Here is a 72,089-nt window from a genome sequence, read left to right as displayed (position 1 = left end):
TGTCATGGTTAGGGTTTTCAACTGGAACCTCTGGACAATAGGAAGCCAGTGAAGGGCCTGGCATAGGGGGGAGGCCGGGGAATAGCGGGGGGACAGGTGGATTAGTCGGGCAGCAGAGTGTAGGATAGACTGGAGTGGTGCCAGAGTGCTGGAGGGGAGGCCAGAGAGTAGTAGGTTGCAGTAGTCAAGGTGGGAGATGATAAGGGCGTGCACTAATGTTTTTGGGTTTCATGGTTGAGGAATGCGCGGATCCGGGAAATATTTTTGAGTTTGAGGCGGCAGGAGGAGGCAAGGGCTTGGATATGTGGTTTGAAAGAGAGGGCAGAGTCAAGGATCACCCCAAGGCACCGAGCGTGCGGGACTGGGGAAAGAGAGCAGCAATTGACATTGATGGATAGGTCTGGTGGAGGGGTAGAGTGAGATGGGGGAAAGATGATGAATTCTCTTTTGTCCATGTTCAGTTTGAGAAAGCGAGCAGAAAAGAAGGCTGAGATAGCAGACAGACATTGTGCGATTTTGGTCAGTAAGGAGGTGAGGTCAGGTCCAGATAGGTAGATCTTCGTGTCATCGGTGTAGAGGTGATACTGCAAACCGTGGGATTCTATGAGCTGTCCCAGGCTGAAGGTGTAGATGGAGAAGAGTAGGGGTCCGAGGACTGAGCCTTGAGGAACACTGACAGACAGGGGGTGAGGTGAGGAGGTGGTGTGTGAGAGGGAGACAGTAAATGTTCGGTCTGTTAGTTATGATGAGATCCAGGATAGGACCAAGTCTGTGATGCCAAGAGATGAGAGAATCTGCAGCAGGAGGGAATGGTCCATGGTGTCGAAGGCAGAAGACAGGTCCAGGAGGAGGACAGAGTAGTGTCGCTTGCTCTTGGCGGTTAGTAAGTCATTAGTGACCTTAGGGCAGTTTCAGTTGAGTGATGCGGTCGGAAGCCAGATTCTAACCGGTCAAAGAGAGAATAGGAGGAGAGGTGGGAGGACAGTTCAAGATATACATGCTGTTCCAGTAGTTTTGAGGCATAAGGGAGAAGAGATATCAGGTGATAGTTAGGCACAGAGGATGGGTCTAGGGAGGGCTTTTTGAGAATGGGTGTGATTGAGGCGTGTTTGAAGGATGAGGGAAAGACACCATTTGTAAGTGAAAGGTTGAAGAGGAGTGTTAGAGTTGGGATGAAGACTGTGGCAAAGTTAGGGATTAGGTGGGACGGGAGTGGGTCAAGCGCACAAGTGGTGAGGTGTGATCTTGACAGGAGGGTGGAGAGCTGATCTTCTGTCATGGTGGACAAGCTGGTTTTGGAAGAACAGGGCTGAGCGGCTAAGAGGGGCATTGGGGGCTTCGGGCCAAAGCTTTCTCTGATCAGAAGGGAGGTAAGAAAATTTCTAAAACAATCAACAGGGAGGAGATTGGAACAAAGCAAAATTCTCTAAAATGCATGCTCGCAAATGCCAGAAGCCTGACAAACAAGATGGAAGAACTAGAAGCAGAAATATCTACAGGTAACTATGACATAGTGGGAATAACCGAGACATGGTGAGATGAAAGCTATGACTGGGCAGTTAACTTACAGGGTTACTGTCTGTTTAGAAAGGATCGTAAAAATCGGAGAGGAGGAGGGGTTTGTCTTTATGTAAAGTCTTGTCTAAAGTCCACTTTAAGGGAAGATATTAGCGAAGGGAATGAGAATGTCGAGTCCATATGGGTCGAAATATATGGAGGGAAAAATAGTAACAAAATTCTCTTTGGGGTCTGTTACAAACCCCCAAATATAACAGAAATCATGGAGAGTCTACTACTAAGGCAGATAGATGAAGCTGCAGCCCATAATGAGGTCCTTGTTATGGGGGACATTAACTGCCCGGATATTAACTGGGAAACAGAGACCTGCGAAACCCATAAAGGCGACAGGTTTCTGCTAATAGCCAAGAATAATTGTCTTTCACAATCGATGCAGAATCCAACCAGAGGAGCAGCACTTTACACCTAATACTATCTAATAGACCTGACAGAATAACAGATCTGCAGGTCGTTGGCATCTAGGAAATAGCGACCACAATATTGTACAGTGTCACTTGTGTTTCGCTAAGGGGACATGTCAGGGAGTCACAAAAACACTGAACTTTAGGAAGGCAAAGTCTGACCAGCCTAGAGATGCCCTTAATCTGGTGACTGGGACAATGTCCTCAGAAATAAGAATACAGATAATAAATGGGAAATGTGTAAGAACATCCTAAATAGGCACTGTAAGCGGTTTATACCTTGTGGGAATCAAAGGACAAGAAATAGGAAAAACCCAATGAGGCCAAACAAAAAAGTAAGAGGGGCAATTAACAGTAAAAAGAAAGCATTTACACTACTAAGGCAGGACGGCCCCGCTGAAGATCTAAAAAACTATAGGGAGAAAAATTCTTTATCGAAAAAAAATAATTAAAGCTGCCAAAAAGGAAACAGAGAAGCACAAAGGAGAGTAACACTAATCCCAAACTGTTCTTCACCTATATCAATAGTTAGAGATGAGCGACTTTGCCATTTTTTGGGTCGAGTCGGGTTTCATGAAACCTGACTTTCGCAAAAGTGGGGTCGAACGAAATTGGCCGATTATCGTGAAAAGTCGAAGGCCGACTGAAACACGAAACCCAATGCAAGTCAATGGGGAAGAAAAGTCGGCAGTGAGTGGAGGACAGGAAACACACCTACAGTGCCCATTTTAATGCCAAAAACATCAATTCTTATTACTGAAGCTTGTCAACCTTAATTTACTTTATAATAATAGTTAGGCATTGAAAACTGGGGGTTATTTGGCTAAAGTAGTGGGGGGGTAGGGCTGGCTCCAGATTTTCGTGGGCCCAGGGCCAAAGAGTGTCAATGGGCTCCTTTAACACATGCCACAACTCATGATGCTCTGATACGGCAGAGAAATAGCGGTATAGTACAATGAAAAATACTTCACTTCTTACATCTCATGACTGATATCCATTTTACATTCTCCAATAGCTCCAAAAACGGACAGTATATAACTCCATACAGTATTATGGCCACCGCATAGTGCGCCAAACAGAGTAATGAGACCCCTATATTTCTCCATACATAATCATTGGTCCCATATAATGTTCCATACAGTATATGATGAGCTCCACATAATGCTATAGTATATGTTGGTCCCCATGGATGAAGCTCCACTGTCTTATGGGCCCAAATAATGCTCCATATATAATGGGCCCCATTTCTAATGCTCCAGTGTATAATGGGCCATGTAAATGTTGCTCCAGTGTCTGATGTCCACCTTTGGAATGCTCCAGTGTATGGTGGGCCCCATATATCATTTTCCAGAGTATAGTGCTCCCCAAAAATTGATCCCAACCTTTAAAACAATTAAATAAGTCTCCTTGCTACGGAATCCCTGTACTAGTCTGGACTCCTCGTCGTCCCCATCTTCCATCTCTCTGCACTTGGACTCTTTAGGCAGAGGGCGTACAGATGTGATGTCATCCCGCTCTCTGACCAGAATGTCATTGTCAGGAAACGCGGAAGACGTCACGGCGGTGGCGCAGGGAGAGGTAAGTATTTCAACTTTGCAAGTGCTGTGATCCTGAGCAAGCAGGGGGGGCCCACTCGTCGGCGACGGCACTGGCACAGGGCCCCTCAGAGTACGGCGGTGTGTCTGACGGTGGGTGTGCACCCCCGCCGTCAGAGACACTTGATTGTACTATGAGGGACCCTGTACCAGTGCCGTCGTCCAAGAGTGGGCCCACCCACCTGTCCAGGGCAATGGCACTCGCACGGGTGCATGCGCCAGGTGGTGACCCCGGCCTTTTGGGGGAGGCAGCCCAGTTAGGGAGGTTGAAAAAATGGCATATGTTGATGTTGGACATTCAGCAGCTGCAAATGGAGGAATTGGAGAAGTCCGAGGAAGAGGAGGACAAAAGCAAGCCATTTTTCTGGCAACCTACGTGTCAGCAGGGGAAGGTGGGACAAAATCCTTTGAAACCCATGCATGGTTCATTTTAATAAAGGTTAGATCCTCAACATTTTGGGTTGACAGACGGGTCCTTTTTTCTGTCAGGATTGAGCCAGCAGCACTGAAGACTCTTTCGGATAGCACACTAGCAGCAGGGCAAGCAAGCTCCTGTAAAGCATATTGTGCCAATTCAGGCCAGATGTCCAGTTTACAAGCCCAATAGTCAAAGGGGAATGACCTGTGAGGGAGAACATCGATATGGGAGAAGTAGTTTGTAACCATAGTTGACAACTGCTGTCTCCTGTCACTTTCAAATGATGCAGTATTACCAGTCGTGTGAGCGGTACTTGAAAAATCAGTCCACAACATGGTCATGAAACTCCTGTGTCCAATGCCACTTCGGCTGTGTGCACCACGAACACCTCTTCCATGTTGCCCCCTATGGCTCGTGGGAGAACCATCACCACCGCTGTGTGCTGGGAATGCCTCAAACAAACGGTTTACCAGAGTTGCTTGTTTGTTAGCCAATATTAGCTCTAGGTTCTCCTGTGGCATGATGTTTTGTAATTTGCCTTTATAGCATGGATCCAGGATGCTGGCCAACCAGTAATTGTCATCGTTCATCATTTTGGCAATGCGGGGGTCCCTTTTTAGGATCTGCAAGGCATAATCACACATCAACTTTAATCACACATCAACTTTATTCTCATTTGCACAAGGAAAGACTAGAAGCAATGGGATGAAACTGAATGGGAAGAGACACAGATTAGATATTAGAAAAAACTTTTTGACAGTTAGAGTGATCAATGAGTGGAACAGGCTGCCACGAGAAGTGGTGAGTTCTCCTTCAATGGAAGTCTTCAAACAGAGGCTGGACAGACATCTGACTGGGATGATTTAGCGAATCCTGCTTTGAGCAGGGGGTTGGACCAGATGGCCCAGGAGGTCCCTTCCAACTCTACGATTCTATGATTCTATGATTCTATGATTCTATGATTCTATGTGAGCCAATGTTCCAGGTGTCAATGATGCACTGCGAGTGCTGGGTGGAGGAGCACTTTCTGGCAAATCAACATCCCTCCAGTCACGCACAAACCCTGTACCTGACCTTGCCACGCCAACATTTTCTCTTGCCTGAGAAGCATCCTCCTCCCCTAAATAATCATCCCCATCATCCTCCTCCTCCTCTTCTTCCTCCTCCTCGTCCAGGAGAGTTCCCTGAGCAGACAATGGCTGACTGTCATCAAGGCTTCCCTCCTCCTCTTCCTCCTCGGCTGCAGACGCCTGCTCCTTAATGTGCGTCAAAGTTTGCATGAGCAGACGCATAAGTGGGATGCTCGTGCTTATTATGGCGTTGTCTGCGCTTACCAGCCGTGTGCATTCCTCAAAACACTGAAGGACTTTACAGAGATCTTTCAGCTTCGACCACTGCACACCAGACAACTCCATATCTGCCCTCAAACTGCCTGCCTGTGTATCCTCCCACAAATGCATTACAGCCTGCCTCTGTTCACACAGCCTCTCAACCATGTGCAGGGTGGAGTTCCACCTTGTTGCAACGTCAACAATTAGGCGGTGCTTGGGAAGGCGGAGCAATCGCTGCAGCTTCTGCATACGACTGGAGTGTACGGGCGACCGGCGGATGTGCGAGCACAGTCTTCGCACCTTATGAAGCAGGGCTGTTAACTCAGGATAATTATTGAGGAAGCACTGCACCACCAGTTTCAAGGTGTGAGCCAGGCAAGGTATGTGTCTGAGTTTTGGAAGGGCTATGGCTGCCACAAAATTCCAGCCGTTATCACTAACTACCTTGCCTGCCTCAAGTTGTAGACTGCCCAGCCATGACTCAGTTTGTCGCTGCAAGTAGTCGGCCAGTACCTCCGCGGCGTGTCTGTTGTCGCCCAAACACATCATCTTCAACACAGCCTGCTGACGCTTACCACTAGCTGTTCGATAGTGGGACACCTCGTGTGCAACACTGGCAGCTGCAGATGGAGTACTCGTGCGACTGTGCTCTGTGGACGACCTTTCGCTTCTGGAGGAGGAGGAGGAGGGTCGAACGCCTACAGTCAACTCTTTCCTATACCGTGGGATAGGCAGCACTGTCCCACCGCCGCTGTCCCCTGTGAACCCTGCATCCACCACATTAACCAAGTGCACAGTGATGGACACGTAATGCCCCTGGCCATGCCTACTGGACCATGCATCTGTTGTGAGGTGCACCTTTCCACTCACTGATTGCTTGAGTGCATGGACAATGCGGTCTTTCACATGCAGTCATGATCCATGCTGGATCATGTCAGATAAGAGCACTGGTAACCTTTTTTTTTCTCTCTCTAAGCTTTGTGCTTAGAGATCGTTTTGCCCCCGGTGGCCAGTATGGTCATTGCACTGGTGTTTTTAGAGATTGTTTTGCCCCCGGTGGTGGTTAGTGTAATTGCATGGGAATCACTAACAGGTGTGTTTACTCAATAAAGGTGTGTCAGTTGTGCTCACTCACATTGGTGATATTGTTGGTCTTTTCCAACCATACTGGGTTGAGGAAGGAGCTGAGGATTCCAGGGCAGCTCAGTCAGAGTCCTGGAGTGGCAGCTATGGTGTCAGTGAAGAATTCTTGCAAAGCTTGGTGGAGTGGCAGCTATGGTGTAGAGCTGAACTCAGTTGCTGGACTCTGTTGCTGGAAGCTGCACTCAGGTGCTGGACTCCGTTGCTGGACAGTTGCACTCAGGTGCTGGACACTGTTGCTGGAAAGCTGGACTCTGGTGGTGTTTTGCCCCGGTGGCCAGTATGGTCATTGCACTGGTGTTTTTAGAGATAATAATATAATAATAATAAATTTTATTTTTATAGCGCCGACATATTCCGCAGCACTTTACATTTCAGAGGGGATTTGTACAGACGATAGACATTACAGCATAACAATAATCACATACAGTAGATTATAACAAATAACAAGAGGAGTGAGGGCCCTGCTCGCAAGCTTACAGTCTATGAGGAAAGAGGGAGACACGAAAGGTGGGTGGTAACAGTTGCCCTGATTGTATGGACCAGCCATAATGTTAAGTGTGTAACAGTACAGACACAGAGGGCTAATGGATGCATAAAGCATGTGGGAACATGATGCTGGGAACCTGGTTATGGTAAAACTTTTGGCTCTGCCACACAGGGATAGGTTAGGTTAATGTGTTGAGGCGATAGGCCAGTCTGAATAAATGCATTTTCAGGACACGCTTAAAATTGTGGGGATTGGGGACTAATCGTATTGACCTGGGAAGTGCATTACAAAGAATTGGCGCGGCACGTGTAAAGTCTTGGAGACGGGAGTGGGAGGTTCTGACTATTGAGGATACTAACCTCAGGTCATCAGCAGAACGGAGGGCGCGGGTAGGATGGTATACTGAAACAAGGGAGGAGATGTAGGGTGGTGCTGAGCCATGGAGGGCTTTGTGGGTGAGGGTAATAAGTTTTGAGATAAGAGATTGAGATTATTTTGCCCCTGGTGGTGGTTAGTGTAATTACATGGGAATCACTAACAGGTGTGTTTACTCAATAAAGGTGTGTCAGTTGTGCTTACTCACGTTGGTGATATTGTTGGTCTGTTCCAACCAGCCTGGGTGGAGGAAGGAGCTGAGGATTCCAGGGCAGCTCAGTCAGAGTCCTGAATTATTGCAAAGCTTGGTGGAGTGGCAGCTATGGTGTAGAGCTGCACTCAGTTGCTGGACTCTGTTGCTGGACAGTTGCACTCAAGTGCTGGACACTGTTGCTGGACAGCTGCACTCAGGTGCTGGACTCTTGCTCCAAGGCGGCACTCGGGTGCTGGACGCTGTTGCTGTAAAGCTGCACCCAGGTGTTGGACACGGTGGGAGGAAGATGCACTCAGGTGTTGGACTCTGTTGCCAGGAGCAAGTGCATCAGAGCAAAGCTAAGTGTTTCCCTGTTTGTCACTTTTCCTCATGTTGGTGTTAGTACAGCGGTGGGGCCAGTGCCTGCACCACCCAGCTCCCTAGTAAGGAATAGGTGTAGGGTGTGCTAGGATGACAGGTATCCTGATCGGTGACAGGTGAGGAGCCTGTATAGGGAACGTTAGGAGTCTTTGGCCTGTTTCACACATCAGTTTTTGCTTCGGTTAAAAATGGCGGAGGACAATGGATCCGTTCTTGGACTGACGACAACGTTTGTCACCGGACCGCTATTTTACCGGATCTGTCGAATGAAGAATTTTAAAGGAACCGCTGCCTGGGGAGGAGAGAGAGAGAGAGAATTTTTCTCCAGCCGCCAGAACAGACCTTAGGGTTAATTTTCAGGCTGAGTGAAGTCTTTCGGGCATGCGCAGTGTGAAGTGCGGATCCTGCTGCCCGAAAAAGCGTTACATGCTCCGTTCGGGCATGTGGGCGGACGTCAAAATTTTAGCGGATCCGCAAAAAAACGGATCCAACGGATGGCCATCTGTCAAGATCCGCCGGTAATGCAACTCAATGGGAAAAAAACGGATCCGCCAAACAAAATGGAGGATCCGTTTTTTTTGCAAAATGGCGGATCTTGACTGATGGACAAAAACTGAAGTGTGAAATAGGCCTCAGGGACACTGACTCAGGGGAGTGCAGGAGGTCTCCACGTCCCCCGTTCCCTATCGCACGGCCCACCGTTGAAAATCATAGAATCATAGAATCGCAGAGTTGGAAGGGACCTCCTGGGCCATCTGGTCCAACCCCCTGCTCAAAGCAGGATTCGCTAAATCATCCCAGTTAGATGTCTGTCCAGCCTCTGTTTGAAGACTTCCATTGAAGGAGAACTCACCACTTCTCGTGGCAGCCTGTTCCACTCATTGATCACTCTAACTGTCAAAAAGTTTTTTCTAATATCTAATCTGTGTCTTCTCCCATTCAGCTTCATCCCATTGCTTCTAGTCTTTCCTTGTGCAAATGAGAATAAAGTTGATCCTTCTACAATGTGACAGCCCTTTAGATATTTGTAGACAGCTATTAAGTCTCCTCTCAGTCTTCTCTTTTGCAAACTAAACATTCCCAAATCCTGCAACCTTTCCTCATAAGACAGGGTTTGCAGACCGGTCACCATTCTGGTCGCTCTTTTCTGAACTTGCTCCAGTTTGTTGATGTCTTTTTTAAAATGTGGTGCCCAAAATTGGACACAATATTCCAGATGAGGTCTGACCAAAGAGGAGTAGAGGGAAATAATTACTTCACGTGATCTAGACTGTATGCTTCTGTTAATACATCCTAGAATTGCATTTGCCTTTTTTGCTGCTGCATCACACTGTTGACTCATATTCAGTCTGTGATCTATTAGTATACCCAAGTCTTTTTCACATGTGCTGTCACTTAGCCCTATTCCTCCCATTCTATATATGCTTTTTTCATTTTTATTGCCAAGATGTAGTACTTTGCATTTCTCCCTGTTAAAAACCATTCTGTTAGTTGCTGCCCACTTCTCCAGTTTATTTAAATCTTTTTGAATCCTCTCTCTCTCTTCTCTAGTATTAGCTATCCCTCCTAGCTTTGTGTCATCAGCAAATTTAATCAGTTTACCCTCAATTCCTTCATCTAAATCGTTGATAAAGATGTTGAACAATACAGGGCCCAGGACAGAGCCCTGTGGTACCCCACTTGAGACATTCTTCCAACTGGATGTGCAGCCATTTACGACCACTCTTTGGGTCCGATCACTAAGCCAGTTATGAATCCACCTAACAGTTGCCTTGTCCATTCCATACTTAGTCATTTTTTCAATAAGGATTGTATGAGAGACTTTGTCAAATGCTTTGCTGAAGTCAAGATATACTATATCTACAGCATTTCCTTGATCCACCCAATCAGTAATACCATCATAGAAGGAAATTAAATTAGTCTGACATGACTTATTAGTTACAAACCCATGCTGACTCTGTTTAATCACTTCATTCTTATCCAGGTATTGACATACATGTTGTTTAATAATTTGTTCAAAGATCTTTCCTGGTATAGAAGTCAGACTCACCGGCCTATAGTTGCCTGGGTCCACCTTCTTCCCCTTTTTGAAGATAGGAACAACATTTGCTCTTCTCCAGTCTTCTGGCACTTCTCCTGTTCTCCAAGAATTTTCAAAGATTATGGAGAGGGGTTCAAAAATTTCTTCTGCTATCTCCTTCAGTACTCTGGGGTGTAATTCATCTGGACCTGGAGACTTGAATACATTTAGGTTAGCTAAGTGTTTCCTCACTATCTTTCTGTTTATGGATATCCTGGATTCTTCTATTCCCTTAATAGGACAGTGAATAACAGTTGATGTTACATTTCCTTTCTGAGAGAAAACAGATGCAAAATAGGAATGTTTCTCTATCCCCTGTCTTGTATTATTTACCGGCCTGCGGGCCGTGTCACAATGGACAATTACATGTGCTGTGTCCTGTTGTATTAGTTACCGGCTGCAGGCCGTGTCACACAGGACGGGGCACGTGACACATGCAGGTGGAGGGCTGGGATGGCTTTTCGAGAAAAGAAGTGCCGACTGGGTGGTCATAGCGTGGTACTGCGTAGGTCATGAGCTCGCCGAAAGCTTCGCTTTCAACCAACCGGCAGGGCTTCATCTGTAACGAGATTAGTTTGGCAATGTGGGCGTTCAAACACTGTGTACGCGGATGAGAGGATGAGTACTTTCTTGTCCTACTGAGAGTCTCTGGTAGGGTGAGCTGGACTTGAGAGCTGCATATGATGGAACTAGCGGTGGACATGGCAGACTGAGAGAGGGTTGGTGATGGTGATGGTGTTGGTGTTCTTGCTGATGGCCTAGATTCAGTCTTTCGTAGCAATAACATTGTTATTCCGACTGCTTTGGCCTTGCGACGACACCTCAACATTTGTTGCTGGTGGTGTGCTAACCGGTGGGATTACAGTGGGGGAAGCGATGTAGCGTTGCTGACTACCTTCATTCGGAGGAGGTGCACATGTGGTACGTGAGGTTTGGTAGGCCGTCCACGCTTGCCAGGGTGCGGCGGACCCAAGTAAAATGGCAACTGCACAGGTGCATAAATACCAAATGAAACAGCCAGCCTACAATCAGGGATTGGCCGTGTGGTACACCACTGCAGTGGTTCTGCAAACTTGTGGCCTCTGTTCACACGGGATGCATTCTAGTTGGCACTGGGCAGCCCCCCATATGGTGTTATTAAGAGGTTGTGAACCAGAAGCCCTGCATTCCCTGTGAGAACACTGCCACATGCGGATTATTTCTTCTGCACTGGTCAATCCCTGATTGTAGGCTGGCTGTTTCATTTGGTATTTATGCACCTGTGCAGTTGCCATTTTACTTGGGTCTGCTGCACCCTGTATTAGTGCAGATGCATTTAGGCTAATCTGGTTTGTATCTGAATTTTTTGGAGGATTTTTTCCTCTTTTTATGGTATTCAAATTTCTCAGATTTTTCCCTCGGCTAAAGGTCTTTGCGCACTTCTTACAGATAACCTTTGCCTGATCATTAGGATTTTGTGAAAAAAAAGTGCCACACTGCACTCTTCCTACTATGGAAGACATTTTGAGGCCTTGCACGCTGTGCTAATTTGACCGTCTGGCCAAGCTGTCCTGCAACTCTTTGGGTTTTTGTAAACCGTTTTTGGACTGCTACGGTCCTGCCAGATAACAGCTGTTGCTATGTCGATGCCTGCTGCGGACCCTCCTCCTCCTCTTCTGAGCTATTGGAAGCAGCACCCTCTTCCCCCAATGGATGCCAATCTGGGTCAACAACTGGGTCATCCATCACCTCCTCTTCAATGTCATGTGCACCTTCCTCTGTGTCACCGTGTAAGGTGGTATAGTATGCGGGAAGGGGCACCTGAGGTTCATCAGGGTCTGATTCTGCCTCAGTACACTGTGAGGACAATTATTGCTCTGAGTGAATGTACCAGCAGAAAAATCTAGCAGTGGCTGTGCATCAGTGCACTCCATGTCAGATTCATCTTGGCCTTGGGAATTCACGATTTGACTTGATAATCCAGGCATGGTATGTGAAAACAGCTCCATGGAGTAATCTGTAGTGTGGCCTGCCGCATCCTTCACTTTTGGTAGTGGTGAAGGACACAAGGAAAGGTGTTGTTCTTGACCAGGAGCCTCCACTGACGACTCAGTGCTTTTATTTTTTGAAACTTCAGAAGAGGAGGCGATAGAGCTGGAGGCTGTGTCAGCAGTGTAAGCTTGTTCCTGAAGCTCCGGCTTTAAAAGCGGTTTACCTACTCCCAGAAAAGGGAGCCTTCGAGGCCTTGTGGAGCCAGATGATGACGCAGGCTCAACACCTCCTTCCTTAGGTGCTATTGTGCTTTTGCCACTACCAGCAGATGCTCCACCACCACCACCATCAGTACCAGCTGGCAACCCCTGCCCACTTCCACGGCCTCTTCCACTATACTTCCTCATTTTTGGAAAAATGTACCCAAAATACCACCAACTATATGGTACTGTAAAACAAGGTACAAGGTGTATATAGTATTGGGGAGAATTTGAATCTCCCTAGAGATTTTAGGAGGCTGAACTATTATCTCAGGCCCACTATAGATTACACCTCAATTTAACAGGCTGAAATAGGCAGGTGTATGACCAGGCACAAGGTGTGTATATAGTATTGGGGAGAATTGGAAGCTCCCTAGAGATTTTAGGAGGCTGAACTATTATCTCAGGCCCACTATAGATTATGTGTCGCCCCCAGGAGTATGGTCGCCACAGTGGCATTGCCTTCCTCCAGGGATGGTGATGTCAGGCTTGGAGGCAATGAAGGGACTCTCTAGAAGTTAACCATGTCATGCAACACAGTTCCCACTCCAGGCCAGCAGAGGGAGCTGTGAACCAGAATGGGAGGAGGAGTGCTCTCTGAGGGACAAGAAGGGAAATTAGGAGTTAGTGTGAGGAGGGCAAAGAGTGTAGACGTGTGGAGAGAAGCTGGAGGTTGAGCTGAGGATAGAGAGCTCCCTCCCAGTGAAAGCGCATGATCTGGAGCCTGGTCTCCACGGTTGTACGGATACTGAAGGTCCTGCAACAGAATCCAGAGGAACAGGAAGCTGTAAATGCTCTATTCCCAACTAAGACTCGGAGGCACAACAGCGACGGGTGAGCCAAGAGAGATAGAGGGCTACAGCTGTCTGCCATACGAGGTAGTACTAAGAGAAGATAAGAAGGAGGAACGTCAGTGTAACACTGTACTGCATGTACCTCAAGCTAGCGCTAGGAAGGAGACTACACAACCCATCTGATAGAGAGATCCCTGAGTTGCTTCCAGGCTAATCATCTCCTGTGCCATCTGTAATCGGGACCCTGGACTGCGTTTGCCAAGTAAAGGTAAAGAAACTGCACCGTGTTGTGTCCTTGCCTCCTTCCTGCAACATCCTCAGCACTGCTACATCTCTATGCCAAACACTGCACCCTCTTCCTAAACATTCCACTACACTGCCCTGGGACCAACAGCCCTACCTGCTGCACTACACCATCTGTCCCAGAGGATCTGTCTGCAGCGTCAGCTTAACACCTCCCTTGCTGAACACCACAGGTGGCGTCACAAATCACTTATAAACTTTATTCCCAACTCAACCCCTTTTACATGGGCGCCCAGGGCCACGGACCGGGTCACCGCTGCTGTGACAATCCCCTCTGAGAGACCGGCCCGGTTCCGAGTACCCTACAGCCCTGGGAGGGCGATCCATTTACACCTCAATTTAACGGGCTGAAATAGGCAGGTGTGTGACCATGCACAAGGTGTGTATATAGCATTGGGGAGAATTGGAAGCTCCCTAGAGATTTTAGGAGACTGACAATGATGCTCTCAGACCAAGTATGGACGCAGGCAGCCTAATAAGCAGGACTGCTGCACACAAAAGTGTGGAAAAATGAACGCTTGGTAACTGTGCAGAAAAGAGAAAGAAATGTATTTTTGCTTTTAAAAAAGCAGTTTGCACAACAGTGTAAAAACAGCAATGCAGCTATCAGGGAGCCTTATAAGGCAGCCTAATAACCAACAGAGCTGATGCACAAAAATAGAGCCTCCCCTGTCACTGCACACAAAGTGTTGTGTTGTAAGTGGAAATCGCTAACAGCAGAAGCAGTTTTTTTGTTCTTCTTCTCTGCCTAACGCTCTCCCTACAGAATCAGCAGCTGCAACCTCTCCCTAATGCTAAGATCGACAGAAGTAAGATGGCGGTCGGTGTGCACGCCACACAAAGCCAGCCAATCACTTGCATGCCCTTCTCAAAGACGGTGGTGACCGCTGCCCATGTCATCGCGTTGCCCACAGTGTGCGTCCTCCATCATTGGCTGAAAAATGGCGCTGGAAGCATCTTTTGAAACGCGACTTTGGTGCTCTTGTCGCCGACCTCGTGGCCGATCTCACGCTATGGTCGGGTTTCGTTCCACGAAAGTCGCCGACTTATGAATTTGACTGACCTGTTTCGATCAACTCTATCAATAGTAAAAGAATTAAATTAATTAATTAATTTTTTTTTCCTCTTTTTTTTTCTTCCTGCTTTTGAGTACCCTAGAATCTGCGGTATGGCTGATGATTCTGTTATGAACGGGTCGCCGAGGAAGAAATAAAAAACAACACAAGCTAAGTCTCAGAAAACCAAAGAGGTTGGTAACTATGCAGACTGCAGACCCCTGATCCTAACACGCAACTAGTAGCAGTCGTGGAGCGTTCCTACGGTGGTCCTAGACGCCTCGTCACAACCGGAGAGCTAAATAAGCCTAAATTAGGAAAAGAGGAAAACTAACTGCCCCAGAGCAGACGCCAAAGGAAAGACAGCCCCCCACATGTATTGACGGTAAACAAGATGAAAACACAAACAAAGGCAGGAAAATAGGCTGAGCAAATGATGGGGCCAAACTAACTAGAAAGGACAGGAAAGGAAAGACACTGTCTGCAATCTGCCAAAAACCCTACCAAAATGTCCAACACAACTGATAGCAAAATTAACCCTGAAGTCACTAGACTTCTCCCACTATATCAGCACTCTGAAATATTCTGAGACAGAGCAAAAAGAGGCCAATCTAATAAGGGACAAAAAAAGGCAATTTGGCAAATACAAATAAATAAGAGTGGAAATTCAGCACAGCCCAGCCGGGCTGGCTGACCACACAAAAAACTGAGTTGACCAACAAGAGCAAGTGTGAACATTAGCAAAAACAAACTTAACTTGAGAAGACTGGAACAGAGCTGAGTCCAAGACCTGAGAAGCAGACTGAATCACCAGCACCAGGATAGGGCGTCGGCTGTCTTATGTCCAGTCTGATACTCCAGAGATCCAATCATCTTCCTCACCAGGTGGCAGATCACTACCAATTAAACCAACCTCACTACCGCCTGTCACCACCAGAGGGAGAACGGAAGGAGAACTCTCAACTGGTGGAGCAGAAAATGAGCTCATAACACCTCTCTCTTTGGGACTATTACCTGCCAGACCAGCTCATGTGTGTGGGCATTGATACTCCTCCGACACAGCTTCTTTTCATAGATGAACAGCCGACCCTTCTCCTTCCACAGCTGCTGGGTTTCTTCAGGAGCATCTGACTCTGGGCGTGAGTCAGCTCGTGTCAGCAGCTCCTTCACCAGGCGGACTGCAGGGTCATTATCTTGCGTTTCTGCCCAGTCATGATGGGGCAAAGGATTCAGGGTGACCTCCTTCAAGCCAGACCGTCTGTTTCTCACTCCTTGAGCACGTTTGGCCGCAAGTGGCCGGTGGAAGGGAGGTAGCTCGATCTCTTCAAGAGCCTCAGGATCTTCTCCTGCATCTGGTAGGTTCGGCATTCTGGACAGAGCATCAGCATTGGCATTCTTGTGCCCTGCCCGATACTTGATGGTAAACTCATAGTTAGATAGCCGAGCCATCCATCGCTGTTCCAGTGCACCTAGCTTTGCAGTGCCCAAGTGCGTCAACGGATTGTTGTCCGTGAAGATTGTAAACTTGGCCGAGGCTAGGTGATGCTTGAATCTTTCGGTGACAGGCCAGACTATGGCAAGGAACTCCAATTTGAAAGAACTGTAGTTCTCAGGGTTCCTTTCGGTGGGACGAAACTTCCTGCTGGCATAGGCGATCACTCTTTCTTTTCCATTCTGTACCTGCGACAGTACCGCTCCTAGTCCCACATTGCTGGCATCCATGTACAGCACAAAGGGTTTCTCATAATCTGGGTAGGCCAGAACTTTGTCACCTGTGAGAGCCATCTTCAATCTGGTGAAGGACTTCTCCAACTCTTCAGTCCATTCAAAGGTGGAATTCTTCTGCTTGTTCTTCTTGGACTGCCCCACCAGAAGGTTTTGCATAGGGGTGGCTATTTCAGTAAAGCCCTTGATGAATCTTCGGTAGTAACCTACCAGTCTAAGGAATTGGCGGACTTCATGAAGGTTGCTGGGCTTCGGCCAGTCCCGGATGACTGTGACCTTGTCAGGATCTGGTGCCACACCTTCTGCACTGATCACATGACCGAGGTACTGTACCTTGGGCTTCAGGAGGTGGCATTTGGAGGGTTTCACCTTCAGGCCAAAATTGGACAAAGCTTCAAACAGTTCATCCTGGTGTTCCAGAAGATCTTCATAGGTCTTGGAGAAAACAATGACATCATCCTGATACAACAGGACGGTCTCAAAGTTCATGTGTCCCAGGCAGCACTCCATCAACCGTTGAAATGTTCCTGGAGCAGTGCAGAGCCCAAATGGCATATAATTGAACTCACAGAGACCCATTGGAGTGGTAAATGCGGTTTTCTCCTTATCTGCCTCTGCCACGGGAACCTGCCAATACCCACTGGTGAGATCCAAGGTGGAAAAGTAATTAGCAGCTTTAAGTGCAGCTAATGATTCCTCAATAATAGGTAATGGGTAGGCATCTTTATGTGTAATGCTGTTAATTTTCCTGTAATCAACACACATTCTCATGGTACCATCCTTTTTCTTTACAAAAACTATGGGAGCTGCCCAGGGGCTACAACTGTCTCTGATAACCCTTGCCTCCTTCATCTCCCTCAACATACTCTTAGCACACTGGTACTGTGTTGGGGGTATAGGTCTGTACCTCTCTTTTATGGGTGGATGATCTCCAGTGGGGATATGATGTTGGAACCCTTTTGCCTGCCCAAAATCTAGTGGGTGTTTGCTGAATACCCGCTCATACTCTTGTGTCACTCTGTAAACCCCATTTCTCTGGTATGAAGGTGTAGAGTCAGTTCCCACCTGCAGTTGCTGACACCACTCCTCTGGCTGTTTCACAGAGCCATTGTCCTTCACCTGATCGGATGAGACCAAGGGTTCTGCTGCCTGCAAAGAGTTGTTATTAACTGTGAACAGCTTAGCAACTGTGGCGCACTGAGGTATTGTGGCCTCTTCCCCACAATTCAAAAGACGTACAGGTACTCTCCCTTTTCTGACATCAACCACCCCTCTGGCTGTCAGGACAGTGGCCCTGCTTTTGGAGTACACCGGTTCTACCAATGCCTGGTAATCCTTCCCTCTAAGGCCTATAGCTGCCCGGCACCATACCAACATTTCACATCTGGGGGGTATTGCAATGGAGAGAGCATCACTCACTCTGACGCTGCCAATCTCTCCGCCAGAGAGTTCTACCTGTTGTCTTTGCATCAGGGCTCGGATCTCATTCTGCAGAACTCGTTGTTCTCTGGAACCAGCAGTCTCAGCCACCTGTTGCAACAAGACAATAACCTCGGACAGACAGTTTTCAATTACATTTGTGCCAAGAGTCATCATGGGATTGCATTCACGTCGATAAATATCAACAATTATCAGACCTTGAGACTTTAACTCCACCCTCCCCACATTTACAGTAATCTCCTTACATCCAATCTGCGGTAAGGTCTGACCACTACTGGCCACTACTGTCAGTTCATCAGTGGGACCACGGGTGAGTTCAGAATCAGCCCAATACCTCTTGTAAAGAATCATAGAAAAATAAATAAAGAATATAGGCAAAGCGTTCATGGGGATACCGTCAATCATCACTCGAAGGATTGGTCTCCCTCCCACATACTTGGCTCTCCAGTTCTTTGGGCCTGGGGATCCTACTCCTGGGGGTTGGCCCTCTGCCCCAGGGGTTGCTCATTTAAAGGACAGTACCTTGCAAGATGACCTGCCTTGTAGCAGCGCCGACAGATGGGATGTCCGTCCTGGTCAAAGCAATCGTTGTTCCTTCCTCGAAGTGGTGGGGTTCTCCTCCCCTGGAGCCACGGGACATCCAGTGGACTGGAAGCAAGCTGGATCTTTTCTTTGGAGGACACCTGTAGGGACTGCACGGTTTTGGTAAGTGCAGCCAACCCATTGGTCAACTCCTGGACCTGAAGACGCAGCTCCTCAGTGGGGTCTTTATCCAGAGTCTGTGCATAAGCCTCAACAGGGATGGAAGGAAAGGATGTCGCTTCCTGATGATAGGTGATCAATGGGCACCTAGGGGGCGCTGGATGGCTGTCAGTGGATTCCTGCAGTACCCGAATAGCCCTGTCCTTGAAATTAGCAAAGTCCAGATCAGGGTCTTGCAGGGTTATGATGCGCAACTGTCCCCTGTGGGTACTGGACAGGAGTCCTTCAATGAACTGCTCCTTTAACAGTTTATCTTCTTCCTTTACACTGTCAGGGTCAACTTGTTTAACTGCTCACAGCGCCTCCTGCAGGTTGAGAGCATAGTCCCTGATACTGTCCTGTGCCCTCTGCTTATAGCCAAAGAACCTCTTCTTAATCTCAGCAGCAGTGCGGGTGTCAAAAGTGCTCTTCAGCTTGGCCAGGACCTTTGCAACAGTCTCTTTATCGGTGTCCTGCCAGGCTTTCACCTCCCTCAGTGGTGCACCAGTTAGCTGTCCAATCAGGATATTCACTTTCTGGCTTTCAGACAGGGGGTAAACTTTAAACAAGCTGCACAGTCTCTCTTTAAATTCGCTCAGGGTATGTGACTCACTGCGGTAGCCGGGCCACTCCCGGTATGTAGGGCATAGACAGCGACATGATGGGGACCACTGCGGTGGGTGCCCCTCATGGTGGGACCGCGGGGTTGGCATCGGCATCCGCCGCTGCACCGCCGCTTGGCGCGGACATTCTCTCTCCCGCTAGTTAACATTGGCTAGGGCCGGGGGTTATGGGAGCTCACCGGCGGCCGCTTCACAGGCCCGACGCTCCGGGCTGTAGGCCTCAGCTCCTCCTCCTCTCGTGCGCTGTCCTCTCTTCCCGCACAGCACTTCACTGCTTTGCGCTCTGTGGCAGGCTCCGCCCACGAAGGCCTGCCTTTTTCTTCCCGCGCGCGCCAAGCAGTGCGGCAATGGCGGTTTCTGGCACCAATTTCACACACAGTCTTTAAACACAGTCTATGGCACACAGGACCCAGGGGTACCGAGCTCCGTAATCCTGTTCATGACGCCAAATTGGGTCGCCCTCCCAGGGCTATGGGGTACTCGGTACCGGGCCAGTGTCAGGGGGATGTGTCACAGCAGCGGTGACCCGGTCCGTGGCCCTGGGCGCCCAAATCAATGGTGGTTTGTGATATAGTTTATATGGATAGTTTGTGACGCCACCTGTGGTGTTTAACAAGTAAGATGTTAAGCCAACGCTGCGTGCAGATCCACTGGAGCTGATGATGTGGTGCAGCAAAGATGGTGTAGCTCCCCATAGGTGGAGCTGTAGCCCCAGGGCAGTGTAGATACGGTTGGCACGGGGATGTAGCAGTGCCGGGAGGATAGGAAGCAGACAAGACACAGCGGGGTGCAATTTCTGTACCTTTACTTGATAACTGCAGTCCAGGGTCCTGATTACAGATGGTAACAGAGCAGGTTAGCCTGGAAGCAACTCAGGGACTCTCTCTCACAGACGGGCTGTACAGTCTCCTTCCTAGCGCTTGTGGTGTGTGAAACACTCCAGTACTTAGGTACTCTGAAGTTCCTCCTGTCAGATGTTCCTAGAACTCTACTTGCACGGCAGACAGCTGTAGCCTATCTCGGGGACTTCTCTCTCCCAGCTCTCTATCCGTTTCGCTGTTGTGCCTCAAGTCTTAGATGGGAGCAGGGCATTTACAGCCTCCTACTCCTCTGGTTTCTGTGGCAGGACCTTTAGTATCTGTACCACCGTGGAGACCAGGCTCCAGTTCATGCGCTCTCAAGCTGAGGGAGCTCGCCTTCTGCAGCTCAATCTCCAGCTTCGCTCTCCATGTCTGCACACTTCACCCTCCGCAGACTAACTCACTCCCCTTCCTCCTGGCCCTCAGAGGGCACTCCTCCCCTTAATCCAAGTTCAGAGCTCCCCCTGCTGGCCCGGAGTGGAACTGTGTTGCATGTAAGGATTGACTGTGAGAGAGATCCATCATTGCCTCCAAGCCTGGCATTACCCTCCCCTGGAGGAAGGCAAAGCCACTGTGGCCGCCAAACTCCTGGGGGCGCACCAGCCTGCCTTGTGGCAGTGACGACAGATGGGACGTCCGTCCTGGTCATAGTGATCGTTGTTCCTTCCTCGGAGTGGTGGGATCCTCGTCTTCTTTAGCCACGGGACATCCTCTGGACAGGAAGCCAGCTGGATCTTCTCCTTGGAGGATACCTGCAGGGACTGCACGGTTTTAGCAAGTGCAGCCATACCCTTGTCAACATCTGGACCTGAAGACGCAGTTCTGCAGATGGATCTTTGTCCAGAGTCTGTGCATCAACCTCCTCAGGGATGGAAGGGAAAGATGTTGCTTCCTGGTGGTATGTAATTGCTGGGCGCCTAGGGGGCGCTGGATGGATGACATTTGGTTCATGCAGCACCCGGATAGCCCTGTCTTTGAAATGAGCAAAGTCTAGATCAGGGTTCTGTAGGGCTATGATACGCAGCTGTGCTCTGTGGGTACTGGATAGGAGTCCCTCAATTAATTGCTCCTTTAACAGTCCGTCTCCATCTTTCACACTGTCTGGGTCAATCTGCTTGACGGCTCGCAGCGCCTCCTGCAGGTTAAGAGCATAGTCCCGTATAAAGTCCTGCGCATTCTACTTACACCCAAAGAATCTCATCTTGATTTCAGCTGCAGTGCGAGTGTCAAAGGTGCTTCTTAGCTTAGCCAGGATCTTTTTAACAGTCTCCTTATAAGTGTCCTGCCAGGCTTTTACTTCTCTCTGTGCTGCACCTGTTAGCTGCCCAATAAGGATGTTCACCTTCTGGCTTTCGGACAGAGGATACACCTCAAACAAACTGCACAGTCTCTCGTTAAATTCATTCAGGGTATGTGACTCTCCTGAGTACTGCGGTAGCCAGGCTGCTCCCGGCATGTAAGGCATAGACAGCGGCATTATGGGGACCGCTGCGGTGGGTGCTATTGGAGCCGCAGCTGCGTTGGGCCCTGCATCTTGTGGCGCTGTGGGGTTGGCCGGGGCGTCCGCCGCTGCATCGGCACGTGCCTCTGACATTCTCTTCCCCCCCTAGTTAACATTAGCCAGGCCCCGGGATTGAGCAGGCTTACCGGCTGCAGCGTTGCAGGCTGGATGATCGGGGCTGCAGGCCTCTGCTCCTCCCACCTCTAGAGCGCTGTCCTCTTCCCACGCGGCACTTCACTTCTTCGAGCTCTTCGGCTGGCTCCGCCCACGACGGCCCGCCTCTTTGGTTTCCCACACGCGCCAAGCAGCGGGGTAATGGCGGCACTTTCACAAAGTCTATAGCACACAACACAGTCTCTGGCACACAGGACCCCGGGACACCGGGCTCCGTAAATCCTGTTTGTGGCGCCAAAATGGATCGCCCTCCCAGGGCTGTGGGGTAATCAGTACCGGGCCGGTCTTTCAGAGGGGAATGTCACAGCAGCGGTGACTCGGTCCATGGCCCTGGGCGCCCATGTAAAAGGGATAGAGTGGTGGAATAAAGTTTATGAGTGATTCGTGACGCCACCTGTGGTATTCGCCGGTAATGAAGATGTTAAGCCAACGCTGCAGACAGATCCTCTGGGACAAATGGTGTGGTGCAGCAATGATGGTGTAGCCCTCCACTGGCAGGGCTGTAGTCCCAGGGATGTGTAGATCAGTGTTGGGGAAGAGGGTGCACTGTCTGGCACAGAGATGTAGCAGTGCTGGAGAAGTTGCAGAAAGAAGGCAAGGACACAGCGGAACGTAGTTTCTTTACCTTTACTTTGTAAGTGCAGTCCAGGGTCCTGATTACAGATGGCACAGGAGCTGATTAGCCTGGAAGCAACTCAGGAATCTCTCTATGCAGATAGGTTGTGTAGTCTCCTTCCTAGCGCTTATTTGAGGTACATGCAGTACTGTATTACACTGACGTTCCTCCTTCTTCCCTTTTGGATCTACCTCGTATGGCAGACAGCTGTAGCCTTCTATCTCCTTTGGCTCACACGTCGCTGTTGTGCCTCCGAGTCTTAGAAGGGAATAGAGCATTTACAGCCTCCTATTCCTCTGGTTTCTGTTGCAGGACCGTCAGTATCCATACAACCTTGGAGACCAGGCTCCAGAGCATGCGCTCCAGCTGGGAACGAGCCTCAACTCTCTGCTTAGTCCCCCCAGCTTCTCTCTCCGCGTCTACACACTTCGCCCTCCTCACACTTACTGACTAATTTCCCCTCCTGGCCCTCAGAGAGCACTCCTCCCCCAATTCTGGTTCAGAGCTCCCTCTGCTGGCCCGGAGTGGGAACTGTGTTGCATGTTATGGATAACTGCTAGAGAGACCCTTCATTGCTTCCAAGCCTGACATCACCCTCCCTGTCGGAAGGCAGGTTTATGTGGCGACCATATTCATGGGGGCGCCACATAAACCTTACTCTGAAATCTCGGCACTCTTCATACAAAGCCGCTCATTTCAAGGAGGCAATGTGAGCTTGGTTTACAGCCAAGAACACACACAATTTAGGCTTCATATATGAAAATATAACTCAAATATGGCATTTCTCCATACAGATGAAAATAGTAATACCGTTATCAAAACACTTCATCATAAATAACAGTGCAAAATTTTAATTTTACAATATCAACTCAATAGATTTTTAAATAAATGAGATATATAGATGTATATAACTTAAATAAAAATATTTAAATAAACCGAACATTCACAACTACAGAGATAATGGGGGGAGTCAAACATTTTCAACACTCCGGTTCTATAAAAACTTGTGTTGGTCGCATTATTTTATCGGAGCTTTCAGTAGAAGATCGCGAAAGATGACGGCTCCGCAGGTTTACCGAGTTCCATCACTGTGATTTGTTACGCGCAGTAAACCGTTTTTTGTGGCCAGGAGGCGTCCGGTGCCGATATTCATCAGAATATGGAGAAAGTAATCATGCGGAAGAATGGGCAGAGGTGTTTTTGAAAGGTTGGTCAAGTGTTAGCCATGAAGAAGCCGAACGCCGACCACAACAGGTGACAATATTGCTGACACGCGACAGTCGATCATCCCTCAATAGAAGCCCCTGATGAAGAGCAGACGACAGCGTGGCATTCGTGGCTCGCAGCTCAGCCAAAAAAATTTTTTTATGAGGGAATATTAAAATTTGTTGACACATGAACAATGTGTATTCAAAAGCTGGGGAAGTAGGTCGAAAAATGATATATTTGGCTTTTTTTTTTTTTTTGAAAGATGATTAAAATAAAATCTGGAGCCGAAGTGCGGATTATGTTTGACTCACCCTTGTACAAAAAGCACAAATTCTAAGCCAGCCGTTCCAGATACCTGAGGAGAAAATGCAATGCAAATAACAATTATACAAAAAATATATAAAAAAGGTAAAAGAAAACGTAAAAAAGTGCCGTTAATAATTGCAGCAGCTCAGAGATTTCCTCAGTAACGGACAAGAAACGTTTTGTAAATTTTTCACACATAAAACCAGTCGGTGTGACGCTCCTGCGGGTCATAAAGAGGTGGAGTCGTCGCTACCATCAATGGCAACAGTCAGAGCAGCAGTTCCTCAGGGGCGGAGCACATTCAATGGGTGAGGTCACTGCCACCGTTCTCCGGTAATTAGCACCGCTGCATACAATCCCAGAGTTACAACCGGCACATTTTAGAGTTTTTGATCGGATTTCAATAAAGAAAATAAAATGCCAAAAAACTCAATATAAAAGATTCCGTAGGAGGATTAAACACTTCTCTTGTAGATAACAGTAGAGAGCAACATTTTTACTCATTTTTGCATAGCTTTTTCCCAGGAAGCATTGCTGGTCTCCATAAGAAGAAATGACACAGTCCTAAACATGGAAGGCAGGAGCTCTGAATCTGATGCCTATAGGTGGAGGACTTTATCTATCGGACAATACTCTGGTTTGGGGAACTCATTATCCAGGCGGACCGGACAGCTGCCTCTAATGGATCATCTCTAATTAATGCCAGATTTAAAGGGAATATTTATAGTGTTAAATACAGAAATACTGTAAGACATTTGGAATGAGGGGGGTCCACAGGATCCAGGATTGTCCACAGTGGGTCTGCTGTACTCCAGTGCTCGGCAGTGTGGCCACCAGCTTGGATCCTGCAACTTTACGCTCTACAAGGTCGTCTCTTTTTCAGGGTCATCAGTTGTTTTTGTAGGATCATCTGGGGGAACGTTATCAAATGTTGCTTTGTAACCTAAGAAAAAAAGATAAAGATTACAATGCACTGACACATCCAAAAAGAAATGGACACGTCCAATGATCCAATGATCGTAGTAGGGCTCTCACGTTTGACACAGATGGAATGAAAGTACAGCGTAGGAGAAGAAGCTTCCCGGAATATGACACGTTAAAGAATCAGTCCAGCAAAGGTTCCTCCATCCCTGAACCCCGACCCCCCACCATCTATCCCTGTAATAGATATAATTGCAAATCTATAAGAAGTCTCATAATTAGCCAAGAGCTTGCAATCTAACACATGACCCCCTATGTAGCTGACTCCTTTGGAAACAGGTAAATAAGGAAAATCCTAATGGCTAACAGATGTGAGGCAAACTCTAGCTTCAATGCACAGAGAAGGGCAGATAGATGACCACGGGCAGAGAAAATGCAGGGCATGCATGTTGGCGCATGATAAATGCTGCTGTGTGAGATTGATAGCAGCATTTAACAAGTTAACAATCGCAGGCGAAGCATTGCTCCACCAGCGATTGTTAGAAGAAGGTCCCAGCAGTAATACACAATAATCATCTGCTGGGTGTACACAGTGATACACAACCATCACCAGCTCCATACATCTACTTCCGACATACGCCGTACATATACGGCGGATGTCGTGAAGGGGTTAAAGCTTGACATATAGTCATGAGCTTCTTTTCCTGTGTCAAAAACTCTAGTTTCCAGTAATAATATTTCAGGGCATATCATCTACAGGACTCGCTCCCAAAATGATTGCATTCTCCGATTGCCTTCAATCAAAATGTAGGTAGTCTGCACTCTACCGTCACAGAGTCCTGACTATAAATGGGGAAACTGCTCTCTGCCTGCTCATTATTTGCCCCATAGAATGGTAGAGTTGGAAGGGACCTCCTGGGTCATCTGATCCAACCCTCTACTCAAAGCAGGATTCACTTAATCATCCCAGACACATGTCTGTCCAGCCTCTGTTTGAAGACTTCCATTGAAGGAGAACTCACCACCTCTCGTGGCTGCCTGCTCTACTCATTGATCACTCCAGGATGGAATCTCTGTCTCTGTAGTTAGGACGCGGAATCTTGCTGGACCCTTTGACACAGGACTTTCCTCACTGATGCAAGAGGGGATACTGACTCTCTACTAGGCATCTGCCCCCTCAAAGAGTGCTAAACATCCACCCACATTGTTGGAAGTGTATGTATATGGAACCCTATAGGACTGGGCCAACTTTGTGGCAGAGAAAGTAGGACACATAGGATTTCCTAAGAGTGGGTGAAGAAGCAGGACTCACAGACTTTTCTTATAAGTGAGTGGGGAAGCAGGACTCACAGACTTTTCTTATAAGTGAGTGGGGAAGCAGGACTCACAGACTTTTTTTATAAGTGAGAGGGGAAGCAGGACTCGCAGGCTTTTTCTATAAGTCAAATTAAGTGAGGAAGAAGGACTCACAGGCTTTTACTATAAGTTGGTGGGGAACCAAGACTCAAAGGCTTTGGCTATAAGGAAGTGGAGAGGCAGGACTCACTGGCTTTTCCTGTAAGTCGATGGAAAATGAGTATTCACAGGCTTTGCCTAAAAGTCAGTGGAAACCAAAAACAAAACACAAAACAAATATCCTGGAATAAAAAAGTAAAAAAATATATTGCAAAAATTGCACTATTACTAGTGGTTCAGTCCCTCTGTCCTTGTTCACATTTAGGTCACTTGACAAGTGGAAAGGTTTTAAATACTAGAGTAGGACTGTCCCACCAGGGTTGCCGTGACGTGGCGGGATGGCTTGTACATTATTTTGATCAAAATTATGTTAACTAAATACCCTTATTATTACTATTATTACTACCTTCATGCAATTTTTGCAATATATATTTTTACTTTTTTATTCCAGGATATTTGTTTTGTGTTTTGTTTTTGGTTTTCTCTGTGTAAAGGTCATGTGTTCATATGCAATTACATTTTGCATGCACATTAATTTACTTTTTCTGCTCAGACCCAGTTTCTCTAAAAGTCAGTGGGGAAGAAGGTCTCACAGGTTTTTCCTATAAGTGATGAACTCACAGGCTTCTCCTAACAGTGAGTGGATAAGTAGGACTCACAAGCTTTTGCTGTGAGTGGGGAAGCAGGACTCACAGGCATTTCCTATGAGTAATTGAAGAAGCAGGACTCACAGGCTTTTCCTATGCATGAGTGGGGAAGCATGACTCACAGGCTTTTAACCTATGCATGACTGGGGAAGCAGAACTCACAGGCTTTTCCTATATGTAAGTGGGGAAGCAGGACTCACAGGCTTTTCCTATATGTAAGTGGGAAAGCTTGACTCACAGGCTTTTCCTATATGTAAGTGGGAAAGCAGGACTCACAGGCTTTTCCTATATGTAAGTGGGGAAGAAGGACTCACAGACTTTCCTATAAGTGAGTGGGGAATTTATGTCCAAAAGTAAGTAATTGTTAGACACTTCAAAGACCAAAATACATCAACCTGTTCTATTGCGGTTAGCAGCCACTAGACGAGAAGAGATTCCAACTCAAAATTATTCATTTTTAAAAAATAAATATTTATTTATAAACAATAAAATAAAAGACAGTGATACGATGATAAAAAGACAAAAAAGGGAGGGAAATGCACAGTATGCCTGCATTAAAGATATGAAGGGAAAAAAATTATATGCCAAGGTTAGTAGAACAACCACTAAAAATATACTTAATTACACAGACTACCATCAATAAAGAATAAAAAAGAGCAATGTGCTAGTATAAAGTGCTGCTTAGTGGATGAGGTACGTTAGTAGAAAAATATATATTAAAAGGTAGATAATTAAATTATATTAAACCTAGGAGCAGTAGCTTAGCTACTGGGGGGTCAGACGGGGCCAACGCCCCAGGTCCCATGCTCTGGGGGGGCCCAGGCCCCATGCTCTGGGGGGGCCCACCCGAAGCTACGCTACTGTAACGGCATGCAATCGATCTCCCTGCTCTGCCACACTGTATTATTCAGGCTGCCTATGGGGGTGCAAAATACTATACAAGCTACCTATGGGGGTGCATTATACTATACAGGCTACCTATGGGGGTGCAATGTACTATACAGGCTGCCTATGGGGGTGCATTATACTATACAGGCTACCTATGTGGGTGCAATGTACTATTCAGGCTGCCTATGGGGGTGTAATATACTATACAGGCTACCTATGGGGGTGCATTATACTATATAGGCTGCCTATGGGGGTGTAACATACTATACAGGCTGCCTATGGGGGTGCATTACACTATACAGGCTGCCTATGGAGGTGCACTATACTATATATGCTGCATATGGATGTGCATTATACTACACAGGTTACCTATGGGGGTGCAATGTACTATTCAGCTTGCCTATGGGGGTGTAATATACTATACAGGCTACCTATGGGGGTGCAATGTACTATACAGGCTGCTTATGGGAGTGCATTATACTATACAGGCTGCCTATGAGGGTGCATTATACTATACAGGCTGTCTATGGGGGTGCAATGTACTATACATCTATACAGGCTGCCTATGGGGGTGCATTATACTATACAGGCTACCTATGGGGTGCAATGTACTATACAGACTGCCTATAGGGGTGCAATATACTACACAGGTTGCCTATAGGGGTGCATTATACTATACAGGCTGCCTATGGGGATGCAATATTCTATACAGGCTGCCTATGGGGGTGCAATGTACTATACAGGTTGCCTATGGGGGTGCATTATACTATACAGGCTACCTATGGGGGTGCAATGTACTATACAGGCTGCCTATGGGGGTGCATTATACTATACAGGCTGCCTATGGGGGTGTAATGTACTATACAGACTGCCTATGGGGGTGCAATATACTATACAGTCTGCCTATGGAGGTGCAATGTACTACACAGGTTTCCTATAGGGGTGCATTATACTATACAGGCTGCCTATGGGGGTGCAATATACTATACAGGCTGCCTATGGGTTGCAAAACTACTATATAGGCTGCCTATGGGGGTGCATTATACCACACAGGCTGCCTATGAGGGTGCATTATCCTATATATGCTGCCTATGGGGGTGTGATATACTATATAGGCTACCTATGGGGGTGCAATGTACTATTCAGGCTGCCTATGGGGGTGCATTATACTATACAGGCTGCTTATGCGGGTGCATTATACTATACAGGCTACCTATGGAGGTGCAATATACTACACAGGGAGAGAAAGAAATAGATTTCTGGCAAGGGGCATCCTCAGTGTAAAAAAGCTGATCCGTTGCCGGATTCCGTCAATTAACGGTTGGCAACGGATCCGATGCTATCCACTGTTTTGACGCAGACAAAAAACGTTTCATTGTCCGTCCACTCAAGACAGCAGACGCCAAAATTATGGCGGATCCATCAAAAAACGGATCCAACGGATCCGTAAAAAAAAATGGCGGATCCGTTTTTGATGGAAAACGGCGGATTTTGACTGATGGCAACAAACAGAAATGTGAAACAGGCCTTATGAATTCATTTGGTTGATCACTGGAGATGTGAACTCAGACCACCATGTTTGAGACTGGGCTGAGATGTAACGGGCCTTCTGTAGGGCTGGCGGCTCTTAGAGGTTTCCACACTACTCGTCTCACACAGCAGTAAGACCCCCCATATTGGTACTTACAGTGGTAGTTAATGATGTAGACTGCACATTTCAGGATCCCCAAAAGGACGAGAACCAAATAACCAATCCAGGAGGAACATATTCCTGAAGAATCACCTAAGAATAACACGAAGGGATCAGATTTGGGATTATCAGACCCGTCACAGACAGAACGAGAAACGATGATTACACAGGATGTGAGCGGACGATCCAGGAAGATTATTATTATTATTTATTATTATAATACATTTTCATTGCGCCACTTATTCCATGGCGCTTTACATGTGAAAGGGGCAAATATAGTCAAGTACAATAAATATGTGCAATACAAGGCACATACAAGAACAGAAGGAGAGAGGACCCTGCCCACGAGGGCTCACAGTCTACAGGAGATGGGTGAGGATACATTAGGAGAGGGAAAAGCTGGTCGTGCGGTGGTTCAGTAGACTGAGGATCACTGCAGGTAGTAGGCTTGTCGGAAGAGGTGGGTCTTCAGGTTCCTTTTGAAGGTTTTCGTGGTAGGCGAAAGCCTGATGTGTTGGGGTAGAGAGTTCCAGAGTAGAGGGGTAGCACGGGAGAAATCTTGTATGCGGTTGTGGGAAGAATAGATAAGAAGGGAGTAAAGAAGGAGATCTTGAGAGGATCGAAGGTTGCATGTAGGTAAGTACCAGGAAACCATGTCACAGATGTATGGAGGTGACAGGTTGCGGATGGCTTTGAATGTCATATTTAGGGTTTTGAACTGGAGCCTCTGGACAATAGGAAGCCAGTGAAGGGCTTGGTATAGAGGCGAGGCTGGGGAATAGCAGGGAGACAGGTGGATTAGTCAGGCAGCAGAATGTAGGATGGATTGGATTGGTGCAAGAGTGCTAGAGGGGAGGCCAGAGAGTAGTAGGTTGCAATAGTAGAGGCGGGAAATGATGAGGGCGTGCAGTAGCGTTTTTGCGGTTTCATGGTCAAGGAATGCACGGTTTCGGGAAATATTTTTGAGTTGGAGTCGGCAGGAGGCAAGGACTTGGATATGTGGCTTGAAAGAGAGGGCAGAGTCGAGGATCACCCCGAGGCACCTAACATGCGAGACTGGGGAAAGTGAGCAGCCATTGACATTGATGGATAGGTCTGCTGGAGGGGTAGAGTGAGGTGGGAGAAATATGAAGAATTCTGTTTTGTCCATGTTCAGCTTTAGAAATCGAGCAGAAAAGAAGGCTGAGATAGCAGACAGACATTGTGGGATTTTGGTCAGTAGGTAGGTGATGTCAGGTCCAGATAGGTAGAGCTGCGTGTCAGGGGTATAGAGATGACACTGCAAACCGTGGGATTCTATGAGCTGTGCCAGGCCGAATGTGTAGATGGAGAAGAGACCGACAGACAGAGGGCAAGGTGAGGAGGTGGTGTGGGAGAGGGAGACACTGAATGTCTGGTCTGTTAGACATGACGAGATCCAGGATAGGGCCAAATCTGTGATGCCAAGAGATGAGAGTATGGGTATGTGCACACGCTGCAGAATGGGATGCGGATTTGGCCACGCAGATTTTGTTAAATCCGCAGGTAAATCTGCAGGTCAAAAGATCTGCGGTTTTACCTGTGGATTGCTCTGCAGTTTTGCCCTGCGGTTTTTCATCTCCACAATGGAGGAGATGGCAAACTGCAGCGGAATCCGCAGAAAGAATTGACATGTCAATTCTTTCGGCGGTTTCAAAACCGCGCGGAAAAATCCGCACCGTCTGCACTGCAGTTTTTTATTCCCATAGGGAATAATGGTACTGTACACCGCAGCAAAAACTGCTGCGGACCCACAGAGGCTAAATCCGCTGCGGAACCGCAGCAGAATCCGCAGCGTGTGCACACACCCTATCTGTAACAGAAGTGAATGGTCAAAAGCTGAATGGTTGAAAAGCTGTTTAGGGTTGTGAGACAGGGCGGATTTGAGTGATTAGAAGTAAGTTTGCTTTGTGGCAGTGAGCGTGGACTTGAAGCTGGCGAGGAACTGCTTATATGCGATGAAGTGCTCGGCAGAGCGGGATCTCTTCCATCTTCGCTCGGCAACCCAGGAAGCCCATCTCGGTTCTTTGGTCAGGCTGGTCAGCCAGGGTTGCCTGTTGATTGTACGAGTTTGGCTGTGCGTGAGGGGGCAGCCAAATCAAGTGTTGCTGTTATTGTGGTGTTCTAATAAGTGGCAGCAGCATCTGTGTCATGAAGGGAAGCTATGTCTGTAAGATGGAGAAAGGACTCAGAGAGTGATTGTAAATTGAGATGTCTGTGAGGGTGAGAGAGTTTGTGGAGTAGGGGTTGCGCATTAGGAGAGGAGAGGAAAGAGAATGTCAGTAGGTTGTGATCAGACAGGGGGAGGGATGAGTTAGTGAAATTAGTAAGGGAACAGAGGGGGGTAAAGATGAGGTCCAGCTTGTGGCCATCTTTGTGAGTGGCCGTGGAGGACCATTGAGTGAGGCCAAAGGAGGCAGTCAACGATAAAAGTTTAGAGGCAGCTGAGGTGGAGACGTCAATGGGGATGTTGAAGTCACCCACGATGATAGTGGAGATGTCAGCAGAAAGGAAATGAAGTATTCAGGTGGTGAAGTGGTCGAGGAAAGTGGAGATGGCTAGTTCTGGGGGATGGTAGATGACAGCCAGCTGGAAGTTAGAGGGGGAGTAGATGCTGACGGAGTGCACCTCAAATGAGGGAAGAGTAGCGGAGGGTGGTAGCAGAATTGGGGTAAAGGAGAAGGTATCGGACAGGAGCAAGCCTACTCCTCCATCACGTTTGATGCTGGAGCGAGGGGTGTGAGAGAGATTGAGTCCGCCATAGGAAAGCGCAGCTGGAGAGATAGAGTCAGAGGAGGTGAACCAGGTTTCAGTGATGTCAAGGAAGAAGAGTGTGTTGGTGACAAAGATGTCTTAGATAAATGACAGTTTGTTGCAGACAAAGCGTGAGTTCCATAGTGCTCCAGGTAAGGGGACCGGGGGAGTGGGGGCTGGATGAATGGGTATGAGGTTATCATGGTTACAAAAACGTGTAGAGGATCGTGGCTGAGTGTTAGAAATGAGTGTGGGGATTTGATGAGGAGGGCCAGGATTTGGGGATACATCACCAGCAATGAGGAGTAGCAGACAGAGTGTTATAAGGTGAAAGTAGGATAGAACATGATGTGGCCGTGTGTGTCTGAAGAAAAAGGATTGTATGTGGAGGAACAGTTCTGAGGAGGAGGTGAGCTGGCTGAGGAGCATGGAGGGACATTACCACAATGAATTTTAAACAAAACAATTCAGATGCAGTTGAAGGTCAGACTTTCAGCTTCATTTGAGGGTATCCACATTAAATTGGATGAAGGGTTTAGGCGTTTCAGCTCCTTAACATGTGCCACCCTGTTGTTTTTTTATATATATATATATATATATATATATATATACATATATATATATATACACACACACATACTGTACATACACACACAGCGGGTGAAATAAGTATTGAACACGTCCCTAATTTTCTAAGGAAATCTATTTCTAAAGACGCTATAGACATGATATTCTTCCCACATGTCGGTAACAACCCGTCCAATCCACACAGGTAAGAAATCATCCCTAGATGTCCATAAAGTATATGTAATAATGAGAAATGACACTGGGAAAAAGTATTCAACACTCTTGTTGAAATTTATTTAAAGGGAACCTGTCATCAAGAATAACGCTGCTAGTCTGCAAATATGGGGTTAATCTGCAGGCTAGCAGCGTTATGATGCTGTCCAGCGCCTGCACACAGCCGAATGCAGCGGGGAGAAAATGATCTTTATTCTCACCACCAGCATTTGGTATTCAGTCAAAGGGGCGGCACTGGTTCAGACACCGCTGTTACGAACGGGTAGCTGAGGAGGAAATAAAAAACAACACAAAACCAAAGAGGTTGGTAACTATGCAGACTGCAGACCCCTGATCCTAACACGCAACTAGCAGCAGTCGTGGAGCATTCCTACGGTGGTCCTAGACACCTCGTCACAACCGGAGAAACTAAATAAGTCTAAAGCAGGAAAAGGGGAAAACTAACTGCCCCAGAGCAGACCCCAAAGGAGAGACAGCCCCCTACATGTATTGACGGTGAAAAAAGATGAAAACACAAACAAAGGCAGGAAAATAGGCTGAGCAAACAATGGGGCCAGACTAACTAGAAAGGACAGGAAAGGAAAGACACTGTCTGCAATCTGCCAAAAAACCCTACAAAATGTCCAACACAACTGATAGCAAAATTAACCCTGAAGTTACTAGACTTCTCCCACTATATCAGCACTCTGAAATATTCTGAGACAGAGCAAAAAGAGGCCAATCTAATAAGGGACAAAAAAAAAAGGCAATTTGGCAAATAAGAGTGGAAATTCAGCACAGCCCAGCCGGGCTGGCTGACCACACAAAAAACTGAAAAGACCAACAAGAGCAAGTGTGAACATTAGCAAAAAACAAACTTATCTTTAGAAGACTGGAACAGAGCTGAGTCCTAGACCTGAGAAACAGACTGAATCACCAGCAACAGGATAGGGAGTCGGCTGTCTTATATCCAGTCTGATACTCCAGAGATCCAATCACTATCTTCCTCACCAGGTAACAGATCACTACCACTCAAACCAACCTCACCACCTCCCGTCACCACCAGAGGGAGAACGGAAGGGGAACTCTCAACTGGTGGAGCAGAAAATGAGCTCATAACACACCGCTCTGAGTATGCACATTGTAACCGCTCCCCTGGCCTTGACTGACAGCCAGACACAATGTAGAGCAGTGTCAGTCAGGGCCGGAGCGCGGTTACAGCGGTCGCACTGTATACTCAGAGCGGTGACTGAACCAGAGTTGCCCCTATGACTGAATACCGTACGCTGGCTGGGAGAATAAAGATCATTTTCTCCCACTGCATTTGGCTGTGTGCAGGTGCGGGACAGCATCATTATGCTGTTAACCTGCAGATTAACCCCATATTTTAAGGTTAACAGCGTTATTCCTGGTGACAGGTTCCCTTTAATTAAATTTCAATAAGAATACTCAATACTTCAACCATATGAAATTTGCCAGTGCCGTATGCTGAAAAACAGCCCCACACCATGATGTTCCCACCTCCACACTTCACTGTTGGTATGGTGTTTTGGAGTGATATGCAGAGCCTTTTGGCCTTCAAAAATGGTGGGTATTATGACTTCCAAGGAGTTCAATTTTGTTCTCATCATTTTGGTCTCATTTGACCAGACTATATTCTCCCTGTATTTCACCAACTTGTACCAATGTTTATGAGCAAACAGTAAAAACGCTTGAACGTGCTTTTTGTTCAGCATTGTCACAACCAAGTTGTGACAATGCCTCCATGATGGGGATCATTGTCCTGTTGGAGAAACCATGACCTGGGTCTCAGACCGAGCTTTCTGACACTCAGAAGAAGCACATATCACCCTGGAATGATAGCCTTGAGATTTCATTGCACCCTGCACATCATCAAGACCCTCTGTTCCAAATGCAGCAATACAGACCCAAAACATCCCCGAGCTCCTCCATGTGTCACGGTAGGTACAATGTTCTTTTTATTTGTTCCTTCATTTTTGCATCTGAACATAGAGCTGATGTGACACCAGAAAGCTCTAGTTTTGTCTTATACTCTATGTCCAAAGGATGTTTACTCAGAAGCTTTGTGACTTGTCAATATGCATTTTTGCAAATTCCTGTCTTGCTTTTTTATGATTTGCTTTCAGCAGCGGTTTCCTCCTCTGTCGTTTTCCATGAAGTCCATTTTGGCCAAAACAGTGATGGATGGTGTGACCTGACACTGATGGTCCATAAACTTGGAGTTCACCTATAATCTCTTTACAAGTTGTTCTGGGCTCAGTGGTTCCCATCCATCTCTTTAATTTGTCATCAGTTTTCCTCTCGCGGCCACAACCTGGGAGGTCGGCTACAGTCCCATAGACCTTACACTTCTGGATAATATGTAGTAACAGGAACATCGAGTTGTTTGGAGACGTCTTCTAGTCTTTACCTACAACATGTTTGTCTGTAATTCTCTTACTAATCTCCTGAAAACTCTCTCCTGAGCTTTCTTTGCTCCATGTTCAGAACGGTACACAGCACGATACCAAACAGAACAATGACTACTTTTCACCCCTTATTTAAGCACCGGCTGATTACAAGTTTGTAGACACCAGTGATGCTGACTGAAAGGACACAGATTAGTTTCACTCATTCCTATGGTCAAATTATTTTCAATCTTTTCTTTTACTAGTTTGTGGAAATTAGGAAAAACGAGACTCTGCCCCTATAGATTCATTGGTATTCACGTCCTTAGGAAATGAAAGTAATTGAGCAGTCAGATGTCGGTTGTTGCCAAGAGGCCCTTTGTTCCCTATGATTTGTCAGCTCAGGTTCAGGTGTGATGGACCTCCAGATGTTGCCCAGAGAAGACCCCCAAACACAATACTATAATCACTAATGAACAAAACCTAAGACAGAAAAATGAGCGTATACCTTGCTGTAAGTAAGTAAGTAGTAATAATACATGGAAATAACATAGGGTACGTAATAAAAAAAAGTGTAAAAGCCATCCAACCGCGACAAGGTGAACCCATCAGGACAGTCCTATCCTCTAGTGTTAAAAGTTCACCTTGTGTTAGATGACTTCAATGTAGATGGGGCCGAGAAGCATCGGGACCGACTGTTCAGGCACCCAATCATGTGAAACTATATAGATCTAATACTTAGCTAAAAAAGGGGAAAAGCCCCTGTGTTTACAAGAAAATAAAGCAAAACCAAAGCAATGTGGGCCCCTTTTCATCTATATAGCCTCCCATGGCTGGGTGCCTGAGTCATCTGGCCTCGGTCCTGCTCAGCCGCATCATTTGATACAAGGTGAGGTTTTAATACTAGGGGTTAGGAGCGTCCCAATGGGTACACCTTGTTGCGGTGGGATGGCTTTTACCAAGCATTTACCAGGTCCCCCTGGTTATTTCCATGTACTATTACTATTTTCTTACTTACAGCAGGGCACATCCACTTTTTGTTTCGATATTAGGCTTTACCTGTTAAATGGCCACAATGTGAACATGCTCCTATTGCCTGTGGATTCACTATAACTCCACCCTGGCTGCTAAAAGATCTGACGACAGCTCATCTGACATCTCCAGGGCATTAAGGTTGTCAGTGGACACTCACCAAAGGATAAAAGCCCAACGACGACAGGAAACAGGACCTGAATCAGCAGCGTGAAGGCGCTCCACAGAAACCAAGCGATCCACTTACATCTGGAACAAAGGTCGTCACCTAGACAGGAGGAAAAATGGCAAAATGTTTCTATAGGGTCGGACATTTTCTTTACAACATATTCCTAAGGACCCGGTTCATTAAGGCTGGATTATTGCACCACACGTCTAATGATGGCAGAGCTGGAATCAGCTTGCATCCGCCTCTGTGGAAAGGTTACTCCAGTCAGGGACTGGAGTACATTTCTGGCATAAGTTTTGAAGAATTTGCCGGGTGGCCTTCGCCACCTCCTATCCCATCCCCCAACTCTGCCCATGTTGATGTCATTAGAAGGGGCTGGCATAAAAATCAGAGTTCTGGTGAAAACACCTTCATGAATTGAGCCCTGAACCTTAACAAACATAAAACTTACTGCAACACGAGCAGCAGAAGAAAATCTTCCTGAAGCAGATGAGAGAGCGTCTCAGAAAAGAATCCAGGACTCCTGCAACATTAAAGTAACAGTCTGAAAAAATGTGATGTATTGTCCTAGACCAGGACCCAGATAGCCGTCACCCGCACTGATACACTGTAACAAACCAGCAGCTGCTCAGAGTTATTCCCTGCAGGGAATATTCATGATATAAATCAATACCGGCCATCATGTGCGTCGGTAATCGGCCCCCACGGATCTGAGGCTTTATATATGAAGACATGAAGTGGATCACTCACCAAAAGATCTCACTGTGTCAGCGAAGAGGATGCTAGGGATCACAATCAGGATCCAGGCGAGAGAAATTCCTAAGGGAAGAAAGAAGATTTCTCATTTTATTGGTAGATAACAGGTGACCTGAACGGGAAATCACACCCTAACCTTCCTATGTAATATGTGCACAGATCCCCCCGGATCCTCTGATTGTTACCAGTGAACGGGAATATTCCTGTCCACAACCGGATTCTGACAAGTGGTCCAACAGCTGAGGGCTTGTTACAATGTCTGAGTGCAGGCAATCCTGTGGGAGAAAGTATGTCCCCCTTTACCCTAATTACTGTATAGAGGGTTGGGCCCCATCTGGTGGTACTGGATGGATTTGGGGCTCGGCGGTGCCTTTATGCAGGAATCTCCAGATCAAAGGTTGGAGCTAAGGCCTCTATCACATTTCAGTCTTTTGACGTCAGTTGAAATCCGCCGTTTTTAGAAAAAAAAAGAATCCGCCATTTTCCAGAGTTGTGTTTCTCTAAATATCATACACTAAATCCTTTTTCACACTTTCACAGTTTGGAACTGATGTCAAACGACTGAAGTGTGAAAGAGGCCTTAGACCTCAGGTTTAGTTACAGTTCAGAGCAGCCATCATTGGAGTTAGAAGTTCAGGGGCAACAAGTTACTGCAGCAGTACAGAAGTATCAATATCACACGCCCCCCGAGGAAGATTAGACGAAACGTGCGTCGGGGTTGGAAGGACGGCATCAGCACTGCAGCACTTTATCTACTTTTGAGCGCTACTGCACTTTGAATATATAAATTGAGGTAATATGCATTATGGATATTTGTAAGCTTAGTTAGGCACCGCGCTTGTTAATTTTGCAGCAATTGGTTCTTTTGTATATTAAGAGATGTATGTCAATAAAGCATGATTTTTTAACGGACCTTTTGCTATTTGGTTCTTTTGTGGTGTATTGGACACTTTTTTATGTCCAGAATTACACAGGTGGTTTTCTGAAGCAGTACGGAGCCTGAAAAGGAGGCAATCAAATGATTTTAGTGTATTAAGGGCCCGTTACACCCTGCGATATCGCTAGCAATATCGCTATAATGTCACTGGTTTTGTGACGCAGCAGAGATATTGCTAGCGATATTGCTACATGTGATACTTACCTCCGACCGGCTCCCCCGCTGTCTGCGCTGATCGCGCGAGAATGTCCTGGGCTGTTTCTCGTCGGCCGCCTCCTGCTGGGCTTCTTGCTGGCGCCGACGAGCGACGCGTGGACGCAGGCGGGAGGACGTCAGGATCGCCACGTCTGACAGGTAAGTAGCGACCCCCGACCCCTGCGATGTCGCTGTTGAGATCTGTCTGTGTGGCGGCTCACTAGCGACCACTTAGCGATGCACCAGCGATCCATATCGTTGTCGGGATCGCTGGTGCATCGCTAAGTGTAACGGTACCCATAGTGGCTGAATCTGCTAGGTAGGGATTACTGGAAGAAGATGGCCGTGGTGACATCTGAGTGACGTCTACAGAAGACAAAGGGGGACTGATGTGTGAGAGACTGCCGGGAGCAAAAAGAAAGGCCAACTTGGATGTGAGGAGTTGCCCTGTATAGAGGAACCTGTGAAAAGTGTCAGCAATGGAGGCTTACTGACTGAATACTGAGGCTTCCCCGGGAGGCAGGGCCAGCATTAGGGGCAGGAAGACCAGGCAGCCGCCTAAGGCCCCGCTCCTCCAGGGGCCCCCAGCCAGTGGCCGCTATGGGGCCCCTGAGTAAGAGGGGCTCAGCACTGCCCCCTCCCCGCATTGCGCATTCAACTTATCGGCATCATAGATGCTGATACAGTTGAAAGCAGTGATGGAGGAGAGAGTGTCACGTGACACTACCTCTCCCATCACTTCATCTCTGCCTGTGACTCAGCCTGTTTCAGCAGTGGAGCTGGTGAGATGCTGAGATTCTCTGCAGAAGCCAGAGCAGCAGGGGGACAAGGAGGAGAGGTAATTGAAGTGTGTATGTGTGTGTGTGTGCCTGCATTATAGTGTGTGTGTGTGTGTGTGTGTGTCTGCTGCGTGATAGTGTGTGGGGGGGGACTGCACTATACTGTGTGAGTGGAGGGACTGCACTATACTGTGTGTGGGGGGGACTGCACTATACTGTGTGGGGGGGACTACACTATACTGTGTGTGTGGGGGACACTATACTGTGTGAGGGGGCTGCATTATATACTGTGTGTGGGGGGGCTGCATTATTGTGTGTGGGGGCTGCATTACAGTGTGTGAGTCTGCATTATAGTGTGTGTATGTTTATGTGTGTATGTGTGTGTCTGCATTTTAATGTATGTGTGTGTCTGCATTATAGTGTGTGTGTGTGCTCCACTATAGTGTGAGTGTGGGGGCTGCACTATACTGTGTGTGGGGGGACTGCACTATACTGTGTGTGTGGGGGGCCTGCATTATACCACAGTATGTGGGGGGGCTACATTATACTGTGTGGGAGGGTTGCACTATACTGTGTGTGTGTTTTTGTGGGGGCTGCATCATGCTGTGTGTAGGGCTGCATTATACTCTGAGGGGGCTGCTTTATACTCTGGGGGCTGCATTATACTCTGAGGGGGCTGCATTATACCGTGTGAGGGGAGGGCTGCATTATACTCTTAGGGAGCTGCATTATACTGTGTGTGGGGGCTGCACTATACTGTATGTGGGGGACTGCACTATATTGTGTGCAGGGCTGCATTATACTCTGAGGGGGCTGTTTTATACTCTAATGAGCTGCTTTATACTCTGGTGGCTGCATTATACTGTGTGTTGGGGGCTGCACTATACTGTGTGTGTTTGTGGGGGGGCTGAATTATACTGTGTGGGGGTGGGGCCTGCATTATACTGTGTGTGGAGGGGCTGCATTATAGTGTGTGTGGGGGCTGCACTATACTGTGTGTTTGTGGGAGTGGGGCCTGCATTACACTGTGTGTGTGGGACTGCATTATACTCTGAGGGGGGCTGCAGTATACTCTATGAAGGGGGCTGCAGTATACTCTATAAGGGGGGCTGCAGTATATTCTTTGGGGGCTGCATTATACTCTACGAAGGACCATGGGGAGTACATTTTACTATATGTACTATATGGGACCTGTATTGTACTGTATCAAGGACTATCTACACCAATCATTCTTCCTCAGCTGGAGTAAGGGTAGCGCTGGAGTCCTGGGTTCAAGTCCCACCAAGGACAACATCTGCAAGGAGTTTGTATGTTCTCCCAGAGTTTGCGTGGGTTTCCTCCAGGCACTCCGGTTTCCTCCCACACTCCAAAGACATACTGATAGGGAATTTAGATTGTGAGCCCCATCGGGGACAGTGATGATAATGTGTGCAAACTGTAAAGCGCTGCGGAATATGTTAGCGCTATATAAAAATAAAGATTTTTATTATTTAACACATGCGGATTCATCTGCATTCAACAGCCAGCAGCGGACATGTGCTGAGTCGAAAGCGCTGCCAATTACTGAATGTGTGCACATACCCTAAAGAGACCGGGAAACAAGCATCGAACGACTTCAATATTGTCAATCACGCTTATTTAGCAGCCTGAACTTAGCACTTGTAAATACAACAGAAATGTTTCTGTCTGATGGTGCGATATATTAGCATTTGGGGCCACTTTTGCCCAGGGCCCCACTTTGTCTAAAACCGGCCCTGTCGGGAGGAACACAGGAGGAAGCTGCTGGAACATTACTGGTGTGTGACATGGACAGGTGAAGGTGTTTTCTCCTCAGCACTGGCTCGACCTAGATCAGCTCCTCAGCACTGGCACCACCTACATCAACTCCTCAGCACTGTCCCCATCGACATCAGCTCCTCAGCACTGGCTCCTCATTCATCAACTCCTCAGCACTGGCTCCTCCTACATCAGCTCCTCAGCACTGGCTCCACTTATATTAGCTCCTTAGCACTGGCTCCATCTACATCAGTTCCTCAGCACTGGCTCCTCCTACATCAGCTCCTCAGCACTGGCTCCTCCTACATCAGCTCCTCAGCTCTGGCTCCTCCTACATCAGCTCCTCAGCTCCTCAGCACTGGCTCCACTTACTTCAGCTGCTCAGCACTGGATCCTGCTACATCAGTTCCTCAGCACTGGCTCCACTTACTTCAGTTCCTCAGCACTGGCTCAGCTGTATAGTGTGAGGTATAAATGGTGGTTTTGCACTGTTTAGTATATATGGTGCTTAATGCACCCACATTGCGGTATATATCATGGATTAGGTAATGTGATCGATCATTTGATTCTTCTACAAAATGTTGGGAACACATGAAGATGAAGCCACCAAGATAAAATCCAGATTGACAAGAAAAAAAATCTCCAGAATGAAGCACATAGTGACTGATATCAGTGATATATTACACCGCCATTTGTTCTTACCGCTGAGCATGATGCTGATGCTGCAGATCTCCGTTAGGGCTGTGATGACGTAATTGATCCTCCAGGCGACATTCACTCTCCGATCATCCACCTTGTAGCGGGATCCTAGTCATATAAAAACATATACTGTGTGAGAGGAAACCTCCGACATATGGATCTATAGTGCCCCGAGAATTATCAAGAGCGACTATGTCTACGGTGACGTGACGGCGGTCAGTGACTGGACACACCAGGCATCATTTATTGTATAACCACTTCTTCAAGTCCACCCACAAATAAGAAATCCACATTGTCCGTCGTACGGCCACAGAGTCACAACGGTTTTCAGTACAGACTTGAAATCCATATTGCATAGAAAAATTAAATTAGATGTCTGCTTATTTTTTTGTTCTTTAAAAAAGGCTTAGAATGTCAGCAGCACTGACACCGCCTACCGCTCCTGTCCAGCCACCCCTGCTCTGACGCTCCTGTCCAGCCACCCCTGCTCTGACGCTCCTGTCCAGCCACCCCTGCTCTGATGCTCCTGTCCAGCCACCCCTGCTCTGACGCTCCTGTCCAGCCACCCCTGCTCTGACGCTCCTGTCCAGCCACCCCTGCTCTGACGCTCCTGTCCAGCCACCCCTGCTCTGACGCTCCTGTCCAGCCACCCCTGCTCTGACGCTCCTGTCCAGCCACCCCTGCTCTGATGCTCCTGTCCAGCCACCCCTGCTCTGACGCTCCTGTCCAGCCACCCCTGCTCTGACGCTCCTGTCCAGCCACCCCTGCTCTGACGCTCCTGTCCAGCCACCCCTGCTCTGACGCTCCTGTCCAGCCACCCCTGCTCTGACGCTCCTGTCCAGCCACCCCTGCTCTGACTCTCCTGTCCAGCCACCCCTGCTCTGACGCTCCTGTCCAGCCACCCCTGCTCTGACCCTCCTGTCCAGCCACCCCTGCTCTGACGCTCCTGTCCAGCCACCCCTGCTCTGACGCTCCTGTCCAGCCACCCCTGCTCTGACGCTCCTGTCCAGCCACCCCTGCTCTGACGCTCCTGTCCAGCCACCCCTGCTCTGACGCTCCTGTCCAGCCACCCCTGCTCTGACGCTCCTGTCCAGCCACCCCTGCTCTGACGCTCCTGTCCAGCCACCCTTGGTCTGACGCTCCTGCTCCATCATCAGTCTCCATTTCCAGCTGCAGAGATGACATCCTGACCCAGGGACATGATAATGGAAGCCAATCACTGGCTGAAGTGGGTGATCGGCTAAGCACTTACATTCTGCGTGTCGAGAGGGGTCAGAAAGTAGAGACCGATGGAAGACCCATGACGTGTCATGATGGCTGTAGCCAAAAAATTTTAAATTTGCTGACACTTGAAAATTCAAATAATTTGCAACTCGCTTTTCGCATATTGCCCAAGTTGTTCTCTGCTGTTTTACACACTTCAGAAGATTGCAACAGTCAGGGAAGAATACCATGACTTCATAAGTGTCCAGGGTTTTGTATAAAACTTTGCAGCCACATGGTATATCACAGCCCATCAGAAGGGACAATAATAGTCTGTGTAAAAGCAGAGGCAGGGAATGCAGCAGACATTATGGTGTGAATCTGGACAGTGACATGATATCAGAGCTTACCGCTTAGTAATAGGAAGAGAAAGCCATAACAGACTGAAGAGACTGCACAGATAGTGTGTGACAGAACAGCAGTAAAGAAGATTAGAGAGAGGGGAAATTATAATATTACAGATTTAACTGATAGGGAGATATAGCAGAATCAGTGCCTCTGTGAGGCAGGAGAGAGTCAGTGCGTCTGTGAGGCAGGAGAGAGTCAGTGCGTCTGTGAGGCAGGAGAGAGTCAGTGCATCTGTGAGGCAGGAGAGGGTCAGTGTGTCTGTGAGGCAGCAGGGGCCTGAGACTGCAGGACTTAGACCCAAATCAAGGACTGTGAGCTGTTTCCGGTGTGGGAGGATGCCCCCCCCCCCCCCCCGAGTGTCCTGGCCGGAACCAAGGGGACCGTCATTTAGGTTCCACGGGAATCTGTTTCCGACGGACCACTGAGACTGACAACTGGGCTGGGGGAGGAGCCTATATAAAAGGGGCGGGGAACGCTAGTCAGAGTGAGTCAGCAAAACGGGAGAGAAGGAGCAGGAGACCGTGGGAGCGCCTGAAAGCCAGAGCCTGCCCGCTGCTGCCCGCAGCCATTCCGCTCCCGACCGTGGCTGCAGCTTGTTCATTGCTGTCTGCGGCCACCATTACCCCGCTCCAGTCCGTGGCAAGCCGCGGACCCTCTATTGCAGCCGCTGGCTGCGCCGGTGGCCTACCAACCGCCACCCAGCACCGCCGCTGCTTGCACCTGTCCGGGGACTGCGGCCTCGACTCTCCCACCCCTGGCAGCGTTCTGCTGCCTCTGCTGAGGGACCCTCCGTCAAAGAACTCTTCTAGGGCCTGTTGTGCCCTTGCTCATTCTGAGTGTCGGAACGCTCGAAGACTTCACCAGATCCTCCACAGCTGGGCCCAGAGGCTGCTACGCCAAAGTACTGTCATCCAGGACGCCAAGGGACGTTAGGACGGATAAGTGACACTATATAACTAAGGACCCGTAGTCGGCCCTATAGTGACCGCCCTTTGCCGAAGTAGTCGTGTTCTCATACATCAGTGTTTGCTTGTATTGAGTCCCTGTGAGGACAATTCCTGTTATTTGTTTGGTTGCTTAGACTATCCCTACGGATATAAAACTATAAAAGTTATTACCTAAAGTTCAATCCGTCTCGCGTCTCGTCACTGCATCCCGCGTACCTGCACGTACCACATTGGGATGGTTGGGACTAGAGATGAGCTAATCGATTCCCTGGTCCAGTGTCCAGGTCAATGGTCCCGGGCGGCTGGACGGGAGGCCGCAAATCTCTCACCTTCCCGAGTACCCAGAGGCTATTGATCACCCAGGGGCGGTAAACCTCATCTGTGCATCCGGTTTACCGCCAACTTCACAGAACTTTCTCATCCTTATGTAGCGTCACTACTATACAACATCTGACATCCAGTGTCTTTAAGGGAAGTCTCACATGTCCAATTAATTCCCCAGTAGTGTACATTCGGAGCGGCTGTATTAGCAGCACTCCGGCTGTAAACTAATTGATGATGATTTACGCCGTGGGACGTGACTGAGCGCCGGACAGGTATGGATATTGTTGGTTTATTAATTTATAATTTTTTACAGGAGAACGATGGTGTTGATGTGGAATTAGGAGTATAATAAAGATTTAAACACTGTATGTGGTGTATTCTTTCATTAAAATACTTTGTTCTTATTGTGTGTTTATTTAACCCTTGAATAACTCTAGGATTAGTAATGGATTGGTGTCTTATTGACACCTCTTCATTACTAACCCAGGCTTAATGTCACCTTACAATAGCAAGGCGACATTAACCCCTTATTAACCCCACTTGCCACCACTACAGGGCAGTGGGAAGAACCCGACAAAGCTCCAGAATAGGCACATCTAATAGATGCGCCTTTTCTGGGCAGCTGTGGGCTGCTGTTTTTAGGCTGGGGGGGCCAAGATCTATGGCCCCTTACCAGCCTGAGAATAGCAGCTTCCACCTGTTAGTTTTGCCAGGTTGGTTATAAATATAAGGAGGACCCCACGTCGGGTTTTCATTCATTCATTCTCTCCTGCTGACGCTGTTGCCGGCAGAGCAGGAGAGAAGAATGACAGTCGCGTTCTGCACCAGCTGCAGGGGAACAGCGTCTTACAGTAGCACTTCTTCCCCGGCGGCTGTCCGTGAACACGGAGGACAGTGTGAACCGTTCTCCGTGTGCACGTGTTCAGCACTTTTGCGGACAGTGCACAACCACAAACACTGACACGTGTTTTGCACATGGACCGTGTGTCCATGAAAACACACTGACATCTGCATAGACCCATTCATTTTAATCTGTCTATGTGTGTCAATGTCTCCGGTACGTGAGGAAACTGTCACTACACGTACCGGAGCCACTGACGTGTGAAAGCGGCCTAAGGCCGTGTTCACACTGTGCAGAAATCCTGTGTTTTTTGTTTTCTGCAAGATTCACACCAACCTACACAATAACAATCTTCTTGATGCTTTTTTGGTGCAGATGTGAAGCTGTTATTAATGTCATTTTTATAGTACAGAAAAGCTTTGATTCTTACTAAAGTTTCTGCAGTTTTTTACCGGAGTTATTTTTAGGTTTCACATAGAGACAAGAGAGAAAAAAAGCACCAAAGTCGCACAGATTAGCCGTGTCTTTAGACCACAGGGGGCGCAGTTGAGTGGCATCTTTAAATCACGGGAGGCGCAGTTCAGTGGTGTATTTAGACCACAGGGGGCGCAGTTCTCATGAAATCACCTCCACTTTGCTTGGACAATTAAACACAGCAGAATATTTCTGCATAAAAAGCAGCAGAAAGACGCAGCCTTTCCGCTGTATGTGAACACGATCTAAATGTCTAAGCAAAGTGGACATGATTCTGTGGTGCCCCTGAGGGTTCAGTCGCCACAGAGGTACTGCACCTCCTCCTGAGGTGTGGTGCCCCACCATTCAGGTAAGGTGGAGATTCCTGACCACACTCCAACACCTGCACCCCACACCACAAAGTAGTGTAGCAAAGCACCCCTTGGTGGCTCCCTGCTTGGAACACGAAGCGTGCTGGGAGGCGGGTGGAGTTTAGTTGCACAAGAGAGCGGGAGATGATTAGGACCAGGTCAGTCTGTGAGAGAAGATCCCCTGAGTGGGATGGATTGAAGGAAGTGCTGCAGCCGACCTCAGTGACCTGGGTCCGCTGGCACAGGAAAGAGACATTGATGAAAAGCCTGACTCTCTCCATAAGAAAGATAGATTTGAACGGAACGTAAGGAGAAGAGGAGGACTGAGGATTAGGGTTAGAGCAGAACCCTTCCCAAGTTCACAGCGCAAGGCTGGGGACCGGTCCCCGAGGTTGTATGGATACTAATGGTCCTGCAGCAGACACCGGAGGAATAGAAGTTGTCACCACTTTATTCCCACACAAGACTTGGGGGCACAACAGCAACGAGAGTGAGCTGGGACTTGGTAGCAAGGAGTCACTGAAGCAGGCTACAGCTGTCTGCCGTACAAGTAGAGTTCATAGGAACATCTGACAGGAGGAACTCCAGTGTAACTCAGTACTGTGAGTACTTCACTATAGGCGCAAAAGGGAGACGTTCAGAAAAGGCACATATGTTGGCGGAGTGTTGGAGGGGAGTGCTTCATCTTGCCTGGAGGTTGACTGAGCCCCTGACCAGGAGGACACGGCACGGATGCGGGCACCTGTACCACAACAGACTGTGAGTAAAGCTTTGGAACTACATGCCCTGGTGTCCTCCGCTTATTCCTGCTCCAACCCACTCAGCACTGCTACATCTCTGCGCTTAACACTACACCATTCTCCTCTCCTCAATACCTCTCCATTTACACTGTCCTGGGACTACAGCCCTGCCTGTGGAGGGCTACACCATCATTGCTGCACCACACCATCTGTCCCAGAGGATCTGCCTGCAGCGTCGGCTTAACACCTTCATTGCCGAACACCACAGGTGGTGTCACGAATCATTCACTTATAAACTTTAATCATCATCCACACGCTCAACATTCCAGTTTTACAATGGACGCCCAGGGCCATGGACCGGGTCACATCTACCATGACATCTCCCATTGAAACCAATGGGCCCGGTACCGAGTACCACGCTGCCCTGGGAGGGCGACCTAATTCCATGAAATTTCCGCTCATTGTGGTCTGGAGACGCTGCTGGACTCTGCGTTTTTTGTGCATTTTTTCTCTATAGGCTTTTGAAAAATAAACAGATGAAAAACAAAACCACCGCTGCATTTTTAAGCGCAGAATCAAATCTTTTCTGTACTATTAAAAAGCGTTAAAAACTCAAAAATGCATCAAATAAGGGGAAAACGCATAAAATAAAAGCACCAAACAGGAAGATCAAAGCAGATTGTTATTGCGTCGTCCGGTGCGAACACCTGCAGAAAAAAGTCAGCAGAAAGAGCGCAGCATTTACACTACGTGTGAACACGGCCTCAGTATTACAGTTTTATTACATTTTTTATGGGTTTAATAGAAAAAGGCTACACCAAAAAAGAAAACGGATGGCACTCACCAGTTAAAATCTTCTTTATTCCAATACTTTAAAACATCGGCATAGGGAGGATGGGAGCGGGAGTGGAAATGATGACAGCCGTTTCGCGCTGCAGTAGCGCTTCTACTGGTCACACAGGTGAGTGGGACTAACCTCACCTCTTAACGGAGGAAGATAGCCAAACCCCACCGCCGGTGCTTACACACATGTGCAGCTGCTACTCATGGCAATTAAAATGCTTTTTAAAAACAAATGCAAAAAACACACAAATACAATAAAAGCGACTTATTACAAAAAAATAGCCATGTCCAATCTCTCATTTAAACCAGCGGATTCCTGCGCTCGAGTGCGCATAATCCATATGGCCTCTCTTTTTAAGAGAAGCTTATGCAGATCTCCTCCTTGTGCTGGAAGAGACACCCTTTCCAGGCCAGCAAAAGAAAGCACCTCTGGGTTTCCTCCATGGAAATCCCTAACATGTTTAATTAAACGTGGAACACCCTTACCTGACCCAATCGAGTTGTAGTGCTCTCTGAACCTCGCGTACAGGGAGCGAATGGTCTTACCGATATAAAAAGACTTACAGCGACATATAACCACATAAACCACATGGGTCGTTTTGCAAGTAATAAAATCCTTGACAACATGGGACACTCCTCCAATACAGAGTGTTCGACTTACATCATGGTAATTACAGAAAGGACTATGTCCACACTTGAAATTACCACGCGGAACACCTTTACTTAACCAATCACTTTGTTGCGTCACCATCCGTTTTTTCACTATTATGTCACCCAGAGTAGTGCTACGTCTGTTAGAAATAATGGGACCCCTTGCTGCCACCTCCACAATATCCTTGTCGCGCTCCAGAATGTGCCAATTCCTACGAATAGCAGATCGTATAATACCGTCCATAGGGCCAAATTTAAAAGAACAAAACAAATCTTTTATCAAGTCTATGGGCAGAACCACGATTATAATCTCCTACCTGATTAACTCTATCCTTAGCCTCATTTAAAAGATCATTAGGATAACCCCTGCGGCAGAACCTATCACAAAAATCCTCTGCTTGCTGAGTGTAACCCTCCTGCGTGTTATTGTTCCTCTTCAATCCTAATAGTTGGCTATAGGGAAGAGAGCATTTTACGTGGTTCGGATGGAAACTATCAAACCGTAAAACGGAATTTGTGACAGATGGTTTTCGAAATACTTTGGTATACATCTCACCGTCTACAACTTTAATTTGTACGTCCAAAAAAATCTAGATCGAGACCTCCATATCTCGATGTGAACGACATATTCATTTGGTTAGACTCATTAATGGGTCGCTCTCCCAGGGCTGTGGGGTACTCGGTACCGGGCCGGTGTCAGGGGGATGTGCTGCGGTGGCGGTGACCCGGTCCGTGACCCTGAGCGCCCAATAAAATGGTGGTTTAATGTAATGGTTTAGAGGAATAGTTCGTGACGCCACCTGTGGTGTTTGGCAAGTGTGATGTTAAGCCAACGCTGCGTGCAGATCCACTGGGACTGATGGTGTGGTGCAGCAAAGATGGTGTAGCTCCCCACAGGTGGAGCTGTAGTCCCAGGGCAATGGAGAGGCGATATTGGAGGAGAAGCGTAGGCAGTGTGGATGCTGATACCCAGATGTAGCGGTGCTGATGCGGGAATGAATGGAGGACACCAGGGCTTGCAGTTTCAAAGCTTTACTCACAGTTCGTAGTGCACACAGCTGCCTGCCTCAGTACTGTGTCCTCCGGGGTAGAGACCCAGCCAACCTCCAGGCAAGATAGGACTCTCCTTGCCAACACTCCGCCAACATGTGCCTTTCTGAACGACTCCGCCAATGCGCCTTTAAGTGTGAAGCACTCCAGTACTTAGTTATCCTGGAATGCCTCCTACAGATGTTCCTAGAACCTCACTTGTATGACAGACAGCTGTAGCCTACTTCGGGGAATCCCTTCTCCTGAGTCCCGGCTCTCTATTCAGTTGCTGTTGTGTCCCAAGTCTTGGATGGGAGTAGTGCATTTACAGCCAACTACTCCACCAGTGTCTGCTGCAGAACCATAAGTGTCCATACAACCTCGGGGACCGGGCCCCGGCCTTGCACTGAGAACCTATAGGCTTGATTCCTCTCTCAACCCACGTCTCCTCTCTGTTCTCTTCTCCTTCGTTCCATGCTTGTCCTTCTATCTCCTATGGAAGTGCAGGCCACAGTTCCACGTCTCTCTCTTTCTCCTTTTCTCTCTCCTTTCCCGTGCCAGCTGGCTCAGATCACTGAGGCAGCTGCAGCACACCTTCCTCCATCCCTTCTTCCAGGGATCCCCACTCCTGTCTGAGTGACTTCCTTCCCTGTCACTCTCCTGTGAGACTGACCTGTAAATCTATCTTTCCCCTTCTTTCATACTAACTCCACCCACCTCCCAGCACATCTCGTGTTACGAAGCTAGAAACCACGAAAGGTGCTCTGCTACCCACTAAGCATAGAGCCGCAATGTGGTCCTCTGCTGAACTATCCTGTGTGTGGGTGCAGGTGTTGGAGTGTGGCAAGGAGTTCCCACCTTACCTGGGTGGTGGGGCACTACACCTTAGGAGAAGGTGCAGTACCTCTGTGGCGACTGAGCCTCAGGAGCACCACATTAAGATACTGAACAAATTTATCAAATGACTCACGAGGTCCATCCCATATCATGAATATGTCGTCCACCTAGCGAACAAAAAGTCTAATGTGTCTTAGAAAATTTCCAACATTGTACACATAATCCTCCTCCAACAAAGCTAAAAAAAGGTTCGCAAAAGTACAAGTGACCGGAGTTCCCATCGCCGTCCCAGTACATTGTAAAAACCAGGAGTCCTCAAATTTGAACGCATTATGCTTCAATATGAAGTCCACGCCCTCACATACAAAATTGACAAAACTATCACTTCTCTTTAGTGACCCCAAAATTTTCCTCAAAACTGTTACACCTAAATCCTGAGGGATCCTTGTGTACAGACTTTGTACATGAATAGAAACCAAGGAAAAACCTGTTTGCCACGTAATACCTCTAAGGACCCCCAAAAACTCATCAGTATCCTTAATATAAGAGGTAAAATACCCTCTCCTACTGTATCCTCACCCATCCCTGTAGACTGTGAGCCCTCGCGGGCAGGGTCCTCTCTCCTTCTGTACTTGTGTGTCCTTTGTCTTACACATGTTTATTATACTTGTCTATATTTCCCCTTTTCTCTGTAAAGCGCCATGGAATAAATGGCGCTATATAAATGCATAACAATAATAATAATGTCATGCAACAAAGGGCGCAACAACCAATCCATATACTGTGACAATGGCTCTGTAAGGGATCCAATCCCTGACACGATGGGGCGTCCTGGCGAGGTAGTAAAGTAAGGGACTTATGGACCTTTGGGATATAATACCAATGAGGGTGACGTGGGAACTCCGGTAGCAATTTCTCAGCCTTTTTCTTAGACAACACACCCAATTCCACATTTTTACGTAAAAAACTCCGCAATTCATTGTTAAACCTAGTTGTCGGGTCTTGTGTCAATCTTAAATAAGTATACGTATCCGATAACTGTCTCATGGCCTCCGCCAAATACTGCTCTTTTGGTAATAGGACTATGTTACCACCCTTGTCAGCATTCCTCACAACCACATCAGGCCATTCTCTAATTTCAGAGAGAGCACGTTTCTCTAAAGTTGTGAGGTTAGGCGGAGCAATCGGATGTATAATAGATTCAACATCTTTCAATACCTGTGTTTCGAATAAATCAATTACTGTTATGAATGAGTCACTGGAGGAGGAAAAAACAAAAATACAAGCTAAGTCCAGAAAACCGGAGAGGTTGGTAGCTAGCGGATTGCAGACCCCTGATCCTATTCACAACAACTAACAGTAGCCGTGGGGCGTTCCTACGGTGGTCCTAGACACCTCGTTCGCAGCCGGAGAACTAAATAAACCTAAAGAAAGAATGGGGAAATCTAAACTGCCCCAGAGCAGACCCCAAAGCAATAGACAGCCCCCAACATGTATTGACGGTGAAAACAGATGAAAACACAAACACAGACAGAAAGACAGGCTGAGCAAATGATGGGGCCCTCACTAACTAGATAGGACAGGAAAGAAAAGCAACTGTCTGCAATCACGCAAAAACCCTGCCAAAAATAATGTCCAACACGTCTGATAGAAAAGGCCTTGAAGTCACTAGACTTCAAAATCACTATATCAGCACTCAGGTATATTCTGAAAACAGAGCAAAGAGATCAACTGATCAGAGACAAAATGGGGATTCAGCCAGTCCCAACCAGGACTGGCTGAATACAAACACTAAGGAAACCAGACAAAATCTCATGGAACAATAGCAGAGCAAAAACTTAGCTTTAGTAGACAGGACTAAACTGGAGGCCAGAGCTCAGAGCAGAGAGGATCACCAGCAACCCAGCAGGGCGTCGGCAGCCTTATATCCACTCAGAGATTCCGGATGTCCAATCACACTCCACCTGTTCAGATGACAGGTTTTTCCCATCCAAATCAATTTCACTACCTCCTTTCACCAACAGAGGGAGTTCATCGGACATCAAAGGTGAAGAAGAAAATGAGCTCATAACAAATTACATTCCCAGGGGTCACCTGGGGCATAAACGTAGATGGCACCCCCCTGTAAAAGGTTTGAAAGATTCCTCATCTATGGGGTGGACCGATTCTGGGGCAGTTAGATCACACAAAATCTGGGCATCCGCCCTTACATCAGCCAGTGAGTCAGTGCCGGCAAGGAACCCTAAAGGGCCCACCTGACACGGACTCTCTCCTTCTGAAGCTGTCACCTCCTTAACACTCGATACAAGCGACTTATGTAAATGGATTTTCCGAATAGCCCTAAAAAGATCTATTTTAAAGTCCACAAAATTAAAAGCCTCCAGAACACAGAAGCCCAGTCCTTTTGAAAGAACAGATAAATGTGAGCTATTCAAAATATGGTCAGTTAGATTCAACACCATGTTATTACAAGAGTTTATTGCTGTTTCTGTCTCCATGACACACGTTTCCTTTTCCATTGGCGTCCTGCGTTTTCTCCCCTTCCCCCCTCTGCGCGTTCTCTGCCTAAAGGGGGCGCCGGGACAAGCTCTGTTGAATTAACATGGACTCTATCTGAAGGGCCAGGTGAAGTAAAGGATTTTTCATGATCCAAGGTGGATCTGACAGCTTAAATGCATAAAGTGAACTTTTTTTCCTTTGGCTGTGTGCCAAAGTGTGATGTGATTGCCCCCGCTGGCCATTAGAATTATTACACGTGGTGTCGTTCATTCTAAGTTGCCCCGGTGGTAGTGAGTCGTATCGCACCTTAGTTTTAGGTTTAATGTGCACTTAATTACAAATCATGTGGAGGCTCTATAAATGAGTCTCAGGGGTGTTCAATCACTTCTGGTGATATTGTGTGTCATTTGGGAAGCAAGCCTGGGTGAGGAAGGAGCTGAACATGAGTCCTGCGCAGCCCAGCCAGAGGGGATGAGTGGCAGCTAGGTGGTCTGCAAGAAGGGCTGGCATGGCGTGGTGGAGTCACAGTTTATGGTGTTTGCAGGAAGTGCTTGCATGGCTTGGTGGAATGATGACTATGGTGAGAGTTGCACTCAGCATGCGGGACTTGGTTGCTGAGAGCTGGACTCATGCATGCTGGACGTTCTGGCAGAAGCTGACCTCATCTTTGGGACTCTGTTACTGGACTTCTGCAATTGGTGGTGGACTCTGCTCCAAGGCTGCACTATGGTGAAGGATCCAGTTATGGTGATGGATCCGGGTGGAGGAGAAGATGCATGCAGGTGGTGGGCTCTGTTGCTGGGAGCGTACGCAGCGGAGCAAAGCTAAGTGGTGTTTCCCCTGTATTGTCGTCTTTCCTCATGTGTTTTAGTGTAGTGGTGGGATTAGTTTCCGCACCGGCACTTTCCCTAGTGAGGGTTTAGGTTAGGGCGAGTCAGGGTTTTTAGGCTCCTGTGCGTCGCCCGGTGCGGAACTGGCATAGGGAACGTTAGGAGTGCGGGGACACTGGCTCAGGGGAGTACAGGAGGTCTCCACTTCCCTATTCCCTATCGCAGGGCCCACCATTCTTAATGTTTCCCAGGTTTCCCTTATTATTTAAATTCGCCTTACTGGAGGCGGGGTTTCCAGATTTACGTGTAATGCCTAAATTTGCCTGTTGGAGGCGGCGTATCCAGCTGCATGTCTTATTATTTAAATTCGCCCCACTGGAGGCGGTGTATCCAGGGTCACGTGTGTCACATGGGTTCGCCTTGCGGTACTCGCTGCGTCCAGACACACGAGACCAAGACATTATCACCAACCTTACATTTTTTTTCTCTGGTGAGCTTTGGCCATGTGGAGACCGCTGAGTAATTGCTGCCGGGCCTCACTGAGGTGAGTGGGGAGCGGCAAGGTGTTAGAGCCGCTGCAGCAGTTATCAGGGTCTGGGGCCTCTGCTCAGGTAACCAGGAAATCAAAATGGCGGCTTTGGCAAATTGCGGGTCTGGCAAAAGCCCCCTAGAGTCGCTGCTGGGGAGCGGGACTTGTTCATACAGGCGGACGTCACCAGACAGGTGGGTGGGGTTGGTGATAATGTCTTTGTCACGTGTGTCTGGACGTAGCGAGTACCGCAAGGCGAACCCATGTGACACACGTGACCCTGGATACACCGCCTCCAGTGGGGCGAATTTAAATAATAAGACGTGCAGCTGGATACGCCGCCTCCAACAGGCGAATTTAGGCATTACACGTAAATCTGGAAACCCCGCCTCCAGTAAGGCGAATTTAAATAATAAGGGAAACCTGGGAAACATTAACAATGGTGGGCCCTGCGATAGGGAATAGGGAAGTGGAGACCTCCTGTACTCCCCTGAGCCAGTGTCCCTGCACTCCTAACGTTCCCTATGCCGGTTCCGCACCGGGCACGCAACAGGAGCCTAAAAACCCTAGCTCGCCCTAACCTAAACCCTCACTAGGGAATTGGTCGGTGCGGAAACTAGTCCCACTACTGCACTAAAACACACATGAGGAAAGATGACAAAACAGGGGAAACACCACTTAGCTTTGCTCCGCTGCGTACGCTCCTAGCAACAGAGCGCACCACCTGTGTGCATCTTCTCCTCCACCCGGATCCATCACCATAATCGGATCCATCACCATAGTGCAGCCTTGGAGCAGAGTCCACCACCAATTGCAGCTGCCCAGTAACAGAATCCCAAAGATGAGTTCAGCTTCTGCCAAAAAAGTCCAGCATGCTTGAGTCCAGCTCTCGGCAACCAAGTCCCGCATGCTGAGTGCAACTCTCACCATAGTCATCATTCCACCAAGCCATGCAAGCACCTCCTGCCGACACCATAAACTGTGACTCCACCACGTCATGCCAGCCCTTCTTGCAGACCACATAGCCGCCACTCGTCCCCTCTGGCTGGGCTGCCCAGGACTCATGTTCAGCTCCTTCATTCACCCAGGCTTACTTGCAAAATGACACACAATATCACCAACAGTGATTGAACACCCCTGAGACTCATTTATAGAGCCTCCACCTGATTTGTAATTAAGTGCACCTTAAACCTAAAACTAAGGTGCGATACCACTCACCACCACCGGGGCAACTCAGAATGAACGACACCACGTGTAATAATTCTAATGGCCACTGGGGGCAATCACATCACACTTTGGCACACAGCCAAAGGAAAAAAAGTTCACTTTATGCATTTAAGCTGTCAGATCCACCTTGGATAGAATCATAGAATCGTAGAGTTGGAAGGGACCTCCTGGGCCATCTGGTCCAACCCCCTGCTCAAAGCAGGATTCGCTAAATCATCCCAGTCAGATGTCTGTCCAGCCTCTGTTTGAAGACTTCCATTGAAGGAGAACTCACCACTTCTCGTGGCAGCTTGTTCCACTCATTGATCACTCTAACTGTCAAAAAGTTTTTTCTAATATCTACTCTGTGTCTCCTTCCATTCAGTTTCATCGCATTGCTTCTAGTCTTTCCTTGTGCAAATGAGAATAAAGATGATCCTTCTACAATGTGACAGGATTCTTCTTGTGCACTTGAATCAGACTCTGTTGTCAGGTATTCATTTCTATCTTTCTTGCCTCCATATTTTCTGTTATTCCTCCTATGGTGAAAAGACCTTCGTGGCTTCCCGCTCTCATATTCGTTCCTATTTTTGTTCCATGTGAAGACCCGGTCAGAGTCATAATCACCTTTGTCTCGAATGAATTTATCCCTTTTAACTTGTTTCACATTCACCTGAATGGTAGTTAGCTTAGTATCCATTTTTTTAGTCAGGGATAACCATTGTGGATCTGATAATCTGGACTTAACCTCGTCCTTCGTTTTTTTAATGTCCAGCTCCAATTGAGTATAACGTTTCATATTGAACTCATAGACCAATTTCAATAATTTTTCTGAACACTCCAAAAATATTTTTCCCTAACGTCCCTCCAGACAGCACCATGGAGGATGTCCTTCCTTGCCCTATAGTGGGACAGGATCCGAGAGAGGTTAAAAGGCCCCTCCACCCTCCAGTGTTTTTCCTGTCCCAGCAGGGGACGGTTGTATGAGAGGTTGCTCTTAGAGTGAAGATAGCCTGTGGACGTTTATGGCTTTCCATTCCCCTGGCAGGCGGTCCGTGGCTGATTCCTCTCTGGGAGAGGTCCCTCAGCCGTCATTCACTGTACCAGATGGGATTGGGGGTCTCAGCCCTCTCTTCCCCCCTGTCAAGCGGACCGTGGCTGGCATCTCTTGGAGAAGCTCCTCAGCCAGCAGCCAGCCTGCATGATGGGCTCAGGGGGATCGTGCGGTGCGTCCAATCCTTCCCCCATCAAGGGGCCCAGGGCCGACACTCCCCGGTGGGGAGTCCCTCTGCCCCAAAGACCAGTCGAGTGGACGTGCTCCTGGGTTGAGCTGCTCCTCCCGGTCGGACGCCGGCTGGCAAAACATCGCTACTTCCGGAAAACACGCGGTGGAGAAGGCCGTCGCGCGTCCGGTAACGTCAGCTTAAGGTCAGCGTGCGTTCCACGGCAGAACGCAGAAGTGCAGAACGAGACAGGCAACAGCCTAGTTTCTTGGATCTCGTGGGGCACAGGAGAGGAAATCACTGGCAGTAATACAACATTCCTGACCGAACGCCACTTCCCTCCATGGTAGGCTCTCAGCGTTACCAGCTCCCCTGTCTTTCTAGCAGGTGTGGAGCCAGCACAGGTGAGTGCACGCTGGAATGTTGTGTTCAGGGCCTGGCCTCTGGGTTGATACTAACCTCATGCCTTGGTGCCAAAGCTGGGCCTATAGCCTCATGTGCTGAGATGTGTCTTCACATATAAGCAGCTAGGCCTTGGGCCTCTAGGCTATAGTAATGGGACCTCAGTTAGTTGCAGGCCATGTCTGCACAGAGCCTTATGGCTGGACACATGGTGGAATGCAGCAGGGAGACTGCCCTCCACCTGCGGCTCATTAATTAGCTCTTCAGGTGGAGCCAGTCTGACAATTGAGTTATACTATTCAGAGCGGAGGGTTATCTGGATCTCTGATTGCTCTCTTGGAGGTAACTGGGGGCCTGGTCTCTCGTTTGGCACCTTCAAGCAGGGCCGTAGTCTGTGCATCATATTACATTATAGGGGCATCGTTTTGTCTCTCTGCATCGTATCGCCGCTGAACATCGTATCGCCGCTGTGCAGGATATGGCCACTGTGCACGAGATATTGCCACTGTGCACGAGATATTGCCGCTGGGCACGAGATATTGCTGCTGGGCACAAGATATTGCCGCTGGGCATGATATATTGCTGCTGTGCACGAGATATTGCCACTGTGCACGAGATATTGCCGCTGGGCACGAGATATTGCTGCTGGGCACAAGATATTGCCGCTGGGCATGATATATTGCTGCTGTGCACGAGATATTGCCACTGTGCATGAGATATTGTCGCTGTGCATGAGATATTGCCGCTGTGCACGATATTGCCGCTGTGCACAATATTGCTGCTGGGTACGATATTGCTGCTGTGCACGATATTGCCGCTGTGCGTGATATATTGGCGCTGTGCACGATATTGCCGCTGTGCGTGATATATTGGCGCTGGGCACGATATTGCTGCTGGGCACGAGATATTGCCGCTGTGCACGATATATTGCCGCTGTGCACGATATATTGCTGCTGTGCATGAGATATTGCCGCTGTGCACAATATTGCCGCTGTGCACGATATATTGCCACTGTGCACGATATATTGCCGCTGTGCATGATATATTGTCGCTGTGCATGATATATTGCCGCTGTGCACGATATATTGCCGCTGTACACGATATATTGCCGCCGTGCGCCATAGTGCCGCTGTGCATCATACTGCATCATTTGGCATCAGCGTGCTTCATATTGCATCATTGTGCTTCAGGTTGCATCATTGTGCTTCATAGTACCTCTGTGCATCATATGGCTTCATAGTACCTTGGTACATCATACTTCATCATATGACTTCATAGTGCCTTTGTACATCATATGGCTTCATAGATCCCTTGTGCATCAGACTGCATCATGGGGCTGCATAGTGCCTCTGTTCATCATACGGCATCATGGGGCTTCATAGGGCCTCTATGCAGCGTATTCCACTATGTGGCTTCATAGTCCCTTGGTGCATCATATTGCATCATAAGCCTTCATAGTGGCTCTATACATCATATTGCTTCATAGCGCCCCATAGTGTCTTGGCACATCATATTGCGTCATAGGTAGCGCTTCTGTACAGCATAAGGCTTCTGTGTGTCATATGGCGTCATAAGGCTGTGGTACCCCTGCGCCTCGGGGTCATTGGTGGGTCTTAATACCTCTGTGCTTCATAGTACCTCGGGTGCTGTGGCTTTGAGCCTCTGGCTATGGGCCTCTGGCTTAGACCTTCTGACTTGTGCCTTTTTGTGGGCCGCACCTTGTATGATCGGCCTGCCACTTCACATTTTGTCTCAGGCCCCAACTCTGGTCTTCGTGTTTCGGGACCCAGACCCAGTTTCTGTTGCTTCATTCTTGGCAACTGGACTTAGCCAGACCAATAGTTATGCTTGAATTGGCCTAGTAACTTAGCATTACTCTCAAATGAGTTACTGTCTTGAGTGCTAAAGGCAGGGCTCCCTCATAGTTAGCTTTTAAAGGGGGACATACGTCTCTGGGGTTCATCCTTTAAGTGGACATATTCTGGGTGCAGAAAATCCCATAAGGTGGAAGAAAACAATTCTTCCCGACTCCACATAGAGCAGTCGGACTAGTTTCCTTGATAGACACCCGGTAGACAGGTTCTTGTCTCATAAATCCGTGTATTATGTTTACCAGGGGTGGCATCACTACTTTTTGTACCTGGTGGCGATTCAGCAGGTCTCTGTCAGGTGGCAGAGGATCCCATACTTGCTGCTCTTACAGGAGTCAGGGCTCCTAAGGTAAAGAAGCTGTGTCCAGGACTCTTGCAGTTGAGAACCCATAGCCCATTGCCCATACCTTTGCTGGGCAATAAGGTTTTAAACCTATTCTGTGACTGCGGTGTTCATAAGTATCTATCACAATAAGTGTAATTCACTGCGGTTCTTTAGTGGTATTGGGGTGCAACAGGTTGTTCCACTGCAGATCTTGTTTGCCACATTCATACTGGCCATTATAGACATATATCAGACACTCACTACGGTGATCACCTTTGGAGATCCCTTTCGATATCTATATTTCTTCTCATCTTACAGATAATTTCTATATCTAGCCTGGTTCTTACCTAGAACTTTGATCCTGGAGCTTTTGTACCCACCCTGAGACCTTTGCTTTGGTATTCTCCATGGTGCTGTCCGGAGGGACGTAAGGGAAAAAGGGAATTAGACCTACCGGTAATTCTGTTTCCTGTAGTCCCTCAGGACAGCACAATTAGTTCCCTCCCTTATGTTTGTCTTTAGGCCTGCATGGGATCGATGGGCAGATTGTTCATCTATCAGGTCATCGTGGCTCGAGATTGGGATGGAGCTGCTAAAGGGTCTTACATACGGGTTTGTAAGGGCGCGTTTAGACCATTTCCATCCATGCTCGGTGGTACTTTGATAAAACACTGGAGGGTGGAGGTGGGAGGGGCCTTTTAACCTCTCTCTGATCCTGTCCCACTATAGGGCAAGGAAGGACGTCCTCCATGGTGCTGTCCTGAGGGACTACAGGAAACAGAATTACCGGTAGGTCTAATTCCTTTTTTGCCATTATGCCAAAAATTGGGGATCATCTCTGAAATGTGATGCCTCTTTAAAAATCCTTAAGCCTCGTGGAACTCTGACAGCTTCCAAATAAGATTTAAGAGCGTTGTTAGTCCAAAACAATCTAACCTCTTTTTCTGTTAGATTGAACAGTTTACTTTCCAAAGCCTTTGTACTCAGTGACTGCAACACATCGTGCTGTTCACACTCCTTAAAATAAACTGCCACATCCTCCCTGCCCGCTCGTAAGTCATTTGTATCTGGAGCAACTTCTGACTCCATCAGCCAAGATATTTTATCCACGCAATATTGCAAAGTGCAGCAAGTACACCACACGCGTGCTGGATATATAGAACAGTCCAAAGTATCTCCAACAAAGTGTTAATCCGCACAGGTGGAAAGCTCATTCATTGCACAAAGAGCTGTGTAAGCCGGTACTGCAAATATGCATACTATGGGAAGTGCTCCACAAACTGGGGTGCCACTCCAAAGCAATTAGTCACAGCGGCTACACCAAAAAAGAAAACGGATGGCACTCACCGGTTAAAATCTTCTTTATTCCAATCCTTTAAAACATCTGTATAGCGAGGATGGGAGCGGGAGTGGAAATGATGACAGCCGTTTCGCGCTGCAGTAGCGCTTCTACTGGTCTCACAGGAGAGTGGGACTAACCTCACCTCTTAACGGAGGAAGATAGCCATACCCCACCCCCGGTGCTTACACACATGTGCAGCTGCTACTCATGGCAATTAAAATGCTTTTGAAAAACAAATGCAAACTATACACAAATACAATAAAAGCGACTTATTACAAAAAAATAGACAAAATATTATCTGTCACCTCAGTATACAAGGACCATAGAAATACATTATCATACACACAATGTATCTCTATGGACATGTATAACCTGCTTCTGAGTTCATTGGTCAAGATTACCAAATTCTCCTATTGACATCATGGTGGGCAGTGGCTCCTGGACAGACAGAAGTGTGAACACAGAGATGTTAATTCGATTCCTGTGGAGACCTGATCACAGGATGGAGAAGCAGGAAATATAGAACTTAATGTATGCACTGACTTCAGCTCATCTATCCTCTTGGTATCAGTGTAATAATTACAAACCTTGTAATATCAGGAGCAGTAATCCAAGTGCAACGTTCACCACAGAGTCCAGCGACAAGCAGAAGGAGATGAATCTGCGGACGCCATCATGGGAGACCTGCGTCCCATTACGGGAGGTGCGATCTGAAATATAGAAAGCAGAGGCTGAGATGAGAGGCTGAGAGGAGCGGATCACACACAATTATCCTAGTGACGGTCCGCCATATTGTCACCCCAATATACAATGCAATGTGACAGGCAGGCCTTCATTAATTGGGGCCCCTGTGCACATGCACTTCTGACATCCCCCCCTTGTAGCGAGTGATTACACTAACCCTCTCGTGTGTGGTTCATCGCTGGTGTTGATGGACTAGATGTCGTAGGATCTGAAAAAAGACAAAAATGGCGTCAAATGAAATAAGGATTTGCCATGGCACCATCATTGGGACTGAACTCTTAGGCTATGTGCACACGGTGCGGATTTTGCTGCTGATCCGCAGCGTTTCAGGCCCTGCGGGTCCGCAGCAGATTTAGTTGCGTTGTACTGTACCATTGTTTTCAATGCTAAAACAAAAAACGCTGTGCACATGCTGCGGATTTTTCCACGCGGATTTGCTGCAGGTCCAAATTCTTTGTGCGGAATCCGCTGCGGATTCACAGCTTCTCCATTGTAGAGCTGTGAAACCGCAGGGCTAAACCGCAGGCTAATCCGCAGGCTAATCCACAGGCAAACCGCAGGCTAATCCGCAGGCTAATCCACAGGCAAACCGCAGGCTAATCCGCAGGCAAACCGCAGGTCTTTGACCTGCGGATTTACCTGCGGATTTTTGCAAATCCGCGAGGAAAAGTCCGCAGCACTAAAACTACGTGTGCACATGGCCTTACAAGGATTCTGCAGAAGGTTTCAGCTTCTTTTATCCCACATGAGACCCTCAGTCTTTTATGGATCGGCATTTCCACTAGGACGCACCACCTGAGGTCATCATGGCCACAATATTCCCTCACAACCGACCACTCAGTGCGTTGGGGGGTAGTCAAGACCCCAGAGATTGTGATACCCCCGTCAGCTCACACTCTCATGTTACTGATGACATGATTCAGGTCTGCAAAAACGGCGCCATCCCTCTTCTCATCAGGAGCATGCCCAACGCCATCAGGATGCATACAGGCATGTGGGGTCATACACTATAGTGATCACATCGGCCGGGTATTACAATTTTTTAGTTCGATTTTTTGGGGATTTGGAATCCAGCACTCAACTGGATAAGGCTTTTGATTTCTATTCACTGCTGATATGAATTACAAACTGAAGCCGAACGGACTGTGGCCGGTATGGACTCACCGATGAAGGTGACCTGACTGTGGCCGGTATGGACTCACCGATGAAGGTGACCAGACTGTGGCCGGTATGGACTCACCGATGAAGGTGACCAGACTATGGCCGGTATGGACTCACCGATGAAGGTGACCAGACTATGGCCGGTATGGACTCACCGATGAAGGTGACCTGACTGTGGCCGGTATGGACTCACCGATGAAGGTGACCTGACTGTGGCCGATATGGACTCACCGATGAAGGTGACCAGACTATGGCCGGTATGGACTCACCGATGAAGGTGACCTGACTGTGGCCGGTATGGACTCACCGATGAAGGTGACCAGACTATGGCCGGTATGGACTCACCGATGAAGGTGACCAGACTATGGCCGGTATGGACTCACCGATGAAGGTGACCTGACTGTGGCCGGTTTGGACTCACCGATGAAGGTGACCTGACTGTGGCCGGCATGGACTCACCGATGAAGGTGACCTGACTGTGGCCGGCATGGACTCACCGATGAAGGTGACCTGACTGTGGCCGGTATGGACTCACCGATGAAGGTGACCTGACTGTTGCCGGTATGGACTCACCAATGAAGGTGACCTGACTGTGGCCGGTATGGACTCACCGATGAAGGTGACCAGACTATGGCCGGTATGGACTCACCGATGAAGGTGACCTGACTGTGGCCGGTATGGACTCACCGATGAAGGTGACCAGACTATGGCCGGTATGGACTCACCGATGAAGGTGACCAGACTATGGCCGGTATGGACTCACCGATGAAGGTGACCAGACTATGGCCGGTATGGACTCACCGATGAAGGTGACCTGACTGTGGCCGGTATGGACTCACCGATGAAGGTGACCTGACTGTGGCCGATATGGACTCACCGATGAAGGTGACCAGACTATGGCCGGTATGGACTCACCGATGAAGGTGACCTGACTGTGGCCGGTATGGACTCACCGATGAAGGTGACCAGACTATGGCCGGTATGGACTCACCGATGAAGGTGACCAGACTATGGCCGGTATGGACTCACCGATGAAGGTGACCTGACTGTGGCCGGTATGGACTCACCGATGAAGGTGACCTGACTGTGGCCGGCATGGACTCACCGATGAAGGTGACCTGACTGTGGCCGGCATGGACTCACCGATGAAGGTGACCTGACTGTGGCCGGTATGGACTCACCGATGAAGGTGACCTGACTGTGGCCGGTATGGACTCACCAATGAAGGTGACCTGACTGTGGCCGGTATGGACTCACCGATGAAGGTGACCAGACTATGGCCGGTATGGACTCACCGATGAAGGTGACCTGACTGTGGCCGGTATGGACTCACCGATGAAGGTGACCAGACTATGGCCGGTATGGACTCACCGATGAAGGTGACCAGACTATGGCCGGTATGGACTCACCGATGAAGGTGACCTGACTGTGGCCGGTATGGACTCACCGATGAAGGTGACCTGACTGTGGCCGGTATGGACTCACCGATGAAGGTGACCAGACTATGGCCGGTATGGACTCACCGATGAAGGTGACCTGACTGTGGCCGGTATGGACTCACCGATGAAGGTGACCAGACTATGGCCGGTATGGACTCACCGATGAAGGTGACCAGACTATGGCCGGTATGGACTCACCGATGAAGGTGACCAGACTGTGGCCGGCATGGACTCACCGATGAAGGTGACCTGACTGTGGCCGGTATGGACTCACCGATGAAGGTGACCTGACTGTGGCCGGTATGGACTCACCGATGAAGGTGACCAGACTATGGCCGGTATGGACTCACCGATGAAGGTGACCAGACTATGGCCGGTATGGACTCACTGATGAAGGTGACCAGACTATGGCCGGTATGGACTCACCGATGAAGGTGACCTGGTAATTTATGTCGTGTAGAGTTGACCTGTCATTTATGTCATAGCTCAGTTTCGCAGTGAATCTGCTCCCGTCCTGTGTACGCAGCTCCTTCAGAGTGATCGTACAGGTCTCTTTGTCGTATGTCAGACGATCGTTATAGCTTCTTAGTCCTTGTAGGTGATTGTCATACGCCCCGATTTTCTGAGTGCCACGTAGAAGGTCAAAGCGATAGCGGTGCTTAGATGTACAGGCCTCCACCAGGGGCAGGAGGAGGTCGGAGCCCAGCTGTCCATTTACTGGTATGGGATCCTCAGCTGTAACAAGACCTGAAAGGGCGAGAGAAACTGAAGAAACAAGAGGAGGATGAGGAACTATTATAGTGAGATAGTAACAATAATAGAACGTGACAGTCGGAAGATTGTAAGTAACAGGAGAATCTGCACTGACTTCATAGGTCCTATGGAGGACACTGTTGTGGGGGATCTGTGGTGGACACTGTTGTGTGGGACCTGTGGAGGATACTGTTGTGAGGGATCTGTGGAGGACACAGTTGTGGGGGACCTGTGGAGCAGACTGTTGTGGGGGATCTGTGGAGGACACTGTTGTGGGGGACCTGTGGAGGACACTGTTGTGAGGGATCTGTGGAGGACACTGTTGTGGGGGATCTGTGGAGGACACTGTTGTGGGGGATCTGTGGAGGACACTGGTGTGGGGGATCTGTGGAGGACACTGTTGTGGGGGATCTGTGGAGGACACTGTTGTGGGGGACCTGTGGAGGACACTGTTGTGGGGGACCTGTGGAGGAGACTGTTGTGGGGGATCTGTGGAGGACACTGTTGTGGGGAACCTGTGGAGGACACTGTTGTGAGGGATCTGTGGAGGACACTGTTGTGGGGGATCTGTGGATGACACTGTTGTGGGGGATCTGTGGTGGACACTGTTGTGGGGGACCTGTGGAGGACACAGTTGAGGGGGACCTGTGGAGGACACTGTTGTGGGGGACCTGTGGAGGACACTGTTGTGGGGGATCTGTGGAGGACACTGTTGTGGGGGATCTGTGGAGGACACTGTTGTGGGGGATCTGTGGAGGACACAGTTGTGGGGGACCTGTGGAGGACACTGTTGTGAGGGATCTGTGGAGGACACTGTTGTGGGGGATCTGTGGAGGACACTGTTGTGGGGGATCTGTGGAGGACACTGTTGTGGGGGATCTGTGGAGGACACTGTTGTGGGGGATCTGTGGAGGACACTGTTGGGGGGGATCTGTGGCGCACACTGTTGTGGGGGATCTGTGGAGGACACTGTTGTGGGGGATCTGTGGAGGACACTGTTGTCGTGTTGTCGGCAATCTGTGGAGGACACTGTTGTGGGGGATCTGTGGATGACACTGTTGTGGGGGATCTGTGGAGGACACTGTTGTGGGGGACCTGTGGAGGACACTGCTGTGGGGGACCTGTGGCGGACACTGTTTTGGGGGACCTGTGGAGGACACTGTTGAGGGGATCTGTGGAAGACACTGTTGGGGGGATCTGTGGAGGACACTGTTGTGGGGGACTTGTGGAGGACACTGTTGTGGGGGACCTGTGGAGGACACTGTTGTGGGGGACCAATGGAGGACACTGTTGTCGGGGATCTGTGGATGACACTGTTGTCGGGGATCTGTGGATGACACTGTTGTGGGGAATCTTTGGAGGACACTGTTGTGGGGGACCTGTGGAGGACACAATTGTGGGGGACCTGTGGAGGACACTGTTGTGGGGGACCTGTGGAGGACACTGTTGGGGGGGATCTGTGGTGCACACTGTTGTGGGGGATCTGTGGAGGACACTGTTGTGGGGGATCTGTGGAGGACACTGTTGTGGGGGATCTGTGGATGACACTGTTGTGGTGGATCTGTGGAGGTCACTGTTGTGGGGGACCTGTGGAGGACACTGTTGTGGGGGACCTGTGGAGGACATTGTTGTGGGGCATCTGTGGATGACACTGTTGGGGGGGATCTGTGGCGCACACTGTTGTGGGGGATCTGTGGAGGACACTGTTGTCGGGGATCTGTGGATGACACTGTTGTGGGGGATCTGTGGAGGACACTGTTGTGGGGGACCTGTGGAGGACACTCGTGGGGGACCTGTGGCGGACACTGATGTGGGGGACCTGTGGAGGACACTGTTGTGGGGGAACTGTGGAGGACACTGTTGTGGGGGATCTGTGGAGGACACTGTTGTGGGGGATCTGTGGAGGACACTGTTGTGGGGGATCTGTGGAGGACACTGTTGTGGGGGACCTGTGGAGGACACTGTTGTGGGGGATCTGTGGATGACACTATTGGGGGATCTGTGGCGGACACTGTTGTGGGGATCTGTGGAGGACACTGTTGTGGGGGACCTGTGGAGGACACTTGTGGGGGACCTGTGGCGGACACTGTTGTGGGGGACCTGTGGAGGACACTGTTGTGGGGGATCTGTGGAGGACACTGTTGTGGGGGATCTGTGGAGGACACTGTTGTGGGTGATCTGTGGAGGACACTGTTGTGGGGGACCTGTGGCGGACACTGTTGTGGGGGGACCTATAGAGGACACTGTTGTGGGGGATCTGTGGAGGACACTGTTGTGGGGGATCTGTGGAGGACACTGTTATGGGGGATCTGTGGTGGACACTGTTGTGGGGGATCTGTGGAGGACACTGTTTTGGGGGATCTGTGGAGGACACTGTTGTGGGGGACCTTTGGAGGACACTATTGTGGGGGATCTGTGGATGACACTATTGGGGGGATCTGTGGAGGACACTGTTGTGGGGGACCTGTGGAGGACACTGTTGTGGGGGATCTGTGGATGACACTATTGGGGGATCTGTGGCGGACACTGTTGTGGGGATCTGTGGAGGACACTGTTGTGGGGGACCTGTGGCGGACACTGTTGTGCGGGACCTGTGGAGGACACTGTTGTGAGGGATCTGTGGAGGACACTGTTGTGGGGGATCTGTGGAGGACACTGTTGTGGGGGATCTGTGGAGGACACTGTTGTGGGGGACCTGTGGAGGACACTGTTATGGGGGATCTGTGGATGACACTATTGGGGGATCTGTGGCGGACACTGTTGTGGGGATCTGTGGAGGACACTGTTGTGGGGGACCTGTGGAGGACACTTGTGGGGGACCTGTGGCGGACACTGTTGTGGGGGACCTGTGGAGGACACTGTTGTGGGGGATCTGTGGAGGACACTGTTGTGGGGGATCTGTGGAGGACACTGTTGTGGGGGATCTGTGGAGGACACTGTTGTGGGGGATCTGTGGAGGACACTGCTGTGGGGGATCTGTGGAGGACACTGTTGTGGGGGGATCTGTGGAGGACACTGTTGTGGGGGGATCTGTGGAGGACACTATTGGGGGATCTGTGGAGGACACTGTTGTGGGGGATCTGTGGAGGACACTGTTGTGGGGGATCTGTGGATGACACTGTTGGGGGGATCTGTGGCGGACACTGTTGTGGGGGACCAGTGGAGGACACTGTTGTGAGGGATCTGTGGAGGACACTGTTGTGGGGGATCTGTGGAGGACACTGTTGTGGGGGATCTGTGGAGGACACTGTTGTGGGGGATCTGTGGAGGACACTGTTGTGGGGGATCTGTGGAGGACACTGTTGTGAGGGATCTGTGGAGGACACTGTTGTGAGGGGTCTGTGGAGGACACTGTTGTGAGGGGTCTGTGGAGGACACTGTTGTGGGGGATCTGTGAAGGACACTGTTGTGGAGGATCTGTGGAGGACACTGTTGGGGGGATCTGTCACGGACACTGTTGTGGGGGACCTGTGGAGGACGCTGTTGTGAGGGATCTGTGGAGGACGCTGTTGTGTGGGATCTGTGGAGGACACTGTTGTGGGGGATCTGTGGAGGACACTGTTGTGGGGGATCTGTGGAGGACACTGTTGTGGGGGACCTGTGGAGGACACTGTTGTGGGGGACCTGTGGAGGACACTCTTGTGAGGGATCTGTGGAGGACACTGTTGTGGGGGATCTGTGGAGGACACTTGTGGGGGATCTGTGGAGGACACTTGTGGAGGGATCTGTGAAGGACCCTGTTGTGGATGGAAGCTGTGGATTACACGATTGTGGGGGATCTGTGGCATATCTGCAGCAGTCGGTATATCTGGATGTTGTGCCTTGTTTCGCCCTCAGCTGTGTTATGGGGTTCCTCGCTGTGTTGTGGGGTTCCTCGCTGTGTTGTGGGGTTCCTCGCCGTGTTGTGGGGTTCCTCGCAGTGTTGTGGGGTTCCTCGCTGTGTTGTGGGGTTCCTCGCTGTGTTTTGGGGTTCCTCGCTGTGTTGTGGGTTTCCTCGCAGTGTTGAGGGGTTCCTCGCTGTGTTATGGGGTTCCTCGCAGTGTTGTGGGGTTCCTCGCTGTGTTGTGGGCTTCCTCGCAGAGTTGTGGGGTTCCTCGCCGTGTTGTGGGGTTCCTCGCCGTGTTGTGGGGTTCCTCGCTGTGTTGTGGGGTTCCTCGCTGTGTTGTGGGGTTTCTCGCTGTGTTTTGGGGTTCCTCACTGTGTTGTGGGGTTCCTCACTGTGTTATGGGGATCCTCGCAGTGTTGTGGGGTTCCTTGCTGTGTTGTGGGGTTCCTCACTGTGTTGTGGGGTTCCTCACAGTGTTATGGGGATCCTCGCAGTGTTGTGGGGTTCCTCGCTGTGTTATGGGGTTCCTCGCTGTGTTGTGGGGTTCCTCGCTGTGTTGTGGGGTTCCTTGCTGTGTTATGGGGTTCCTCACTGTGTTGTGGGGTTCCTCACAGTGTTATGGGGATCCTCGCAGTGTTGTGGGGTTCCTCGCTGTGTTATGGGGTTCCTCGCTGTGTTGTGGGGTTCCTCGCTGTGTTGTGGGGTTCCTTGCTGTGTTATGGGGTTCCTCGCTGTGTTGTGGGTTTCCTCGCAGTGTTATGGGGTTCCTCGCAGTGTTGTGGGGTTCCTCGCTGTGTTGTGGGGTTCCTCGCTGTGTTGCGGGGTTCCTTGCTGTGTTATGGGGTTCCTCGCAGTGTTGTCTGGTTCCTCGCTGTGTTGTGGGGTTCTTCGCTGTGTTGTGGGGTTCCTCGCTGTGTTGTGGGGTTCCTCGCTGTGTTATGGGGTTCCTCGCTGTGTTATGGGGTTCCTCGCAGAGTTATGGGGTTCCTCGCTGTGTTGTGGGGTTCCTCGCTGTGTTATGGGGTTCCTCGCTGTGTTGTGGGGTTCCTCGCTGTGTTGTGGGGCTCCTCGCTGTGTTGTGGGGTTCCTCGCTGTGTTGTGGGGTTCCTCGCTGTGTTGTGGGGTTCCTTGCTTTGTTATGGGGTTCCTCGCTGTGTTGTGGGGTTCCTCGCTGTGTTGTGGGGTTCCTCGCTGTGTTATGGGGTTCCTCGCTGTGGTTGCACCAATCACATCTTTTGTCCCAGTTTGTTCTGGTTCTTAAGTTACAGAGTAAACAGGAAGAACAAGAAGTGAGTCATGTGCAAAATATGTAGAGAGCGAGCGAGAGTGCGAGGAGCTGCCGAGCTGGATATATACCGTCCTGTGTGGATATATACCGTTCTGTGTGGATATATACTGTGCCTGGATATATATACTGTTCTGTCTGGATGGACAGTGACCTCTGGATGCACTTTGTACAGAAGGAAGGATCCTGTCCTGCGCTGGATATTCTTCTCTTATTTTCCGTCGATGTGTATCATGTGAGTTGTTGGGGTCGGTGGTGCTCCTGGGGGTGCGGAGACATTGTGTGGCAGTGGGGGCTCATTCTCTTGTTTTCACTTTTTGGAGAAACTTTCAGGAACTTTATTCTTTTATGAGGCGCCTTTCCTGGTTGCATCATTCAGTGTCAGTACGGCAGATGGCCAGCAGGAGGCGTCCTGGAGCCACATAGGAGGCATCTGCTGTTTCATGCTCTGCAGATGCAGCAGCATTTAGTGACGCATTTTACTTATTGATGTCCTAACTGGTCGGTTATACTGACAGACCCCATTTATAGTCCCGGACCCCTGTGACGGTGGGGAGGCTTTCCTGGTACATTAGGGAATTGCACTTCTAGCAATTTTCTGCTATGCATATAGTAAAGCAGCGCGGAATGATCACAGGCAGCCGTGGACACCACAAACTATTAGAGAAAGGAGATAAGTCCGGACATGTCCGCCCCGTGCCGTCAACAGACGTGTACAAGTCTGTATGTAGCAGAGCCCAGTCTGTTACTGAGCTGTTCACCTTCATTGTACAGATAATGACTTATGTGCAGTCCTATGTAACGTGCAGTAAAAGAAACCCTGTGCCATCACAATTACATAGTTACAGTTTGAAAGGATTTAAGTCCTTTAAGTTCAACCTTTCTCCACCAATTGATACATTTAGTTCTGCTACATCTGTAAGCACCTATACACACACATGCAAATTGCCTCTTCAGAGAAGAAGAGGACATGAACTCTACAGCGCCACCTGTTGGTAGTAGCGATCCTACAAGTCACAATCAACCCTTTAACGAGTCTTGTAATATGACTTAGGATACACACACAGACATGTATATATACACATGTGCACGTTACATACCTATGACATGTACACAGACATATAAATGGCAGGCGGTGCTGGAGCCGGGGGAGCACTCGCCTGTTACCAGGACAAGCAGAAGCCAGGGGAGCATTCACCTGTCACTAGTACAAGCAGAAGCCGGGGAGCACTCACCTGTCACGAGTACAAGCAGAAGCCGGGCCATCCTCTCTCTTCAGAACCATGTGCCTCCAGGGAGTCTCCAGACTGCTTCTTCGTAGAGGAGAGTGCTCAAGTCTGATGTCTCCTCCCAGTTGGGACATCCCAGCGGGTCTCGTGATTAGCTGATTTCTCTGCCTGGAGAGAAAGTGACCAAGGATTTGTTTTTTCTTGCTGTTATCACGGCAGCTCTCTACGGCTATGTTCACACCACTGTATTTTCATTTTTTGTGTTGTCTGTGGAGAAATCTGACAGAAACTGACAGCAGCAGGGACAATGCTATTTATTGGGGGAGTACAGATGACTGTTTTATCTCATGGACCAAATGTCAGTATGAAGAAATTGCTGCACGCACTATTATTATTATTATTTATTGCACTATCCATCCTATGGCGCACTACTAGTATTATTATTATAGCGCCATCCATTCCGTTTCGTACTATTCTCTTCCATATCTCAGATCCCACGGACTCATCGCCATTAATAACAGCAGTTTGTGTTTAGTCTTGTGAGCATTATTTGCTGCTGATGTATAAGATCGGACGCTGCATGGACGACAATACGGATGAAAAATCCTCCATTTTTTTCTGGATGATGGAGGCTTTTTCTCTCCTCTGACGTGCCCTTCTCCGGAGGCCGCGGTCCGGACCCAGTTTTTGCCGTTTCGTCCGTGCTCATGTAAAGCCTCTGGATTAGTTATTTTCTTACACTTATTTTCACACACTGTATGTTTGTATTTTGCCTGTGATACTTATCATGAGAAATAATATATAGAGTTAGGGGAGCAAAACTTCTCCAGATAGCGGGCATGTAATAATACAAAAAGTCATCATCCCGAAGTGTGACCTCGCTCCTAAGCTGCGGCTGTGGTCACATATTCACAGCAAAAATTATCCTGCAAATCCTGATGCGTGGGCAGGAAAAGTATTGCGTAAAGTACGTTCATTTTTACTGCGTTTTTTCCCATTTATTAATATGGATGAAATATGATGCAAGAATGCTGCGAAAAATGACGGCTGCCTGCAGATTTAACCCCTTCAGCCACTTTGTACGTTAATGACCCGGCTTCATTTATAAATCTGACCATTGTCTCTTTATGAGATAACTAGCTGAAGAGCCCGGTGCTGCCCGGGCATAGTAACTAACTGTGGTTGGTTATAGCCAATTATAATTATCCTCCATCCCATAGGCCCGTGCCCATATACCCATCACACATATCCACGATCCCATAGTCCCGTTCCCATATACCCATCACACATATCCACAATCCCATAGTCCTGTGC

At 48.6% G+C, this 72,089-nt stretch overlaps 1 protein-coding gene across 1 annotated transcript; it reads right to left on the bottom strand.

Moving 5' to 3' along the window:
* Positions 1-22,042: 22,042 nt before the first annotated feature.
* LOC141096670 (uncharacterized) lies at positions 22,043-70,910 on the bottom strand. The gene is made up of 10 exons (XM_073583388.1): positions 70,782-70,910; positions 64,109-64,447; positions 61,240-61,290; positions 60,926-61,048; positions 41,468-41,572; positions 37,073-37,141; positions 36,774-36,845; positions 36,314-36,421; positions 29,159-29,254; positions 22,043-24,503 (listed from the first exon to the last, which is right to left on the bottom strand). Exons 1-10 carry the CDS (start codon positions 70,810-70,812, stop codon positions 24,421-24,423), a joined length of 1,077 nt encoding a protein of 358 aa, XP_073439489.1. The 5' UTR covers positions 70,813-70,910; the 3' UTR covers positions 22,043-24,420.
* Positions 70,911-72,089: the final 1,179 nt, after the last annotated feature.

The sequence above is a fragment of the Dendrobates tinctorius genome, unplaced genomic scaffold (genome assembly GCF_039654945.1).
Source record: "Dendrobates tinctorius isolate UK_male_01 unplaced genomic scaffold, ASM3965494v1 ptg000077l, whole genome shotgun sequence".
NCBI classification, from domain to species: Eukaryota; Metazoa; Chordata; class Amphibia; order Anura; family Dendrobatidae; genus Dendrobates; species Dendrobates tinctorius.
Note: the sequence above shows the minus strand (reverse complement) of the source record. Positions and strands in the feature narration are given on the sequence as shown.

Coding starts and splice junctions, on each gene's coding strand:
- LOC141096670 (XM_073583388.1), bottom strand. CDS start 70,812: ATGGCCCGGCTTCTGCTTGTACTCGTGACAG. Junction 37,142..41,467: donor CATCAGCATCATGCTCAGCG/GTAAGAACAAAT, acceptor TTCTTCCCTTAG/GAATTTCTCTCGCCTGGATC. Junction 36,422..36,773: donor CTTCTGCTGCTCGTGTTGCA/GTAAGTTTTATG, acceptor CCTCCTGTCTAG/GTGACGACCTTTGTTCCAGA.